General features: G+C 45.7%; 2 protein-coding genes across 6 annotated transcripts; both read right to left on the bottom strand.

Moving 5' to 3' along the window:
* Positions 1-12,784: 12,784 nt before the first annotated feature.
* Positions 12,785-46,461, bottom strand: LOC124017083 (BTB/POZ domain-containing protein kctd15). 5 transcript variants are annotated; one of them, XM_046332473.1, is made up of 5 exons: positions 46,209-46,461; positions 42,233-42,408; positions 35,860-36,004; positions 29,405-29,710; positions 12,785-16,534 (listed from the first exon to the last, which is right to left on the bottom strand). In XM_046332473.1, the coding sequence occupies exons 2-5, from the start codon at positions 42,394-42,396 to the stop codon at positions 16,376-16,378; spliced, it is 774 nt and encodes a 257-aa protein (XP_046188429.1). In that variant the 5' UTR covers positions 42,397-42,408; positions 46,209-46,461; the 3' UTR covers positions 12,785-16,375. The 5 variants fall into 5 exon arrangements, with proteins under 5 accessions (XP_046188429.1, XP_046188428.1, XP_046188425.1 ...); XM_046332472.1 differs by lacking the exon at positions 46,209-46,461 and adding an exon at positions 45,594-46,193; XM_046332469.1 differs by lacking the exon at positions 46,209-46,461 and adding an exon at positions 45,163-45,554.
* Positions 46,462-62,561: 16,100 nt separating this feature from the next.
* LOC124017086 (carbohydrate sulfotransferase 8-like) lies at positions 62,562-66,778 on the bottom strand. Its single transcript, XM_046332474.1, has 3 exons — positions 66,682-66,778; positions 64,557-64,991; positions 62,562-64,361 (listed from the first exon to the last, which is right to left on the bottom strand). Exons 2-3 carry the CDS (start codon positions 64,896-64,898, stop codon positions 63,675-63,677), a joined length of 1,029 nt encoding a protein of 342 aa, XP_046188430.1. The 5' UTR covers positions 64,899-64,991; positions 66,682-66,778; the 3' UTR covers positions 62,562-63,674.
* Positions 66,779-71,576: the final 4,798 nt, after the last annotated feature.

Genomic DNA, 71,576 nt, shown 5'->3' with positions numbered 1-71,576 from the left:
TCCCTGTCTGCAGCCTCCTCTCCTCCCAGCCCCTGTCTGCAGCCTCCTCTCCTCCCAGCCCCCTGTCTGCAGCCTCCTCTCCTCCCAGCCCCTGTCTGCAGCCTCCTCTCCTCCCACCCCCTGTCTGCAGCCTCCTCTCCTCCCAGCCTCCTGTCTGCAGCCTCCTCTCCTCCCAGCCCCTGTCTGCAGCCTCCTCTCCACCCAGCCCCTGTCTGCAGCCTCCTCTCCTCCCACCCCCTGTCTGCAGCCTCTTCTCCTCCCAGCCCCTGTCTGCAGCCTCCTCTCCTCCCAGCCCCCTGTCTGCAGCCTCCTCTCCTCCCAGCCTCCTGTCTGCAGCCTCCTCTCCTCCCAGCCCCTGTCTGCAGCCTCCTCTCCTCCCAGCCCCTGTCTGCAGCCTCCTCTCCTCCCAGCCTCCTGTCTGCAGCCTCCTCTCCTCCCAGCCTCCTCTCCTCCCAGCCCCTGTCTGCAGCCTCCTCTCCTTCCAGCCTCCTGTCTGCAGCCTCCTCTCCTCCCAGCCTCCTGTCTGCAGCCTCCTCTCCTCCAACCCCTGTCTGCAGCCTCCTCTCCTCCCATCCCCTGTCTGCAGCCTCATCTCTTCTCAGCCCCTGCCTGCAGCCTCCTCTCCTCCCAGCCCCTGTCTGCAGCCTCCTCTCCTCCCATCCCCTGTCTGCAGCCTCCTCTCCTCCCAGACCCCTGTCTGCAGCCTCCTCTCCTCCCAGCCCCCTGTCTGCAGCCTCCTCACTTCTCAGCCCCCTGTCTGCAGCCTCCTCTTCTCCCAGCCTCCTGTCTGCAGCTTCCTCTCCTCCCACCCCCCTGTCTGCAGCTTCCTCTCCTCCCACCCCCCTGTCTGCAGCCTCCTCTCCTCCCAGCCCCCTGTCTGCAGCCTCCTCTCCTCCCAGCCCCCTGTCTGCAGCCTCCTCTCCTCCCAGCCCCCTGTCTGCAGCCTCCTCTCCTCTCATCCCCTGTCTGCAGCTTCCTCTCCTCCCACCCCCTGTCTGCAGCCTCCTCTTTTCCCACCCCCTGTCTGCAGCTTCCTCTCCTCCCACCCCTGTCTGCAGCCTCCTCTTTTCCCACCCCCTGTCTGCAGCTTCCTCTCCTCCCACCCCTGTCTGCAGCCTCCTCTTTTCCCACCCCCTGTCTGCAGCCTCCTCTCCTCCCTACATAGTGCTGATCCAGCAGTATTGGCTCTGCTGGGCCAACCAATCCAACCCTCTCTGTGCTGTGTAGAGCTGTGTGTATGCCAGGAAAAGTGGGCCATTAACCCTCAGCCCGAAGGTGTGACCTGAGCCAAATCCAATATTGGCTCCAGCATCAAAGCCCAGTGCCACTCAAGTTCAAAGCTGCTGATCAGCAGAAAGACCCTAAACAATAAAGGACTAAATGTTAATTCCTAAGACACCTAGGAGCTTCAACACCACCAGACAATTAGCCAGGAGAGGAGAGGAGAGAGAAAACATATATTATTAATCAAAAGTAAATTTAGCAAAGTGGGGACTAATCTTGGCCCTCTCTGCACCCAAGGTTGAACAGTAGATTAGGGAAGATAGAAAATATTGAAGGTAGACTGACCTGAGCTCAATCTTCCCTTTATGGTGTAGATACTATCCTATAGTAATGAGTGAATAACACAGCAGTGTATGGAGGACAAATATCTAAATATCTAAGCATCCTCTTGCTGTCTTCCTGATCAGTCTGTGTGCTGAAATATGTAGGCGCCATAATGATACTGAGTGAACACTATGCACATCATGTCAGTTGTGTCGTTGTGTGTTTCTGCATGTACATGCACACCCAGGCTCCCTGGTCTCTCCCAGCCAGTCTGTCTATCCAATTGGCACACTGTCCTGTTAGAGTGTGGAGGTGAGGCGGTAAGGGCTGTAGCCAGTGTTAACGGACTGGGGCCCTTCTCTAGAGTATCCAGTCTCTATAGTCACCTCTCCTCTCAGCCCCTGTCCTCTCCTCAGGTTCTCCACAGCTCTGTCTGTCTGTGTGTCTCAGGGCACCAAACAACTGGAACGTCTGAAAGGATGTATCGAGGTATCCCTGTGTGTGTTGCAGGATGGATATGTCATGTGACATAATGCCTCGCAGCACCCATCACAGATAAAATGACAGATGCTGCTTTTTGCCTCGTGGATCTTTCTCAGCAGCAAAGACGATTTTGCAAAGACGAACTCTCTCTGTCTGTCTCCCTCTCTTTCTCTCTCTATCTCTCTCCACGGTGACCTTACGAAGCGTGCCATTCTGCCGTTCATTTAATGTCAGACACCATTACTATATAATTGCTGTTGACGAGAAAAGCGTGGTGTTTTGACTTCTCGCCTCTCCTTATATCTGACACTCAGCCATCTGCTTTGTTTTGTGTTTGTGAGTGTATTTCCCTATTTTCCCCCTTAACATGAGTCAACATGCATTTGAAAGAGGGATTGGTCTCCATGGATACAGACAACAACAGACCGTGTGTTTGGGTTGCTGGCAGGTTGCAGGCTTATTAAGATGAGGGGAGGAGGAAGAGAAGAGGCTGCCTGCGACGCTGCTGCGTTAGCTAAGTGAAATCAGCTTGGCTCGCTGGCAGCAGGCTGACCTTTCTCCCTGTATTTGGATCACTTACCCAGGCTGAGGCTCGCCATGAACTGGGTCCGCACAGGAGATGAGTGAGGCATTCTGGGAGCTCCAGACCACGAGGCCAGGGGGCTTGTAGTGATGTCCAGGGCTACTGCCCATCCCCACCTCCCTCCTCACCCCCTCCACGCCACACGCCGGCGGCCACCCGCCACGTCTGTCCAGGTGGATGGATGGCTTTGATTGGTGGAGTGTGTTGCTGTGTCGCAGGGCGGTGGGGTGAGTGGCAGTAATTGGCATGGCAGCGGGCAGGCCCATCTTTCACGTGTGGTCAGTCGTGATTGGCCTGATGAGCAAGGCAGGGTGAGGGTAGGGGCGCTCCTTCCCAGTGAGGACCCTGGGGACGGAGGAGACAGACGGAGGCCTGTCCCGGGTGCACCTCCACCCCGACTGGCCCTCCCGACTTGTCAACATCACTGACAGGAACAGATGTGTGGAGGGAGATATGGGAGGGACAAATGGAACTCTATTCCCTATATAGAGCACTACTTTTGACCAGAGCTCTATGAGCACTATAGTGCACTCTAAAAGGAATAACGTTTGACCAGAGCTCTATGAGTACTATAGTGTACTCTATAGGGAATAACGTTTGACCAGAGCTCTATGAGCACTATAGTGTACTCTCTAGGGAATAACGTTTGACCAGAGCTCTATGAGCACTATAGTGTACTCTATAGGGAATAACGTTTGACCAGAGCTCTATGAGCACTATAGTGTACTCTATAGGGAATAACGTTTGACCAGAGCTCTATGAGCACTATAGTGTACTCTATGAGGAATAACTTTCTACCAGAGCTCTATGAGTACTATAATGCACTCCAAAAGGAATAATGTTTGGCCAGAGCTCTATGAGCACTATAGTGTACTCTATAGGGAATAACTTTTGACCAGAGCTCTATGAGTACTATAGTGCACTCTATAGTGAATAACTTTTGACCAGAGCTCTATGAGTACTATAGTGCACACTATAGGGAACAACTTTTGACCTGAGCTCTATGAGCACTATAGTGTACTCTATAGGGAATAACTTTTGACCAGAGCTCTATGAGCACTATAGTGTACTCTATAGGGAATAACTTTTGACAGAGCCCTATGAGGACTATAGCGTACTCTATAGGGAATAATTTTTGACCAGAGTGCTATAGTGCCCTCTATAGGGAATAACTTTTGACCAGAGCCCTATGGATACTTTAGTGCACTCTATAGGGAATAACTTTTGACCAGAGCCCTATGGATACTTTAGTGCACTCTATAGGGAATAACTTTTGACCAGAGCCCTATGGATACTTTAGTGCACTCTATAGGGAATAACTTTTGACCAGAGCCCTATGGATACTTTAGTGCACTCTATAGGGAATGAGGTTCTATTTGGGATGCAACCTCGATACTACAGAGAGGCTGTGGCCACCCTTACTCCCCCACTGTCATGTATACAACGTCTATAGGGTGAGTTTGTACAACTGCACTGTAGTCTTGGGTCCTGTAAATCCATACCTTTCATATGCTTGCAATTAGGCTCTGTCTATACAACTGTATGTTTATAGAGTGGTGCAATCGATGTAATTGTGGGAGGGTGTTATGGGGAGTTCCTCACGGAAATGGCTGTCTTATTTCTTTCTGACTGGGTTACAGTGGCTGAGTGGGCATTTTGGTGGATTTGCTACCTGATGTTTTTCATTTGGAAACGTAAACGGTTGTCTGTGATTTATATCAGGGTTCTGTATACACTCATTCTATATTTTAATTTTCCCGCTTCTTTGCATAGAATTGAATACAAACAAGGAGTTCGTTTCAGAATGGAAAAGTCAGCTCAGATCTGTGTCAGCTGATTTGTTTATCTAGAGAAAATGTGTTCATTTCCAGGGCGATATAAAGAGCTATGAAGACAATTAAATATGAACAATGTCTTCCCCCTCAGTCTGAGTACATCAAGATTGTTTTCATGATCTTCACATCCTGCTAGTTTAAGTGCAAAGTAATGCTGTAAATGATTTCTTTGTACACTAGAATGCACCTAAAGTTCTGGACTTTATTAGTGAATCAGCTTTGATCTCGTTCTCTTACTCTACAACAGGGTTTTACTTTGTTAAAACTTAAGTAAGGGCTTGTAAGTAAAGCATTTCACTGTAAGGTCTACACCTGTTGTCACGTTCTGACCTTAGTTATTTTATTATGTCTTTGTTTTAGTATGGTCAGGACGTGAGTTGGGTCAGTTGTCTATGTTCCTTTTTCTATGTTTTGGGATTTCTGTGTTTGGCCTGGTGTGGTTCTCAATCAGAGGCAGCTGTTTATCGTTGTCCCTGATTGAGAACCACATATAGGTAGCCTGGTTTCACTTTTGAGTTGTGGGTGATTATTTTCTGTTTAGTGTGTGTTGCACCTGACGGAGCTGTTTCGGTTGTTCTCTTTTGTTAATTTGTATTTAGTGTTCAGTTTATTAAAAGGATGAACACTTACCACGCTGCGCAATGGTCTGACATTTCTTACTCCTCATCAGAGGAGGACGAAGACGAACGTTACAGAATCACCCACCACCAAAGGACCAAGCAGCGTGGTAAAGGGCAGCAGCAGCGATCTCAGGACTCCTGGACATGGGAGGAGATTCTGGACGGAAAGGGACCCTGAGCACAGGCTGGAGAATATCTCCGCCCCAAGGCTGAGCTGGAGGCAGTGAAAGCCGAGAGGCTGTGGTATGAGGAGGCAGCACGGCAGCGCGGCTGGAAGCCCAAGAGGCAGCCCCAAAAATGTATTGGGGGGAGGCACACGGGGAGTGTGGCTAAGTCAGGTAGGAGACCTGCGCCAACTCCCCGTGCTTACCATGGAGAGAGAGGGACCTGGCAGGCACCGTGTTATGCCGTGAGGCGCACGGTGTCCCCGGTGCTCAGGCATAGCCCGGTGCGATACATTGCAGCGCCTCGTATCGGCCGGACTAGAGTGGGCATCGAGCCAGGTGCCATGACGGTCCGGTCTATCCGGTGCCATCTCCACGCACCAGCCCTCCAGTGGCAGCCCCCCGCACCAGGCTGTCTCTCCGTCTCCTTCCTACAGGTGCTCCCGCATGCTCAGCGCTGTCAGAGTCTTCCTACTGCCCAGCGCTGCCAGAGTCTCCCGTCTGTCCTGAGCTGTCAGAGTCTCCCGTCTGTCCTGAGCTGTCAGAGTCTCCCATCTGTGTCCTGAGCTGCCAGAGTCGCCCGTCTGTCCTGAGCTGCCAGAGTCGCCCGTCTGTCCTGAGCTGCCAGAGTCGCCCGTCTGTCCTGAGCTGCCAGAGCCGCCAGTCAGCCAGGAGCTGCCAGAGCCGCCAGTCAGCCAGGAGCAGCCAGAGCCGCCAGTCAGCCAGGAGCTGCCAGAGCCGTCCGTTAGCCAGGAGCTGCCAGAATTACCTGTCAAGCTGGCGCTGCCAGAATCGCCCTTCACTCCGGAGCTGCCAGAGCCGCCAGTCAGCCAGGAGCTGCCAGAGCCGCCAGTCAGCCAGGAGCTGCCAGAGCCACCAGTCAGCCAGGAGCTGCCAGAGCCGCCAGTCAGCCAGGAACTGCCAGAGCCGTCAGTCAGCCAGGAGCTGCCAGAGCCGTCAGTCAGCCAGGAGCTGCCAGAGCCGTCCGTCAGCCAGGAGCTGCCAGAATCGCCTGTCACGCCGGCGCTGCCAGAATCGCCCTTCACTCCGGAGCTGCCGGAGTCTCCCGCCTGTCCGGTGCTGCCGGAATCTCCCGTCCATTCGGGACCCGTGGCTTGGGTCCCCAGTCCGAGGACGGTGGCGAGGGTCGCCACATTAAATAATTCACTGTATCACAATTCCAGTGTGTCAGAAGTTTACATACACAAAGTTGACTGTGCCTTTAAACAGCTTGGAAAATTCCAGAAAATTATGTCATGGCATTAGAAGCTTCTGATAGGCTAATTGACATAATTTGAGTCAATTGGAGGTGTATCTGTGGATGGATTTCAAGGGCTACCTTCAAACCCAGTGCCTCTTTGCTTGACAACTTGGGGAAATCAAAATAAATCAGCCAAGACCTCAGAATAACAATTGTAGACTTCCACAAATCTGGTTCATCCTTGGGAGCAATTTCCAAATGCCTGAAGGTACCACGTTCATCTGTAGAAACAATAGTACACAAGTAAAAACACAATGGGGCCACGCAGCCGTCATACCGTTCAGGAAGGAGACGCATTCTGTCTGCTTGAGATGAACGTACTTTGGTGCAAAAAGTGCAAATCAGTCCCAGAACAACAGCAAATGACCTTGTGAAGATGCTGGAGGAAACAGGTACAAAAACATCTATATCCACAGTGAAACAAGTCCTATATCGACATAACCTGAAAGGCCGCTCAGCAAGGAAGAAGCCACTGCTCCAAAACCGCCATAAAAAGACAGATTACGGTTTGCAACTGCACATGGGAACAAAGATTGTACTTTCTGTGGAAATATGAAACAAAAATATTACTCTCTGTCCATAATGACGATCGTTATGTTTGGAGGAAAAAGGGGGAGGTTTGCAAGCCGAAGAACACCATCCGAACCGTGAAGCACGTGTTTTGCTGCAGGAGGGACTAGTACACTTCACAAAATAGAAGCAACATCTCAAAACAGTCAGTCAGGAAGTTAAAGCTTGGTTGCAAATGGTTCTTCCAAGTGGACAATAACCCCAAACATACTTCCAAAGTTGTGGCAAAATGGCTTAAGGACAACAACGTCAAAGTATTGGAGTGGCCATCACAAAGCCCTGACCTCATCCTATAGAAAATTTGTGAGCAGAACTGAAAAAGTGTGTGTGAGCGAGGAGGCCTACAAACCTGACTCAGTTACACCAGCTCTGTCAGGAGGAATGGGCCAAAATTCACCCAACTTATTGTGGGATGCTTGTGGAAGGCTTCCTGAAGTGTTTGACCCAAGTTAAACAATTTAAAGGCAACGCTATCAAATACTAATTGAGGTTATGTAAACTTCTGACCCACTGGGAATGTGATGAAAGAAATAAAAGCTGAAACAAATCATTCTCTCTACTATTATTCAGACATTTCACATTCTTAAAATAAAGTGGTGATCCTAACTGACCTAAGACAGGGTATTTTTACTAGGATTAAATGTTAGAAATTGTGAAAAACTGAGTTTAAATGTATTTGGCTAAGGTGTATGTAAACTTCAGACTTCAACATGTTGGATGACTTAGACACAGAGGAGGAGTCACAGTATTGAAAGCCTTGTCATGGATGATATTGATGTTAGTGATCTGTTGTCCCTTACTTACTTTACCTTCCCCTCTATCTGTCTCTTCTCTCTGTCTGTTTGAGTGCCAACTCAAATATTTTGAACTTGAATTGGTTATTTAATTCTTACCAGCCACCTACAGCCGCTAGCCTTGAAGCACATGATGTTCATGATGTTGAAATGGATATGTTATCCCACGACTTCCCCTTGTCCTCCTCTCTCTCTCCCCAGGTATCAGGCAGCTCAGTGGGGTCGCCGGGCACCTCCCCCTCCACGTCGTCACAGCGGCAACGTCAACGCATCACCCGCGTCAATCTCAGGGACTTCATCTTCTACATGGAGCAGGAGAAAGAGACAGCCCACTCACTTCTGCTCTACCGGGCTCTGCTCAAGTAGCACCCTCTCCCTCCCAGCACCCTCCTCTCTCTTCCTTACCATCTCCTTCTACCCCTGCAACGTGCCTTCAATCGGGTCAGATGTTTCAGCTCAGTGTCTGTTGTGATATTGATATTAACGTGGCTTTTGATATAAAGGCGAGAGAAAAACTCACTAAAATATATTGTATGTGTCTTTATCTGTTTTAGCTTCATGATAAATACACTGAGTACCAAACATTAAGAACACCTTCCTAATATTTCCCTTTTGCCTTTTGCCCCCAGAACAGCCTCAGTTCAGACTCTACAAGGTGTTGAAAGTGTTCCACAGGGATGCTGGCCCATGTTGACTCCAATGCTTCCCACAGTTGTCAAGTTGGCTGGATGTCCTTTGGATGGTGGACCCTTCTTGATATACACAGGAAACTGTTGAGCGTGAAAAACCCAGCAGTGGTGCAGTTCTTGACACAAACCGCTGCGCCTGGCACCTACTGCCATACCCCGTTCAAAGGCATTTACATCTTTTGTCTTGATCATTCACCCTCTGAATGGCACACATATGCAATCCATGTCTCAGAAATCCTTCTTTAACCTGTCTCCTCCCCTTCATCTACACTGATTAAAGTGGATTTAACAGGTGACATCAATAAGGGATCATAGCTTCCACCTGCAGTCTCCTGGTCAGTCTATGTCATGGAAAGAGCAGGTGTCCTTAATGTTTTGTACACTCAGTGTATATGTATTTAGTGTTGACTTTAAGGCCATGGTGATGCAAACTCCTTGGGTATTATTGGGACTGGTTTTTTTTTAGGAGAAATGGCCTGAGCCAGTAATTTTTCCATGTCAGTTGTAAATTTGCTGTCCCAGGCGAAATACTGAATGAACCATCTCAAAGTGATTTTCTTAAAAAAAAATCATATTCTAAACTTAATACAGCCTACAATATTCTCTAGAATGTATTTGTTGAACAAAGTTCAGTGAATATGGTCACACAAAACTAACAAGTCATAGAGTGGTCTGATTCTTTATACCAGAAACTTACCAGAGCAGCTTTTTGGAAAGTTTATCTTCAGACAATGGATTACAGCATAATAGAAATCAAGCTCATTAAATGTAAATAGTCATTTTGAATACTTTTAAACAGCATGTATGATATTTTTACCACATGTAATGTTAATTACTCAGTACTAAGATATTCTGTAAAATCATGTGCATTGAAATTAGTTATGATTAGAATGTTATTTTGTTTGGATCCCCATTATCTGACGCCATGACGACAGCTAGTCTACCTGGGGTCCGACACAAAACGAAAAAGACATTACAGACAAAAATAGTTTGTAATTTACATACAGTACACTTAAAAAACATGAACAAATGGAAAATACCTGAAAGGTAACGTTTAACTGTCAATAAGCAAATTGTATTCTTTGTATTCTTTCACTTTATAAACTTTATTTCAATACAATGCAGATAGTCTTATCCAATCCAACAGGTCAATAATCTAACAATGGTCAGAGTTACTACAGTCCACCAATATGGTGGATTCTGGCCAGTCACCCTCATTGAGCAAGGCACAGTAGTCTCTCTCTGTACCCACATTTACGGAGAGATTATTTTTTCCTAGATGTCCCTGTAGAATTTAGATGTTGGCCATCTGTCTCATTGTTTGTGCCCATTTCCACAATACTTTAGGTTGTCTGAAGAACCTATTCTGTGAAGCCAGGCCCATACCCTCAGCAGACGCCCAGAGTGCAATATGGTCGTTCGACAAGCAGCTCTTATCTTAGGGTTTCCTCTGTTTCACTTCAAGACTATTAACAACACATATCAGACGTGTGAGCAGCTGGACAGTTGTTGAAGTACAGTTTTGAGAATTCTTCCTTTAAGCCTAATATTGACATTGCAATGTTTTTAGAGTTGTATGTTTTTATGTTCTCTCTAGAATGAGAGATGGGAGGTGACTGCCTCTCTGTCAGTAGCTATAGATCCTTGTCATTAGGGTCCAACTCTGCAAGGCCTCAGTGTTGTCACCTGTTTCTGACCATCCTCTTATTAACATGGCCTTTCTCTTATTGGTTGGTTTTGAATAGCCTCTATGCAGCTTGTCTTGTGTCGCTTTGTCATTTATTTGTTGAATGGGCAAAATTTGAAATGAATGTTCATTGAATTTCTTTCTAACAGCACTATTATATACAGTTTTTTTATTACTTATACAAGGAGAAAAAAAAAAACCGCTGTGTTACCAATGTATAGAAAGAAATAGTTCCTGTTTCTTAAGCATCAAACAGTATTGTCAGTTGGTGTTGAAAGGGAAATGTATTTTTTAACTATTTATATATTTTTCTTTTGAGTTATTTTTTCATTGGCATTTCATTCGCCACATTTTAGGCAATGCCATTTTATCTCACAAGTACTTATAGTTGAAAAAATGTAAATTTAAAAGCACAAAAATACCTATTTGTTCAGTGGTTATTAATATTTTAATAATTATTTGTATGATTTCTGATAAATTAACAGGAGAACATTTCTACTACTTCAGCTTTTTAGCCAAAATATAAGGATTACTGATGTACCCAGTTGGAAGATGTTTTAATGTATGGATAATATAAGGATTACTGATGTACCCAGTTGGAAGATGTTTTAATGTATGGATAATTTGTAAATATTGTTTACAGGACCATGTGTTTATTAGGACTATGTTATTTTTGGTAAACTCTGTACATATCCTGAAAATGTCCTGTTTGTGTGAAAAACATACTTCTGTATTTGTACCTATTTTGTAAAGGAATAAATAAACTGTTTACTAAACTAAGCAGACACAGACTTGTGATTTGAGTACAATTTCTTTGAATATCTTTGAATATCCATATTACATACTCATCTCATATGTATATACTGCACTCAATACCATCTATACCATTTTGATTTGATACTGTATTACATTTACATTTAAGTCATTTAGCAGATGCTCTTATCCAGAGCGACTTACAAATTGGTGCATTCACCTTATGACGTCCAGTGGAACAGCCACTTTACAATAGTGCATCTAAATCTTTTAAGGGGGGTGAGAAGGATTACTGTATCTTGCCTATGCCGCTCTGTACCATCACTCACTCATATATCTTTATGTACATATTCTTTATCCCCTTACACTTGTGTCTATAAGGTAGTAGTTTTGGAATTGTTAGCTAGATTACTTGTTGGTTATTACTGCATTGTCGAGAACTAGAAGCAAGTACCAGTGTTAGAGACCAAGAAGAAGTCCCCTCCGGATTCTACTACTAATTAAGCAGCAGCATTTTGAAAAGACCAAAACGTTTAACTCAGTGCCAAACCCAGGGATTTGGGAGCAGATTATGGTGTTTGTTGTCCAGATGCAGGGATTTGGGAGCAGATTCTGGTGGGCTTGGTCCAGATGCAGGGATTTGGGAGCAGATTCTGGTGTTTGTTGTCCAGATGCAGGGATTTGGGAGCAGATTCTGGTGGGTTTGGTCCAGATGCAGGGATTTGGGAGCAGATTCTGGTGTTTGTTGTCCAGATGCAGGGATTTGGGAGCAGATTCTGGTGGGTTTGGTCCAGATGCAGGGATTTGGGAGCAGATTCTGGTGGGTTTGGTCCAGGTGCAGGGATTTGGGAGCAGATTCTGGTGTTTGTTGTCCAGATGCAGGGATTTGGGAGCAGATTCTGGTGTTTGTTGTCCAGATGCAGGTATTGGGAGCAGATTCTGGTGGTTGTTGTCCAGATGCAGGGATTTGGGAGCAGATTCTGGTGGGTTTGGTCCAGATGCAGGGATTTGGGAGCAGATTCTGGTGGGTTTGGTCCAGATGCAAGGATTTGGGAGCAGATTCTGGTGTTTGTTGTCCACATGCAGGGATTTGGGAGCGGATTCTGGTGGGTTTGGTCCAGATGCAGGGATTTGGGAGCAGATTCTGGTGTTTGTTGTCCAGATGCAGGGATTTGGGAGCAGATTCTGGTGGGTTTGGTCCAGATGCAGGGATTTGGGAGCAGATTCTGGTGTTTGTTGTCCAGATGCAGGGATTTGGGAGCAGATTCTGGTGGGTTTGGTCCAGATGCAGGGATTTGGGAGCAGATTCTGGTGGGTTTGGTCCAGATGCAGGGATTTGGGAGCAGATTATGGTGTTTGTTGTCCAGATGCAGGGATTTGGGAGCAGATTCTGGTGGGTTTGGTCCAGATGCAGGGATTTGGGAGCAGACTCTGGTGGGTTTGGTCCAGATGCAGCAGCAGAACCATTTGAAAGTCCCTTTGGCCCCTCAGACTGCTGATCTTCATTTAACCCCTAACGCCCTCTACTTTTCCCATGCAGGGACTAAACTGGTGCTCTGCAAAGATATGTTTGTGCAGGGTCTGACACATTTTTCTGGGGGATTATAGTATATTGAGAGTTCACTTCAGGTCAAACTTAAAAAGTTCATGACCACCAAAGAAACCACAAGAGATCTGTTTTACATGTAACTGCATGAGGTGTACTGTATTTTCCCTCTTGAAAGAGACAGTGTTAGTGCAGATGAAAGGACGAAAAAAAACACCCTATTATCCAAGAAATGACACAAAGGACAGGAATGAGGCAGAAATATACAGTACATCCTTTTATTATCGCAAATATGCAAGAAAAATCAAATGGACACACTGTAAGTGAACACATGCCCTTTAATACCACAGTCTAATTATTAAAACATTTTCAATAATATACATTTTGTACCTTAAGTATACCCTTTTGAAATGTGTTTAATCCATATGTACACAACATAATGCTTGCAAATTGGAAATTATTTTCATTATTTTTGTTTGGTAGTAAATGAGAGGACTTTTAGGTCTCTTTTTTAATAAGACGGTCGAGGGCTCAGTAAAAGCCAGTGTGCTGATAACAATTTAATATACAAACAACTGTACAACTGCCCTCTAGTCTCTGGACTGTGTGGACACACCACACAGAGAAGTGGTAGGACTCCTTGTTAATTATGGTCTTACTGACCACAAATTACTAAAAGGAAATGGTACACTCTCAGAAAAAAAGAGTGCTATGTGGCACCATGTGTCCCTGTAGGGGAACCCTCTGAAAAAAGGGTTCCAGATAGAACCATTTAAGATCTGGTTCAAAATAGCACGCTTTAATAGCACCTGGAACACAGGTTCAATTTGGAACCCAAAATGGTTCTGTCTGGAGCCAACTTTCAGGGGGTTCTCCTACAGGGACAAATGGTGCTGCACAGCACTTCTTTTTTTCTGAGAGGGTATGTGTGAAAACATACAATATGTTAGAGGAAATGGCCCAGTAATGTAATGTATCTGTCAGAACCTGCCACCTGTAAGAGGTATTGTTGAGTTGCTTTACTCTTGTGTCAACAGGGAAGTGAACTGATGAAGTTGAGCTAAATGCTGCCACATACTGTAACTATTCAGAACCATTGAGAACTGAGCCGGTTCCCTTCAGATGTAAAGTTGAATCTAGAGATACCAGAGGACATAAAGTAGGGAATGTTTGTTTGGTCTGGTGCGGTGCGTTCCAGTGAGCCATGGGGGTAACGTTAGGAGGGTGCTCTGTACAGAAGGGTCTGGGAATGTGATGACGCAGTGGGGGGCACAACCCTTGTCTCTACTGGCATTGCTGAGGAGCTGGGAGTGCATGGGAGCCCGGGGGACCCGCTGGGCTCTGAAGCCCCACATCCCTCAGCAACATGAAAGGCCTGGTTGGCCATTCCCTTTGTGGCGACTGGATACAAGGGCCCAGGACAGTAGCAGGTCAGAACAAAGAGGAGCCTGATTGGGAGGGAGGCCCCCCAGGAGGTCTGTGCTGCCTTCTGGACTTCTTGGAGCTAAACTAACTAACCCTGACCATCTTTAAAAACTGAAGACTGAAGAAGTCCTGGGGCTTGTTTAATCAGTGGACATCCACAGAGAAGACACTGGACACTAGGACCAAGAGGAGAGTTGGTTCATTACAAATTAGACTACCATCCCATTTGAAATAAGATTTTTGTAATTGTGATTAGTGAAACACCCACCATAGAAGGTTTCAAAACAAACTCATCAACAAGCTGGTGCTGAACCAAGATCAGAATGGGCCTCTTTTTGATCTATTATTTTGGAATGGATGAAACACAGATATAAAGTATGACAACTTTACTCTTTCTTTCTTGTTTCTCTCTTTGATCCACAAATGTAGAGAATCAAACCATGGAATCACAGCAGGATAGAACAAGTGCCTCCCACTCTTTTTCTCTGTAAACAATGCTCTGATGCTCAGCTTACAGTTCATTTTAGGTTATGCTGCTGCAGACATGTGAAGAGTGATTGAAATAATCCTCCCTTAGAAATGAAATGACAGACAGTCAGCAAGACAAACATGATTGAACGTAAAGTATTCTTTCAATTGTTAGACTATTTGTACTGTGTTTGTTCCTATAAAATTGTTTTGAATAATCATAGTGATTTCTGTGTCAAATAAACAATTATGAAAACATGAATTTTTAACTTTGTACAATCATCAAATAGGCAACTTAGCTTTATCACCGAAGTTTGCTATTACTTACATTGGGCTCTCTCAACATATTAATATGTGCTAATTACTATAAACACAATGAGATAATGTGTGGGTTGATTTAGAGCTGGTCATCAGGACGTATACTAAGAACTTATTTGGGGTGGAGGATGTTTTGTAGAGGATGTGTTATAAGTGCAAACAAAGTTATCAAGCATTTAGAGTACATCTCATCACAATCATGGAGATACACTGATCTACCTCAGTTCACATGTTCCTTGTCAAGTTAGGAACATTCTGGCATTCCACGACCAGCAACACATTCAGAGCCTTCATATACAATTTCATTCAGATTTTCTCATTTCACATTGCAGATCATTTTACATGTTGACTTTTAACTTTTTAATAAATATATGTACTCTCACATTGTTAATCTTATTTGATGTAAGATATGTTTGACAGCTAATTGCGACAACGCCAATGCACTTTATGCATGCTACAAATGTTTCCTCTGAAAGATGTAGAAATAGCCAGGTTCCCTTGCAGCCCCATTTAAACAATGAGACCTTCTCCAGCTCTGAATGCATTACCAGCCAGACTGCTGCTTTAGCCACGTAGCCTCCAGACATAATAGTGTTTCTATAGCCACTGCCAAGTCTCTCTCTTTATGTCTCTCTATGTCTCTCTCTCTCTCTGTCTCTCTCTCTCTCTGTCTCTCTCTCTCTCTGTCTCTCTCTCTCTGTGTATCTCTCTCTCTCTGTCTATCTCTGTCTCTATTTCTCTCTCTCTCTGTCTCTCTTTCTCTCTCTGTCTCTCTCTGTCTCTCTTTCTAAGTCTCTGAAGCTTTCAAACATACTGACTGAATACAACGCTCATACATCCTTCATATAGGAGGGAAAAAAACATAAAACAATCCTATTAATAATTGTTTACACCATGATGTGATAAAACAGCTAAAAAAAAAGAGAAAAAAGTTGTACTTTATAAACAACAATGAAAATAAGAAAGACAATCAATTGGACCTCCCTTGGCTGCGAGGCCTGGTTGCTGGCTATAAGAGCAATGTGGGCTGGATGGCTGTCACTTCCTCCTCTTCCTCTCTGTCAGCCCTGTCCCTTGTCAGGCCAGGCCTCCCTAAATAGCACCTGTCTTGTCCCCACTCAGCTGCACTGGACGGCGCACACAACACATGGGCCTCACACAGACACGTACGGGACTGGACGACACACCGCCATGCGCTGCACTGAGGGCAAGGGGGCCGTGCTCCTCACTGAGGTCAGGACACCTCTTCACAAGGGGTCAGAGAGCCTTACAACTGGAGGAAAAAGAGATTGGTCACGGTGCTTAAATGGGTCAAGAGATGGAGTTGCTGTTTCAGTCTTTCTGTTCATCATCATAGTCCTATATTCCTTTGGGTGTTATTAGTAAACATAATCAAATCCTTTCGTTTTCTTTCTTTGCTTTTTTGTGTTTATACTACATTCCCCTTAAAGCACTGAGTTCCTCAGAGCTGGCAACGTTATCAGGCATCTGCTAATACTTAGGTGTTTCTTGCTGGGTTGGTTTCTGTGGTGTGAGGTGGAGGGATATTAGGGTTTGGGTTTGTTCTGTTCTGTCCAGTAGGGGGGTGAGGAGCCCCTCATGGCTAGTCCCTCTCCTCTCCTAAAGTCTCTCTAGTCCAGGGGCTCCTGTTTTATCCTGATGGGGGTGTTCATGGACATACTCCGCCGGTCCTCACGGCACAGCACGTACTCGCTGAACTGGGAGGAGTCCACCCCGCCGCCGCAGGACGCTGCCACGCTGAAACCCTTCTGGAACAGACGCTCTAGAACCTGCAGGGACAGAGCAACAACAGAGGTTTAATCAATCAAATCTATTCATAAAGCCCGTTGTACATTAGCAGCCACAAAATGCTTTGCAGTAACCCAACCTAGACCCAAAAGAACAAGTAGAAGCACAGTGGCCAGGAAAAACATCCAAAGGGTTAACACAGACTTATCAATAATAATGTCCACACACCACCTCCTCATCAATCAAAGCACATTTACTGGTGATGAGTCACGTATACAGAGCACATGTCACTAACCCAATCACATAGATGGATATGTGCCGGAGGGGCGGTCGGACATCATACTGTCTCTAATATTCATGGTGGTGGGTGGTGTTGAAGGATCTGCTGATGATGATATGAGGGCATGAGCTCAAAGAGATGGAGGGGGTTGGGGGTGTATTAGAGAGAGTTAGCTAGTTGCATTTGGAGGGAGCTGGCTTGAGTTCAGTATATGGAAAGTTAACTAGGGCTCCTAATTGGAGTAATGAGCAGTAGGGGTTGAGGAGTGATGCTGAGGCCTGTAAGATACTGAGAGCTATGAGGGGCTGTGAGGAGCTGTGAGGGGCTATGAGGAGCTGTGAGGGGCTGTGAGGAGCTGTGAGGGGCTCTGAGGGGCTGTGGGGAGCTCTGAGGGGCTGTGAGGAGCTGTGAGGGGCTCTGAGGGGCTGTGAGGAGATGTGAGGGGCTGTGAGAGGCTGTGAGTGGCTCTGAGGGGCTGTGAGGAGCTGTGAGAGGCTTTGAGAAGCTGTGAGGAGCTCTGAGAGGCTTTGAGAAGCTGTGAGGAGCTGTGAGGGGCTGTGAGAGGCTGTGAGAGGCTTTGAGAAGCTGTGAGGAGCTATGAGGGGCTGTGAGGAGCTGTGAGTGGCTGTGAGGGGCTGTGAGGAGCTATGAGAGGCTGTGAGGAGCTCTGAGGGGCTGTGAGGAGCTGTGAGGGGCTGTGAGAGGCTGTGAGTGGCTGTGAGGGGCTGTGATGAGCTCTGAGAGGCTTTGAGAAGCTGTGAGGAGCTCTGAGGGGCTGTGAGGAGCTGTGAGGGGCTGTGAGAGGCTGTGAGTGGCTGTGAGGGGCTCTGAGGGGCTATGAGGAGCTGTGAGGGGCTATGGGGAGCTGTGAGGAGCTGTGAGGGGCTGTGAGTGGCTGTGAGGGGCTGTGAGGAGCTGTGAGAGGCTTTGAGAAGCTGTGAGGAGCTGTGAGGGGCTATGGGGAGCTGCGAGGAGCTATGAGGAGCTGTGAGGAGCTGTGAGGGGCTGTGAGTGGCTGTGAGGGGCTGTGAGGAGCTGTGAGAGGCTTTGAGAAGCTGTGAGGAGCTCTCAGGGGCTGTGAGGAGCTGTGAGGGGCTGTGAGTGGCTGTGAGGGGCTGTGAGGAGCTGTGAGAGGCTGTGAGGAGCTCTGAGGGGCTGGGAGGAGCTGTGAGGGGCTGTGAGAGGCTGTGAGTGGCTGTGAGGGGCTGTGATGAGCTGTGAGAGGCTTTGAGAAGCTGTGAGGAGCTCTGAGGGGCTGTGAGGAGCTGTGAGGGGCTGTGAGAGGCTGTGAGTGGCTGTGAGGGGCTCTGAGGGGCTATGAGGAGCTGTGAGGGGCTATGGGGAGCTGTGAGGAGCTATGAGGAGCTGTGAGAAGCTGTGAGGGGCTGTGAGTGGCTGTGAGGGGCTGTGAGGAGCTGTGAGAGGCTTTGAGAAGCTGTGAGGAGCTCTGAGGGGCTGTGAGGAGCTGTGAGGGGCTGTGAGTGGCTGTGAGGGGCTGTGAGGAGCTGTGAGGGGCTGTGAGAGGCTGTGAGAGGCTTTGAGAAGCTGTGAGGAGCTCTAAGAGGCTTTGACAAGCTGTGAGGAGCTCTGAGGGGCTGTGAGGAGCTGTGAGGGGCTGTGAGAGGCTGTGAGGAGCTGTGAGGGGCTGTGAGAGGCTGTGAGAGGCTTTGAGAAGCTCTGATGGGCTGTGAGGAGCTGTGAGGGGCTGTGAGTGTCTGTGAGGAGCTGTGAGAGGCTTTGAGAAGCTGTGAGGAGCTCTGAGGGGCTGTGAGGGGCTGTGAGAGGCTGTGAGTGGCTGTGAGGGGCTGTGAGGAGCTGTGAGAGGCTTTGAGAAGCTGTGAGGAGCTCTGAGGGGCTGTGAGGAGCTGTGAGGGGCTGTGAGAGGCTGTGAGTGGCTGTGAGGGGCTGTGAGAAGCTGTGAGAGGCTTTGAGAAGCTGTGAGGAGCTCTGAGGGTCTGTGAGGAGCTGTGAGGAGCTGTGAGGGGCTGTGAGAGGCTGTGAGTGGCTGTGAGGGGCTGTGAGGAGCTGTGAGAGGCTTTGAGAAGCTGTGAGGAGCTCTGAGGGGCTGTGAGGAGCTGTGAGGGGCTGTGAGAGGCTGTGAGTGGCTGTGAGGGGCTGTGAGGAGCTGTGAGAGGCTTTGAGAAGCTGTGAGGACCTCTGAGGGGCTGTGAGGAGCTGTGAGGGGCTGTGAGTGGCTGTGAGGAGCTGTGAGAGGCTTTGAGAAGCTGTGAGGAGCTCTGAGGGGCTGTGAGGAGCTGTGAGGGGCTGTGAGAGACTGTGAGTGGCTGTGAGGGGCTGTGAGGAGCTGTGAGGGGCTGTGAGAAGCTGTGAGGGCTGTGAGGAGCTGTGAGGGGCTGTGAGGAGCTGTGAGGGGCTGTGAGGGGCTGTGAGAGGCTGTGAGGAGCTGTGAAGGGCTGTGAGGAGCTGTGAGGGGCTGTGAGGGGCTGTGAGAGGCTGTGAGAGGCTGTGAGGAGCTATGAGGGCTGTGAGGGGCTGTGAGGAGCTGTGAGGAGCTATGAGGGCTGTGAGGGGCTGTGAGGAGCTGTGAGAGGCTGTGAGGGGCTGTGATGAGCTGTTGGGGGCTGTAAGGGGCTGTGAGGAGCTGTGAGGGGCTGTGAGAGGCTGTTAGGAGCTGTGAGAAGTTGTGAGCGGCTGTGAGGAGTTGTGAGGGGCTGTGAGAGGCTGTTAGGAGCTGTGAGGGGCTGTGAGGAGCTGTGAGGGGCTGTGAGGAGCTGTGAGAGGCTGTGAGAGGCTGTGAGTGGCTGTGAGGGGCTGTGTGGAGCTGTGAGAGGCTTTGAGAAGCTGTGAGGAGCTCTGAGGGGCTGTGAGGAGCTGTGAGGGGCTGTGAGAGGCTGTGAGTGGCTGTGAGGGGCTGTGAGGAGCTGTGAGAGGCTTTGAGAAGCTGTGAGGAGCTCTGAGGGGCTGTGAGGAGCTGTGAGGGGCTGTGAGAGGCTGTGAGTGGCTGTGAGGGGCTGTGAGAAGCTGTGAGGAGCTCTGATGGGCTGTGAGGAGCTGTGAGGGGCTGTGAGGAGCTGTGAGGGGCTGTGAGGGGCTGTGAGAGGCTGTGAGGAGCTGTGAGGGGCTGTGAGGGGCTGTGAGGGACTGTGAGAAGTTGTGAGGGGCTGTGAGGAGCTGTGAGGGGCTGTGAGGAGCTGTGAGGGGCTGTTAGGGGCTGTGAGAGGCTGTGAGTGGCTGTGAGGGGCTCTGAGGGGCTATGAGGAGCTGTGAGGGGCTATGGGGAGCTGTGAGGAGCTGAGGAGCTGTGAGGAGCTGTGAGGGGCTGTGAGTGGCTGTGAGGGGCTGTGAGGAGCTGTGAGAGGCTTTGAGAAGCTGTGAGGAGCTCTGAGGGGCTGTGAGGAGCTGTGAGGGGCTGTGAGTGGCTGTGAGGGGCTGTGAGGAGCTGTGAGGGGCTGTGAGAGGCTGTGAGAGGCTTTGAGAAGCTGTGAGGAGCTCTAAGAGGCTTTGACAAGCTGTGAGGAGCTCTGAGGGGCTGTGAGGAGCTGTGAGGGGCTGTGAGGAGCTGTGAGGGGCTGTGAGTGTCTGTGAGGAGCTGTGAGAGGCTTTGAGAAGCTGTGAGGAGCTCTGAGGGGCTGTGGGGGGCTGTGAGAGGCTGTGAGTGGCTGTGAGGGGCTGTGAGGAGCTGTGAGAGGCTTTGAGAAGCTGTGAGGAGCTCTGAGGGGCTGTGAGGAGCTGTGAGGGGCTGTGAGAGGCTGTGAGTGGCTGTGAGGGGCTGTGAGGAGCTGTGAGAGGCTTTGAGAAGCTGTGAGGAGCTCTGAGGGGCTGTGAGGAGCTGTGAGGGGCTGTGAGTGGCTGTGAGGGGCTGTGAGAAGCTGTGAGAGGCTTTGAGAAGCTGTGAGGAGCTCTGAGGGTCTGTGAGGAGCTGTGAGGAGCTGTGAGGGGCTGTGAGAGGCTGTGAGTGGCTGTGAGGGGCTGTGAGGAGCTGTGAGAGGCTTTGAGAAGCTGTGAGGAGCTCTGAGGGGCTGTGAGGAGCTGTGAGGGGCTGTGAGAGGCTGTGAGTGGCTGTGAGGGGCTGTGAGGAGCTGTGAGAGGCTTTGAGAAGCTGTGAGGAGCTCTGAGGGACTGTGAGGAGCTGTGAGGGGCTGTGAGAGGCTGTGAGTGGCTGTGAGGAGCTGTGAGAGGCTTTGAGAAGCTGTGAGGAGCTCTGAGGGGCTGTGAGGAGCTGTGAGGGGCTGTGAGAGACTGTGAGTGGCTGTGAGGGGCTGTGAGGAGCTGTGAGGGGCTGTGAGAAGCTGTGAGGGCTGTGAGGAGCTGTGAGGGGCTGTGAGGAGCTGTGAGGGGCTGTGAGGGGCTGTGAGAGGCTGTGAGGAGCTGTGAAGGGCTGTGAGGAGCTGTGAGGGGCTGTGAGGGGCTGTGAGAGGCTGTGAGAGGCTGTGAGGAGCTATGAGGGCTGTGAGGGGCTGTGAGGAGCTGTGAGGAGCTATGAGGGCTGTGAGGGGCTGTGGGGAGCTGTGAGAGGCTGTGAGGGGCTGTGATGAGCTGTTGGGGGCTGTAAGGGGCTGTGAGGAGCTGTGAGGGGCTGTGAGAGGCTGTTAGGAGCTGTGAGAAGTTGTGAGCGGCTGTGAGGAGCTGTGAGGGGCTGTGAGAGGCTGTTAGGAGCTGTGAGGGGCTGTGAGGAGCTGTGAGGGGCTGTGAGGAGCTGTGAGAGGCTGTGAGAGGCTGTGAGTGGCTGTGAGGGGCTGTGTGGAGCTGTGAGAGGTTTTGAGAAGCTGTGAGGAGCTCTGAGGGGCTGTGAGGAGCTGTGAGGGGCTGTGAGAGGATGTGAGTGGCTGTGAGGGGCTGTGAGGAGCTGTGAGAGGCTTTGAGAAGCTGTGAGGAGCTCTGAGGGGCTGTGAGGAGCTGTGAGGGGCTGTGAGAGGCTGTGAGTGGCTGTGAGGGGCTGTGAGAAGCTGTGAGGAGCTCTGAGGGCTGTGAGGAGCTGTGAGGGGCTGTGAGGAGCTGTGAGGGGCTGTGAGGGGTTGTGAGAGGCTGTGAGGAGCTGTGAGGGGCTGTGAGGGGCTGTGAGGGACTGTGAGAAGTTGTGAGGGGCTGTGAGGAGCTGTGAGGGGCTGTGAGGAGCTGTGAGGGGCTGTTAGGGGCTGTAAGGGGCTGTGAGAGGCTGTTAGGAGCTATGAGGAGCTGTGAGGGGCTGTGAGAGGCTGTTAGGAGCTGTGAGAAGTTGTGAGGGGCTGTGAGGAGCTGTGAGGGGCTGTGAGGAGCTGCGCGGGGCTGTGAGGAGCTGTGAGAGGCTGTTAGGAGCTGTGAGGAGCTCTAAAAACTGAGATGTGAGAAGGATGGAGGCATGTTAGTGAGGCTAAGATTTTTTACATCTCCTGTAATCCTTCTGGGTTTTTTAGGAGAGGGAGTGTCTCTAAATCCCAATGTGTGGAGTGCTGTGTATTTATTTATTCCCCAGTTCCTTTAATGGAGTGTTGCAGCGTATGGAAATGAAAGGTCTCGCTCAGGGCTAGCCTCTCTCTCCTTATATTGCCAGATACAAAGCCAGAGACGAAGATCACGCAAAATACATGCATTTCGCCTGTTGCCCCATATAAACACACACTCGCACACATACACACACACACAAGTGAGAGTGGCCTCTCTAATTGCGGGAGTGGTGGCCCCATTGGAGGGCTAAAGCGGGACAATTTGTCTTGGTGGTTGAGTCACGCAGCCTCCTCAGTCTGGGGGTTAGGATGCCTGCTGAGGAATTCACAGATCACACAGACCAATAGGACTTGTTAAACAGGCTTGCTCAACTCTTAATGGCTGGTTTAAACACCCCCCCCCCTACCACCTCGCCCTGCTTCCCCCCCTGCCCTGATGCAAAAACAAGGCAGAGAGTTCGTCCCAAATTATACCCTATTCCCATGTAGTGCATTACTTTTGACCAGGGCCTATAGCATTCTGGCCAGGGTGCCATATGGGACACAAGCTAAGATTAAATGTGGGCCAGCAGCATTTTTATTCTTGCACTTAACTAACTCCAATAACGATAACTATCCCCTCTCCCTCTCCCTTCTCCTCCCCTCCCCTCCGGAGCTCTGTGACGATGACGGAGTCAGTCATTTGTGGGAAAGAGAGGCGGCAGAAGGCTGATGGTGAGCTTAAGAGAGGCACTAATTAAGAGACCTGCCGAAGCATCAAACGAACGCTCTCCAAATCCACGACAGACGATGGAGAGGAGTAACGATTATGGAAATGACATTACACTCCCTGCTTTGATCATTGCATCACATTGCATTTTCACCCCATTTCTTTTTTTTGTGTGTTTTTTTTTTTACATATGTGAGACTCTGTCACGTTCAGCGACGCATTCAGTCACAAAGGAGAGAAGGGTTGATCAATAAAGATACTCGTAATTAAAACATTGAGTCACAAAGGAGAGAAGGGTTGATCAATAAAGATACTCTTAATTAAAACATTTTGATAATGAGGCATTATCACACTGTAAATGTATTGAATTTAACCTCAACATTTCATATTGAATTTCAACACATGTACATTGATCTTTGATTCAAAATGCCAAATGTACCAATGTTCAAGTGTCTTTAACCCTTCTTGCTGTAAATAAGGTATTGGCTCTTTCACAGAACCCAAAACTCATTGCCCAGGAGTTACAGTGGTTTCTGAAAGTTGCATAGTTTCTTAACTTTATCCACTGTAGCAGCACTTTCTGTTCCGCTTTTTCTTTATGTTTGAAGCTCAGAATGTGAACAAAAGCTTTGCTTCACTTCATCCCCTGTGCACCTTCATAAACGTAGCCTACTGTAGCATACTAATCTATTCTCACTGTTGCAGGGTTGACTTGGCTGCAGAGGGATCAGCTACTGTCACATTCAACCCCCACCCCCCTGTACAGCATACAGGGACATCACAGCGCTGCCACTCAAACCTGGGGTCGCCATGGGGATGAGCAGGGGATACGTATCAAGCTCGCTCCACTAACCTCCCAGCATCATAACGGAACAGAACGCAGTAAGAGAAGCCGGTGAGGCAGGAATCAAAGTGGATGAGCCTCATGGCTGGAAACAGAGCGTGATGTAATATTGATGGCCACCGGAGTGCACACACACACACACACACACACACACACACATACCGGAGTTCACACACAAACACTGGAGTTAACACACACACGCAGGAATGCAGGCACACGAACGTGCATACACACACACACATCTCCAGAGGGGCTAGAGATGCCTGTGCAGCACTCCTCTAAGTCTCCAGTTGTCAGGACGTAGGACTGGGGGTCTCAGTCTCCAGTTGTCAGGACGTAGGACTGGGGGTCTCAGTCTCCAGTTGTCAGGACGTAGGACTGGGGGTCTCAGTCTCCAGTTGTCAGGACGTAGGACTGGGGGTCTCAGTCTCCAGTTGTCAGGATGGGGCGGCAGGGTAGCCTAGTGGTTAGAGCATTGGACTAGTAACCGAGCTGACAAGGTACAAATCTGTCTTTCTGCCCCTGAACAGGCAGTTAACCCACTGTTCCTAGGCCGTCATTGAAAATAAGAATTTGTTCTTAACTGACTTGCCTAGTTAAATAAAGGTTAAAGGTCTAAGTCTCCAGTTGCCAGGATGTAGGACTGGGGGTCTAAGTCTCCAGTTGTCAGGACGTAGGACTGGGGGTCTTAGTCTCCAGATGTCAGGATGTAGGACTGGGGGTCTTAGTCTCCAGTTGTCAGGACGTAGGACTGGGGGTCTTAGTCTCCAGTTGTCAGGACGTAGGACTGGGGGTCTTAGTCTCCAGTTGTCAGGACGTAGGACTGGGGGTCTTAGTCTCCAGTTGTCAGGACGTAGGACTGGGGGTCTTAGTCTCCAGTTGTCAGGACGTAGGACTGGGGGTCTTAGTCTCCAGTTGTCAGGACGTAGGACTGGGGGTCTTAGTCTCCAGTTGTCAGGACGTAGGACTGGGGGTCTTAGTCTCCAGATGTCAGGATCTAGGACTGGGGGTCTAAGTCTCCAGTTGTCAGGACGTAGGACTGGGGGTCTTAGTCTCCAGTTGTCAGGACGTAGGACTGGGGGTCTAAGTCTCCAGTTGTCAGGACGTAGGACTGGGGGTCTTAGTCTCCAGTTGTCAGGACGTAGGGCTGGGGTTCTTAGTCTCCAGTTGTCAGGACGTAGGACTGGGGGTCTCAGTCTCCAGTTGTCAGGACGTAGGGCTGGGGGTCTTAGTCTCCAGTTGTCAGGACGTAGGACTGGGGGTCTTAGTCTCCAGTTGTCAGGACGTAGGGCTGGGGGTCTTAGTCTCCAGTTGTCAGGACGTAGGACTGGGGGTCTCAGTCTCCAGTTGTCAGGACGTAGGGCTGGGGGTCTTAGTCTCCAGTTGTCAGGACGTAGGGCTGGGGTTCTTAGTCTCCAGTTGTCAGGACGTAGGACTGGGGGTCTCAGTCTCCAGTTGTCAGGACGTAGGGCTGGGGGTCTTAGTCTCCAGTTGTCAGGACGTAGGACTGGGGGTCTTAGTCTCCAGTTGTCAGGACGTAGGGCTGGGGGTCTTAGTCTCCAGTTGTCAGGACGTAGGACTGGGGGTCTCAGTCTCCAGTTGTCAGGACGTAGGGCTGGGGGTCTTAGTCTCCAGTTGTCAGGACGTAGGACTGGGGGTCTCAGTCTCCAGTTGTCAGGACGTAGGACTGGGGGTCTAAGTCTCCAGTTGTCAGGACGTAGGACTGGGGGTCTTAGTCTCCAGTTGTCAGGACGTAGGACTGGGGGTCTCAGTCTCCAGTTGTCAGGACGTAGGACTGGGGGTCTAAGTCTCCAGTTGTCAGGACGTAGGGCTGGGTGTGAGTGACAGGTAGAGCAGACTCAGAGTAATGTGGTGCTGCACAGAGGGAGTCCTACTTTGTTTAACTATACATGGCCATTAAAATGTTGTTTCTACCTCATCTTCATTCTCCACTTCATCACAAGCATCAAAAGACCTACTAGAAAGTGGTTGTCTGATCACACTAACGTGTTCCATTTCTAGGGGGGACAACTGCTGCCTTGCCTAAGAGACAAGTTCACAATATAAGTTTGTAGTAAAGCTTTGACACAGGATGGCCAGAAATAGTGTTGGTAGCTAAGTTTATCATGTGCTCTGTGTTTTTTTTTCTCGGAAGGGTGAGGGTGGTGGTGGTGATGGAGGTGGTGATGGTAGGGGTGGTGGTGATGGAGGTGTTGGTGGCAGGGCGGAGCCATGTTCTCCCTGTTACTAGCTGACCCCGTATGGATTGATAGGCTGGCTATGTGACATGGCGTGTCAGAAAGAGTGGCTGGGCCATGTAATGTCCCCGGCCCTGGCAGCCCTGGCAGTGAGAGGGGACAGGAAGGACAGGGGCCGTCTCAGAGTAGTGTTGCTGTCAGGGTGATGAAGGAAGGATTGCGTCTGGCTTGATCACAGTGCTCCATCACTGTGATGTACGGAGGTGGGTACCGGCCGGCTCCTGCTTCGGGACTGTGTGTGTGTGTGTGTGTGTGTGTGTGTGTGTGTGTGTGTGTGTGTGTGTGTGTGTGTGTGTGTGTGTGTGTGTGTGTGTGTGTGTGTGTGTGTGTGTGTGTGTGTGTGTGTGTGTGTGTGTGTGTGTGTGTGTTTTGCGTGCGTGCGTGCGTGCGTGCATGTGTGTGTGTGTACACCTCTGTGGCTCTTTAGCTAAATGTTTTCCCTCTTAAGCGGCCCAGTTCTTTTTTTCCCATGGCTCTACATCACAGGTGGTTTGCATTATTCCCCTTAAATTCCTTCATGACTGGAGGAATGAATCGTTCACTCACCAAGGTGGGGTTGTTTATAGGTTTTCTCTTTGGTTGGAGTTGGCAAGAACGATTTCTCAGAGAGAATGAGTTAGTAAGCCTCCCAAAATCTTATTGGTGATTAATTATAATGAATGTACCTGCCCTTGTATCGGAAGAGAAATGCTGTAACTAAGGGCAGCAGATGACTAAAGAATCCAAACCAGGGCAACACGGAAATACACACAAGTTCCCAACACTATTTTCCATCTCTTTCTCAAAACATTCCCTCTTTTTTTTCTTCTCTTTCTTCCTCTGTGGGCAGGGTGTGGTTGCACTCCCTTGGGTCGGGGTCCAGGACTGTAATCAGATCACAGGCACATTGTCTGGCCAGGTAAAATGAGGATTATTCTCATAACCTTCTCATACCAATGACACAGGACAGGATGAGGAAGTTCTTTAGAAAAATCTCCCCTTACACCAGAAAACACCTCCATCTGCTCTCTGTTCCCCTCACCTACAGCAGCTCAATGAGCTTAACTGCCAACCTAACTGCAGTGTGCTTGTGTGTGTGTGTGTGTGTGTGTGTGTGTGTGTGTGTGTGTGTGTGTGTGTGTGTGTGTGTGTGTGTGTGTGTGTGTGTGTGTGTGTGTGTGTGTGTGTGTGTGTGTGTGTGTGTGTGTGTGTGTGTGTGTGTGTGTGTGTGTGTGTGTGTGTGTTTGTCTTAAAGAGGCAAGCCCAGAGAGAGAAAGAGCCCTGCCGCGAACAATGCCTCCCCATCCGGGCAAAGGCTAGACGTTGAGACAAAGCCCTCTAGAGCCCCACTGTGTCCCTCATTCACTAACACAAACATCACAAACAGGTAACCCTGAAGAGAGGGCAGGCTCCCGTTTATGCCAGCGCCAAGTCATTCCCATGCAGTCTGAGTCCCAAATTACACCCTATTCCCTATATAAAGTGCCATATTCCCCACTATGTAGGGCATATGGTGCCATTTGGGATGCAGACACTGAATAATGGGGTTGGTTTCACCTGAGCTCCACAGAGACAGTGAGTCTGGGGGTGTGTTTCACCTTAGCTTCACAGAGAGAAACAGTGAGTCTGTGGGTTTGTTTCACCTCAGCTCAATAGAGAGACAGTGAGTCTGTGGGTTTGTTTCACCTCAGCTCAACAGAGAGACAGTGAGTCTGTGGGTTTGTTTCACCTCAGCTCAACAGAGAGACAGTGAGTCTGTGGGTTTATTTCACCTCAGCTCAACAGAGAGACAGTGAGTCTGTGGGTTTGTTTCACCTCAGCTCAACAGAGAGACAGTGAGTCTGTGGGTTTGTTTCACCTCAGCTCAACAGAGAGACAGTGAGTCTGTGGGTTTGTTTCACCTCAGCTCCACGAGAGAGACAGTGAGTCTGTGGGTTGGTTTCACCTCAGCTCAACAGAGAGACAGTGAGTCTTTGGGTTTGTTTCACCTCAGCTCAACAGAGAGACAGTGAGTCTGTGGGTTGGTTTCACCTCAGCTCAACAGAGAGACAGTGAGTCTGTGGGTTTGTTTCACCTCAGCTCAACAGATAGACAGTGAGTCTGTGGGTTGGTTTCACCTCAGCTCAACAGAGAGACAGTGAGTCTGTGGGTTTGTTTCACCTCAGCTCAACAGAGAGACAGTGAGTCTGTGGGTTTGTTTCACCTCAGCTCAACAGAGAGACAGTGAGTCTGTGGGTTTGTTTCACCTCAGCTCAACAGAGAGACAGTGAGTCTGTGGGTTTGTTTCACCTCAGCTCAACAGAGAGACAGTGAGTCTGTGGGTTTGTTTCACCTCAGCTCCACAGTCTGTGGGAAAGGCCTGATAATGAAAACTAAAATAGGAGGGATCCTTCCCAGTCCATTTGAGACAGATTTACGGCGCACACTGAGACCAAACTCAGCGGTAAACATAGTGAGAAAATGTTGTGTTAGTTGATGCGGCCAATTAATTATATTGCAAGCCATTTAAAAATCTATAAAAGAAGTATAAACCGGTTTAGGCTGTTTGAGAAATTGTAAGTATGGTATTAAAAAATGCAATACGTGTATTTCAATCTCCCCGGGCGGTGTTATATTGGAGTCTTTTTAAAAAGAGGAGCTGTGTCTTAAAAAGGAGTCAAACGTAAATTATGCATATAATTTTTTTTCACCCCTCTCATTTTTGTGAGAAGAAAACATGGCCGCAGTGCAGGCAGACAGACAGTGGAGAGGAGACAAGACTTTGTCCCGCTGCTCAGGCAGCTAGGCAGCAGCCCCGGAGGTGGTCTCTCACATTGGCAGGAGGGCGGTGGAGGTGTCAGAGCAGAACGCCTGCCTGGCGTGTTGGGGGTAGTGTGGGGCATGCTGGGTGCTGGGTGAGGCTCCTCTATGTGTTGATCTGTATGGCTATTGGCAATGAGGTGTTGATGATACCACAGAGCTGTGGTGAGAGGCTGCTCTGCTCCTTAAAGCCTCATTCAAACCTTGGAGAGGGAAGATTATTGCTGTGACATAAACCTACAAGTGGTTGAAAAAACGTGTCACTATCTCCAAACATCTTAAACAAATCCACTCTAAATCACATCAGAGTAACTATTATCCCATGTGAGTTATGATGAGGGTTTGTTGCTCCAGAACAGTCATCTTGTCTGTGGCTACACGCAGGCTACAAATCATGTCACATGCCTTTACATGGACATTTCAAAGTGGAGTCCTTGTCCTATAGATCACCAGTGATGACTTTAGAACAGTCAACAGTCAACTTCACACCTGTAAAATGTGATACACCATTATACCCACTTTAAACCCTGCTCCCCCAAGACTATAGGAAAACAGAAGTCACAGAGGCTCTCTGGGGTTTTCATCACCAGGAAAAAAAACTTCTAGTGATGATTAAAGACAGCTGCCGACATTCATGCACAGACAAAACGTTATCTACCTGGACAGAGTTGAGCCTGCAGTAGCCGTTGAGGGGGAAGCGGATGACGTGCGTGGGGTCCTGGTTCCAGCCGGCGTTCACCGAGTTGCACATGACGTCTCCAGTCTCGGGGAAGATCTCCTCGATGAGCACCTTCTCCCCGCTAAGGGCGATCCTCTCACCTAGGTCAGGCGTCACCCGCACCACCAGGCAGTCACAGGGCTGGGCCGTCCTGCGCTGCTCCCTCTCCTGCTTCCAACGTTCCAGCTCCTTAATCATGGGGGACAGCTGGTAGTACCGAGCCTCCTCGTACAGCAGGTGGAACTCCTGGATGGGACAGGATAGGAAACATACACAAACACTCAAATCCAAGTCATGTTCATGTCAGACCTCTTTGTCCTTTTCACGCCACTTCGATACGAAGTGATTTTCTTAGCAAGTTAGGAGATCATTTTTGCTAACCCTAACCTGCTATGTTAATTATCCTAATCTGCTGTGTAAATACTCCTAAGCCGCTACGAAAAAATCACTTCCCAATCGAAGTGGTTTTAAAAGAGTGTATTTTATAGTCAGTCCCTCATATTCATCTCATGGTATTTCCTGGTTACAAATGATCTCGGTTAGGCTCACATTGAACATTCAAATATCTCAGATTGAAGAATGATTCACTGGTAAACCAGATCAGTCTCCAGTTGTTTACAAGAAAGGCCTGTATTGTTTTTTTATTGCCATGCTAACCATGGCCATACTGTAGCTGCAATCAGCCAGTCACTCTCTACTGCAACAGTAGCTGTTGGCAGGGCTGAGTAATCCTCTAGCATGTTGTATTGAGCTCTACTCTATAGAGGCCTGTGTCAGTGAGGTGAGGCTCAGCGAGCCCAGGCTGCAGTGATGTGGGATGGGATGGTACATTCCTATGTGCAGACAGTCTAGCTGCAGCAGATTGCCTAGCTGCCTCCTCCCCTGGGCTGTGCTTGCTGGGGGCCATTTGCCCCTGCGCTCTTGCCTCTAATTTCCCCCAAGACCAGATGGCACCATCGTTCAACACTACCATAGAAAATACCAGGAAGACTGAGGAAGAAAGGCAAGCTATTGGTAGCTAGCTAACAGAGGGGAGGTGAGGGGAATATATATGGGAGAAGAAGTGAACATGAGGATAATTATAATATAAACCACGGTTGATTTTTTATGCATGCTTTACACAGTGGGGATTTATGGTAATGTCTAATGTGAATAGTGGCCCGATGTTAAGCTCTGATATTACAATTTTATATTGCGTCAGATGAGTATTGTAAATATGCTAGCAAAACAATCAGTAATTGATTTAGCTACCAGAAGCTCTAGCTGGAAATTAGACAAAGGTAAATTGCTACATTTATGGGTGCTGCATTCCTAAAATGTTATTTGATGCATTTCCTATACAAAGGGTAGGTCAAAAATACACAGAGGTTAAGATAACGTTGTCACAAATCTTGGACCAGCACTGTTGCTAACTACCAGCAGAGTTGCTAACTAGCATAGCTGGTCACATTGTTGAAAAGAGCTATGGGATATTAGAATCTTGTTGTCTTAACAATTGTCATCTTCAACCTAGCACAAAGGGAAACAATATTTCCCATGTCATAATGAGTTGCCATACCCTCCATGTATTTGCACTTCTAAAGTAAGTTAGGGTTTGTGCAGAGGAAAGAAAGAGAGCGTGCCTGTTTCAGTCTGACTGCATCATCATTGGCTGTGGGTGTTGGGTGTTGGGTACTGGGGGTGTTGGGTGCTGGGGGTGCTGGGGGTGCTAGGGGTGCTGGGGGTGCTAGGGGTGCTGGGGATGCTAGGGGTGCTGGGGGTGTTGGGTGCTAGGGGTGCTGGGGGTGCTGGGGGTGCTGGGGAAACCAAATCTAAAAAGAGTTTTCCCCCGCCTCTTCAGACACTGCTGGGTACAGAGTATGGTACGGCAATAGCAGCAAACAGCATATTATTAACCCTGTCTGCCTCAGTCAGGATGGAAGAAATAGCCACTTTCAAATCCCCCTGCATGAAAAACCTTCTGCTTCTTTAACCCTCATTCGACCCCCCATCTGAAAACCAGGAATGGCCCAAAACCAACTCTAGCTGAAGCAGGCAGTGACGCAACACATCTTAAGCCGACATTCTAATATTTAATATTACAGAATGTGAAGGGGTGGTTCGGTCACTTTTTTTCTCAGCCTTCTCTAGGCCCTCCTCACTGCGGCTGACAAAATACATAAAGAGACGTTCCCCCTTAGGGGTGCTCTCTGTATCGAAGTGTAGCTCCTCATCCTTCACAGGTCTGAAGCCACGGATGGATGTGTTTTTAACAGGGGTCTGTCTGCGAGGCACTTTAGTCATCCTGAGCCTGAGCCGGGCAGAACAGAAAACAAGAGAATAATCCTAACGTAATGCTGAAGTGAGGATGAGAGGGGAGACAGGCCCAACAGCTCTGTCTTGGCTGTATGCTGCCAGCTCCAAGAGACAATCTATCCCACAATCCTGTGGCCAGACAGGCCGGTTGAGCTCCAAAATAATGATCCGACCTGATCACCCACTGGCAAGGCAACATCGCAGGGAATAATGGAGGGTGGGGGAATGGAGGGAGGGAGGGAGAGCAAAATAGAGAGATGGGGAGAGAGAGAAGGAGCATACAGAGAGAGAGACAGAGAGACACAGAGAGAGAGAGAGAGAGAGAGAGAGAGAGAGAGAGAGAGAGAGAGAGAGAGAGAGAGAGAGAGAGAGAGAGAGAGAGAGAGACAGAGAGAGAGGGAGAGGAGAGAGAGAGAGAGAGAGAGAGAGAGAGAGAGAGAGAGAGAGAGAGAGAGAGAGAGAGAGAGAGAGAGAGAGAGAGAGGAGAGAGAGAGAGAGAGAGAGAGAGAGAGAGAGAGAGAGAGAGAGAGAGAGAGAGAGAGAGAGAGAGAGAGAGAGAGAGAGAGAGAGAGAGAGAGAGAGAGAGAGAGAGAGAGAGAGAGAGAGAGAGAGAGAGAGAGAGACAGAGAGAGAGAGAGAGACAGAGAGAGAGAGAGAGAGAGAGAGAGAGAGAGAGAGAGAGAGAGAGAGAGAGAGACAGAGAGAGAGACAGAGAGAGAGAGAGAGAGAGAGAGAGAGAGAGAGAGAGACAGAGAGAGAGAGAGACAGAGACAGAGACAGAGAGAGAGAGAGAGAGAGAGAGAGAGAGAGAGAGAGAGAGAGAGAGAGAGAGAGAGAGCATACAGATAGAGGGGAACAGGAACAAAATACTTTTCACAGCTAACTAAACCAACCAAATTAGAAGTTACCTGCTGCACTGTCATTTGACATGGATATGGCAACACCACTGACCTATATGCAGTGATAATGAATGTGTTACCTTTATTTTACTAGGCAAGTCAGTTAAGGACAAATTCTTATTTTCAATGACAGCCTAGAAACAGTGGGTTAACTGCCTGTTCAGGGGCAGAACGACAGATTTGTACCTTGTCAGCTCGGGGATTTGAACTTGAAACCTTTTGGTTACTAGTCCAACGCTCTAACCACTACGCTACCGAGACTAAGACGATAATGAATGTTAAAATGAGTTAGCCTTAATATTATAATAACACTGTCTATCACTGTGAGTAGCTGAGAAATCTACTGGATCGAACTGAGAAATAAAGAACTTACTGTTCATTGATATAAGAATATAATTGTAACATGCAAAAACACACCGGAATGGTTAAGGACCATCACCGAATTGACTGAGCATTGCTTACACTCTTTGTGATTTATTGTCGTCTGAATAATGTCTGAAATATGTCATGTGGAAAGCACATTAAGGGTGAATATTGTATTACATCTACTGATATATGCTGAATATTTGTTACTATACTGCTTAGCAGGCTTTCACATTGATTTAGCTATACACACAGCATGTTGGCTGCCAGCAGCAGAAGAGAGCCAGGCCTGGGGCGACGCCAACACTGATTGTGTTCAGATAAGAACATGCTCAAGTCCTCCTAACCATATTTGCATTTTTTTCAGAGTTCACACAAATTGAAAGGTATGCAGATCAACAGAGAGAGAGCGAGAGAGAGAGGAGGCTGGATGAGGGCACGTGAAGAGGGCACAACAAAGCCTCCTCCCACTTAGGAAACTAAAAAGATTTGGCATGGGTCCTCAGATCCTCAAAAGGTACTACAGCTGCAACATCGAGAGCATCCTGACCGGTTGCATCACTGCCTGGTACGGCAATTGCTCGGCCTCCGACCGCGAGGCCCTACAGAGGGTAGTGCGTACGGCCCAGTACATCACTGGGGCTAAGCTGCCTGCCATCCAGGACCTCCACAACAGGCAGTGTCAGAGGAAGGCCCTAAAAATTGTCAAAGACCCCAGTCATAGACTGTTCCCTCTACTACCGCATGGCAATCGGTACCGGAGTGCCAAGTCTAGGACAAAAAGGCTTCTCAACAGTTTTTACCCCCAAGCCATAAGACTCCTGAACAGGTACTCAAATGGCTACCCGGACTATTTGCATTGTGTGCCTCCCCTCCCAACACCTCTTTACACTGCTGCTACTCTCTGTTTATCATATATGCATAGTCACGTTAACTATACATTCATGTACAGTACATACTACCTCAATAAGCCGACTAACCGGTGTCTGTATGTAGCCTCGCTACTGTTATTTTTCACTGTCTTTTTACTGTTGTTTTTATTTCTTTACCTACCTATTGTTCACCTAATACCTTTTTTGCACTATTGGTTAGAGCCTGTAAGTAAGCATTTCACTGTAAAGTCTACTACAGCTGTCATATTCAGCACACGTGACAAATAAACTTGGATTTGATTTGATGCAAGGGAGTTAATGTAATGAGTTGAAACAATGAGTCCTGATCCTGCATTCGTTTCACTTACAGTCATTGGCTGATTGGACTGTGTAGAATAGGAGTGGATGAGAACAGCTATAGCTTCCATACAGTACACTATACAGATCAAATGTAATTTGCCAAAAATGTGAAGGAAGCTTTCGTGTTCTCACTGTTGTTCAGGTCAGTCCCCATTCAGCCATAATGCTTGGCCCTGAGAGTTAGCCAGGTGGATCTGCCTCTCCTCTACTCCCCTTAGCCAGAGTGATGAACTACTCCAAGCCGACAGGGAAAGACATGGAAATGTGGGTATAATAGACTGAACTAAAAGGGATCCGGATGGACAGGAACAGATGGAGCACTGAATATGCTCTCCTTAGACATCATCAACCGGAACTTGACATTTTACTAATGGTGTTTTAGATCGATCAAAGTGGTTATATCACAGAAGATTTGGCCAGAGTCCATGATCGATCGTTGGTCTGAATCTTTGCTCTGTTTCTAAGTAGAATAACTTAGTAACAATAATATGTGTATATTTCCAGAGCCGGTTGTTTTGCTAAGCCAAGCGCATCCAGGAAGGAGTCTCCTCATGCGCACTCTGAAACAGGAGACAGGTGTGTGCAGCCACAGTGGGCTAACATGGACCAAAGTTGCTCCAGTTTCCCAGATAGAGCACTGTATCAGAGTATGTGTGTGTGTGTGTGTGTGTGTGTGTGTGTGTGTGTGTGTGTGTGTGTGTGTGTGTGTGTGTGTGTGTGTGCGTGCGTGCGTGCGTGCGTGCGTGCGTGCGTGCGTGCGTGCGTGCGTGCGTGCGTGTGTGTGTGTGTGCGTGCGCGTGCGTGTGTGTGTGTCTGTCTGTCTGTAGACATCCCCTACAGGACACTCCCTCCCCACACATTCCCCTCTGTCAGAATCAGGACCACATTATTCTCGCCTCCTCTAGTATTCCTACTTCCCTCTCAAGCCCAGTTCCTTTAAACTGTCATGGCACTTTATTGAGAGCAGAGAGAGAGGCAGTGGCTGGGAGACTGGGTGGTACTGTCAGACTGGAACAAGTGGAACAGGGGCTATACAGCCTGTTTCACCTGGCCTCACCTCTATAGAAATATATTTTTGGTGAGAAACAACAGCTCTGGGCTTTGTTCACATCACAGAACTATGTTGTGTTTTTGACCGAATTTTCACCTTTCCTCCACTGTATATTAAATGTTCAGTCTGGGATCTTAAGCACTTACAAATTGTAACATATTGTACAAATTGTATTAAAAAATATATATAGAATCATTTGCAATTCGTAACATATCGAATTCAGAACTACTGGCTGAAATTCTACAATACCTTCAAAGCATCACTTTAATGATAAATCGGTGGGGATGAATTAAATTAGATTTCCAATGTTTTAGTAATAAAACAAATGACTGCTGATATTGACTTATAGAATGTGAAAGTAATGCTAAATAATGTTCATAATATAAATTGATAGACAGCTAAAACTAACATGTTGGACATTCTTCTCAGATGAGAGGGAAGATCAAACTTTGAATCAATCATCTATCCTTTGTATATTTCTACACTGTGTGAGTTCCTACAGCGCAGATACTGTATGCATGATGCTATGGTGTGCAAATAGAAATCATCATGTACCTTGAAGTCATCTGGGAGAAGCAGTTTGCAGGTCCTGAGGAAGCTGAGAATGTAACGGAATATTTCTCCATCCCTGTCGATGAAGTAGTGCTGCTTCAAGCTGTCCAGCACGATGGGCTCTGTGCCATTAAACAGACGGCTGATTCTGGAAATTGAAACACACACATATAATGGAATGAGGTTGAGTTGAGCGGCTGCCTTCAAATGTATGAAACAATTACCCTCCATTTATTTTTTCCATTTTATTAGTTCTAAGTCTGAAATGTATTAGCATCCTGGTTGAAACAAGGGGCTTAAGGCACATTTCCTGTGTTCCAGGCCTGTTTGAAGTGTCCCTTCTGCTGTGTGATTAGGACAACATACAGTGTCTCAGCTGGTACTTACAGATATTAATGCTATGGGTTCAGTTTAAAGCTCTATTACTAAAAGCTTAATAAAACCTTTACCTGGGGTTTGCTACAATGAAATATGATATATGTTTCTCTATAGCATTTGAATCCATGATGCTCTGATACCTATTTGTGTTTTGAATACAAATGTTCTATTGAATTATGTATTGATTTGGTTCATCTTTGAAAACAAATAAGACCCGAAGTGTGACTATTACACCTCGTGCTGTGAAACAGCATTCACTCAAAAAGTCATTTCACTAAAATCACTGACGCAGATTTTCCATTAGAATGCAGAACAACAGAGGGAAATTCCATGAATTATGGACATAACTTCTAAGTAATAAGACACCTGTAGATTGCCAAGCATCCATCCATAGTCGGCCTCTCGAAATGTAACCAGGAGTGAATAAGGAGCCTGGCTAACACTGGAAAATGCAGTAATCTGTTAGCTTTCACCCACCATATACTGTCGATAAGATGCCTTGAGATATGGTTGGACAACTACACATTTCTCTCATCTCTTGTGAGGTTGTCGAGGTCCAGATGTAAGATCTTAATTTGATCACCCTGTTGCAAGAGGACTTTGCAGGAAATTAAAAACATGTAGTGTATTTGACATTTACAAAGGCTTCTGAAGTTTGTAATGTCCACTTTTAAATTTCCGACTTGATTTTCCCTTACAAAAAAATCCCTTAATTATAATCCACATAATAATTTACATTTCCTGTTGCTGCAGGATTCTTTTCCTGATGTAGCAAACTGGCCCAAATTAAGATCCTACATCATTAGCTACTGTAGCTCTCAACCATTAGTTCATTCATTTCACCTCAGACCTGCACTAGGTGATAATAGCTATAGACCTGGAAGGAAGAGAAATAGGACTTTTATGTTGGTCATTATTAGAGACATGATTGACATGGTGTCTCTATCGCTGTTTTACTTAACTATTTGTATGTGTCACTCAACAGTTTTCTGTAGAAGTGGCAGTCCAGGTTGGAGTAACCTTTAAAATGGTTTGACTGAAACATTTCCCTCCTCTCTCCCAGAAACAGCTCTTGGCAGAGAGAAGTCTTCTCTGTTGTTATTGTTCTGATGTAATCAGCTCTTTAATCATGCTAACAGCTTTTAGGTCAGCTGAGTACAGTTAAACCACAAAGAAAATCACCAGAAAATCTCATTCTCACAAGCTGCTTTTGCCCAGTGACTGTTAAATCCTGTTATAAGACATAACACAAGAAAGAGAGATGCTATGGGAATCTACACACACATTTTAGTCATTAGCAGACACTCTTATCCAGAGCAACTTACAGTTAGTGAGTACATGCATTTTCATACGGGTCCCCCGTGAGAATCAAACCCACAACTCCAACATTGCAAGCACCATGTTCTACCAACTGAGCCACACAGGACCATTTTGCAGTTTTGACTTTATAGTTTAAATCTCTAAAGCAAATTGCATTGACTTTCCCTTACAATCCTTTGCTTTGTAAAGACACACACAGTGACTGTATCAAAGGGCTTCATCAGGTATAGACTGAATCCTATCATGTAGAATTTGCCATGTTTTTCCTTTCCTGTTAACTGTATAAAGAGAGCCAGTTCAAAGATGCTTTCCCTCTCTTTCTCTCCACTCACTTTCCCTCCCCTTCTCTCTCTCTTTCTCTCTCTCCATCTTTTCCCTCTCTCTTTCTCCCTTTCTCTCTGAAAATCGATGCAAAATGCTTTATAAAAAACCAATACTCATCTCCCTGTTATGCCCGAGGTGTTCCTTTCTCATATGGTCTTGCAATTCTTCCAGCTAGAATTTCACCATACCCCTCCAGGCTAACTCTGTTTTTCATCTCCACTTTTTTTTTAAAAGCAATTAAAATGCTGCCTGTTTTTCTTTTCTTTCTTTTTCCCTCTCTCCATTTCTGTATCTCCCTCGGTCTCAGTGTTTCCTTTTGGTAAATCACCGATTGGGGGCCCTCCGCACCTGAAAGACGGACCCCCGCCCTCACCCAGCTTTGTTTCTGTCATGTCAGACAAGTGGAGAGCTATACACCATCCTGCCTGCCTGAGAGAGAGAGAGAGAGAGAGAGAAAAGGGAGAAGGGCAGAGTGGGAGTTTGTGAAGGACTGGAGCATCTCTGATCTCACATCCCAGCGGTGCTGAGTAGAGGCAGCGTGGGTGCACAGGCGGTAGGTAGACATCTCATAGACCTACACATGTCAGACTAACAGTTTAGAGTCTGAAACTCATGGCTAGGGATGTGGGTGGGTCAAGACAAGTGCAGCTTTTCACTCTCTCCAAAATGAAAGACCTGAGCTGTCTTCAATAGATTCCCAATGAATTTTGACATACATTGCAGGACATCTTACATATGTCTGTGAAAACAAATGCCCAGAGTGTGTTTGGATGAATGTATCAAACCCAACTTCAAGGCCAGTATGCTGGCTGTGTGAATAGATTTACAACTGGGTAGGGAAGTCCATTGTCAAGTGTACACAGAGATTAAAACTGAAGGATCAAACATAACTGAACTCTTGACTATTTCAAACTTTAATGAATAATGTTGTTCATGTATAAAATACATTCATAAAGGGGAGTAATAGTGTGTTTGGAGAGTGGTATATTGAGTGAATGTAGAACAAGTGGTATAGTAGCACACTACAGTGGTTTTCAAACTGTGGGGGTCCACCCCCCCCCACCCCCTCTTTAAAAAAAGAAAATTTAAGAATGCACAAGGTGCAATCATGCAACATCAGTTTTTCTCTTGTCATGTTATCCATTGCATACTTTAGAGAGCTATTTATAACTTGTCAGAAATGTCCAGATGAACTAGCCCATGTCAGCTCAAGGTTTTTAAGTTTGTTTGCCCATAGATTTTGTTGTGATGTTTGAGTCACTCAAATATTATATGAATACACATGAGACATGGCAAAATGTGTAGAATTGCAAGAAATTGTGGTGTATTGCGGCAAAATGCTCTCTCCACCAACAAGAGGAGTGTGGGGGGGAGGGGGTCCCAAATGCTGCAGAACCCCTGGCATAGTAGACAGTACCAGGGGTGACTGCATGTAGCTTAGTAGTAAGAGCATTGGGCCAGTAACTGAAAGGTTGCTGGTTTGAATACCCAAGGTGATTTTTTGTTTTTATGCTATATTATATGCTATATGCCAGCCCTCATAGATAATGGAAACCAGATGAATTATCAAAATAAGTAATAACTTGTGTCAAGGGTCATTTCAAAATAGTTTCCTTGTCTGTGTAATATTCTTCTCATTTACTTTCCTCAGCCACGGTAGAATGGAGCTCTGACTCTTATCTCCTTAACTGTGAACTCCCCAGAGCGGGTATCAATGTTTGATGACCCCTGTCCCTTACTGCAGTCTGTACAGAGGAAGATGAATACCCAGACATTAGTTACTAGACTAAGTTTCTCTATGCACTCTGCATTATTAACGCAGCAATCTATTAAAAGTCATCATCAACTTACAATTATTTGAACCTTGTTCTTTAATTGTCAAGTTTCAGTGGATCATGGATGGCGGACTAGGACTAGACTCCTCCATGCACACCACACCGGACGTCCTCTAAAAAGACTGCATATAAGTCTGGCTATTGCAGTGTAATTGTTTTGCTTTCTGTCAGCCATTATCCTAATTCACACAAGAGGGCTCCTCCTCCACTGGCTCCAGAGGAAAGTGCACCCCTGAGGCAAACTGTGTGGAACACTGAGGAGAGAGAGAGAGAGAGGAGAGAGAGGAGAGAGAGAGAGAGAGAGAGAGAGAGAGAGAGAGAGAGAGAGAGAGAGAGAGAGAGAGAGAGAGAGAGAGAGAGAGAGAGAGAGAGAGAGAGAGAGAGAGAGAGAGAGAGAGAGAGAGAGAGAGAGAGAGAATGAGAATGAGAGAGAGAGAGAGACTGGCTCACACATACACAGTCTTTACTCTTACTGTAAGAGAATTGCTTCTGAGCTCCCTACTATACAGCATGTTTGTTACATTTGTATGGCTTTTCACCCTTGTGTATAATGTATATGCAATGTGTAACATCATTATGCAATATCATCATCTGAGGTCAGTGAAGGCTCCTCAGAGGAGGAAGGGAAGGGCCATCATCAGTGAATTTCCTTCTTTTAAAAAAAAATCAACAATGTAGCCTGTGTGTAGCGGTTATGATATGGTTTGGCATGGAAAAGTTTTTTGCCTGGTCACATACAGCTGATGTGTTGTGCATTGAAGTGCACAAGCGAAGGGAAAAGGTAAGAGGAGGAGTCTGCATCGATGTGACAAGGAATACAATCTGCCTGCTATGAAAGTGAACTGTTTCCACATGATCAGAAGTGTATTCATGCTGCGGATTCTGTTGAAAAACATACCTGAATTTGTCGAACAGAAACTCTTGTTTGCAACTGTTGGACTAATGATTACACCCTAGATCAGCTAGATGTATTGAAAGGGTCATTGTCTGTCCATGTGTCACTGTCTGTCGCCTCAAATTGTTCTCTCGACCCGTGTGCACCAACTTTATAAACGTTCATTCATAGGCTGTTATAGCAACCTCGTGATTGGTATAGGGATATTTGAGTATAGTGTTGTAGCCTAAACCTATCGCTGTTACATTGAATTGGGTGAATGGAATATGAATGGCAGTCATCCAATATGCTGTAACAGAAATAAGGCCATGCTCATTAAAAAGACGTCCTCCCTCGTCTTAAACGGCACCGACCGCCACTGTGTGAGGTACATGGGGGTGTAAATGTTACATGATAAATAGTATAGACAAAAGTGTAACACAACACGGTATCATTTGCATAATGTACATCCAGGGAATATGTGTGGCGGTACAGTGAGGGTATATGAAACAACCTGTATTTGAACATCTGGAAAGTCATCCAAATATATCAACTATTGATTTACTGAAATTCTAATTCTAATGTCATAAAACGGTGGGTAATATGCACATAATGCTAGTAATAACAAAAACGTTCACTCAGGTATTGTGTACCTGCAGTGTCTTGTCCTGTCTTGCTGTCCAACGCTCTTAAATGAACCAAACACACAGCTTATATCAATGACAGACATGACACAATAATACTAAGGATAAACAATGGCCTATTATAGGCATGGAGATTTTCTCACAACAAGATGAATCATGCTGGTTTATGGACATAGAAAACAGAGTAGTTGACAGTGATTTCCTGTCAGAGCTGTGTGACTATCCAAGACTTATGTTGATACATTTCCTCTAAGCATTTCCTTAGATCTTCCCACAAACTGATGTATGTTTACCTTGGCTTAGCTGAAACTCTGGCTTCAAGTAATAGCAATTGACTTGGGCATGTAGCTCATGGAATATATAACATAAGGGGTCATTTCTATAGAAAGCACGAACTAACTTCAGCATAAACCATTAGCTTTACTATAAAGTTCAATGGCTCATTTAAGTTGCAAATCATTTGGACATGGATTAGAGATGGTTTTAGATAAATTGGTTTTGTTACAATAATGGTGAAATGACAGCTGACATTTTCCCTCTCCATAATGTACAATTAACGTGCATAAACCTGTACCATAATTTAAGAGAATGAAAGAGTCAGCAACGGCAATTAACACATTTCCATGTGTAATAAACAAATTAGAATCAAATACAATTCAAATGAGGCCATATGGAGGTTAGGCTATCCAATATACAATATCAAACTAGAGAGAAACAATCATTAAAGCAAGCAAGTATATCACTGATATCAAACACTTGTAATGAGGGGTTTTGGAGCACCATGTCCAATCAAAAGTGTTACTGAGCACAATTACTTATTTCAGTATATGGTGGGAGACAACTTCAAATACAATATGTATCAGTAGGCTACACTCCTATATAAAACAATGTTAAAAATGAATCCTACAACAAAAGCACCTTGGGTGGCACATCTTGGCACTGTGGATAATAAACGAGACAAACACATTTCACTTATTGAATGAGAATATCCGGTTCCTTACCTTGAGTCTGGGTATTTGGTGAGAGTAGCCAGGCTACTAGTATACATGTGTCCCCCGACGTCAATGTGAACCGGAGCATTCGACTTTGTCAGTTGAGCCGGTAGAGGGATTCCTTGTGTGGACATAGGAGATACCGGGGACCGGGTCAAAGACAGTCGTGACATGCTTCTTCCTTCCTGAAAACAAGTAAATGGAAAAGCCATAGACATCATAATTTACTCGGGTCTCAGAAAGTCTGTATCTTCCACCAGTGCGATCCTGAGCCTTATCAGATCACTTCCATGTCTGTCTGCTCGCATATTTAGCTTACAAATTATTGCCACCGTTCTAATGAAGTATGTTTGCATCTTTTCATTCAACGCCGGGGGGCAGGATAGGAGGATGATTATTACGGCTCCAGAAAGAGGAATGCTAGGTGTCAGCCTCTAGGGGGATAAAACAAACTGCAATATTCTAATTAAAGGTCGTGTTATGTGTTAGACGTGATATACCCAGACACACCAACCACCAATCTGAGAATACGGAATCCAGGGCATTTGTTCCCGATGAACTCTGTTCCTGAACCACACATAAGAAAACATTCACCCCTTACAAGACAGTTGTGTTGTTTCTTTATTTGAGCCCCACACAATAATGTCCTATACATGGAAATGTAATAAAAAAGTTACTGGTGCATCAAAAATATAATATAATAATAATATATGCCATTTAGCAGACGCTTTTATCCAAAGCGACTTACAGTCATGTGTGCATACATTCTACATATGGGTGGTCCCGGGGATCGAACCCACTACCCTGGCGTTACAAGCGCCATGCTCTACCAACTGAGCTACAGAAGGACCACATAATCTCCTATCATAGGAGTCAAGTTAGATTATATGTATCAAACACTATAAACATAACAGGACCAACCAAGATGTGAAGACAAACTATTTAATAACTCTGTAATATCTGTCATGAAAATTAATGTCAATTTACAAGGTCAGGAGTTTTAATGAATTGCTCGGGATCCTCCAATGACCTTTTAGAAAAGCGGACACGCTTTTGCCACATGTTCAACTGAGAAAGGATGCAAGTCCTCAGGCTGGTGTGAATATTGGGGATGTTGGATGGAAGGCATGAGAAACATATGACCACTTCGTGAATGTCAACTATCCATTACATGAATCCCTCACAAACGATTCCAGAGCCCCTTCGTAACATCCAGGTAGCATACACTGGGTTGGCGTGCTTCAGGCCACAGTGCAGTCCGAGGCGCATGGATACAGCGCGTCGGAGTTGGGTTAAACAGTGATGCAGGCTATTAAACAGACATGTGGGTTTTGGGGACAATAGTTCCTCAAGTTTGCGTACAACCAATCACTACAATCGAATTTAATCAAGATTGATCAAAATTACATGTTTTCCTATGGGGATTTACTTTGCATTTTGCGAAAATTACGCACAGGCCTCTCATTTAAATCCCAACATCTCAACTCACAAACGTTTAATTAATATCAGAGTCAGTTTAATTGGAAACAGATATAGTTAGAAAATGTCAAGCAACTTACATTAGGATGTGGTTTCATGAAAAAATATATATCCATCATGTCTGCAAAAATGGCGGGTCGCTGGAATAAACTAAATTATTATAACTTGAAAGAAAGACATTTCATCAACTTGTTCTTCCATGCAAGAGCACATTTACTAAGCTTTGAATTTTAACCATAAAAGGTAAACAGAAGACAGTTGTTAGGGCTCATTCAGCCCTTTGCTCCAGGCGAGATGTCCTGGGGCACAAAGTGTTGTTGAAGACTACAGATTTTCCAGGGTGTTGCCCGCCTCGCTGTATACACCACCAAGCCTTCAGGAATAATGATCATTTAATACGACGCTGGATGATACATTTCAGGCCCCAGTGAAAGAAAAACTTCAAAAGACTTAAGAAGTTTTGGGCGTATGAGGCTATCCCACCTCTTCATTTTGCCATGGGCCACAGTAACCAATAGCGATAATATTGTTGCGGGAATATATACCAGATATGACACACACACACACACACACACACACACACACACACACACACACACACACACACACACACACACACACACACACACACACACACACACACACACACACACACACACACACACACACACACACACACACACACACACACACACACACACACACACACACACACACACACACACACACACACACAGGGCTAAGATGGGAGGAGTTGAAGAAGTGGAGGGTAACGTGAAATATTGGAAAGCATATTGTTATTATATGATCAATATGGGGGTAAAGATGATCATTATTAAAAGGCTATAAGCCAATAAACTCGATGCCCTTATAGTCTCACAAGAGTTCTCACATAAAAAAGACAAATACCGGAACTATTACCATTGACTCGTTTGAATGAGATCAACTGACGTCTGTTCCCTGACTTTGTGTTATAATTGTTTCCTATTGACCAACATTCCAGCTGTAGTAACTCTAGCCAATAAGCGGGTTTGAAACGTTCACAAGAGTTGGGTTTCACTGTGGGCAATGGTGTACCAAATAAATATATTTGACAATTGTACAAATTAAAGATCAGAATGTGCGTAATTGTTATAAAATAAAATAGCCAAAAAGAACATGCACAGTCGCAGAGATCCATAGAGTATCCACTTTTGCCCTCTTGAACAGTTTACATTGATGCGCACGGATAGCCTACTTCTACCAGATGCACAATATGGCGTCTTACTCATTTCTACCATCATGAAATTAAGATTCAGAGACGTTTGATTCAAAAGCGAACAATGCGTAAAATGAATGCGTAAATATGCCAACGGCATCAATAGACAACAAGAGAAAGACAACAGCCTAGACAAACATTCACACCTTTCCCAGACTGGACAAAACATAGCCCTACTACAAGTGAAGTTATTCCAAATTACCTGGTGTTGAGTATAGTTTGTTCGCTGATGCTGTAGGCTATCATACCATGAGGAAATGCCGTATCTTAATATGAATTTAGTCATACCGTTTCAAACATCGTAGGAGTCCGAGGGAATCCGTTCCAGTATCTATCAGTCCCAGCGGATGACTGCGTTCCCCTTTTTCACATGCCCGGAGTTTCGTATAACTAGAGTGCCATCCAATAGCTGACCCAAGCATTCCTCAAGTAGAATCCGCTCCTTTGGAACGAAACTGCCAACACTGTATCCACAAACTGTTCTAAAGCATGTGAATCTACCAGTGAAAGCTACATTGATTAAAAATAAGGGTCGCTGTGGCTTTAAAGATCTATAGCTGATGCTGGCTGACTTGCTCAGACCAAGCTCTGTCCACAAAAGCGGCACAGGAAGAAGCAAAGCAGCGTTCTTACCTTATACATAGAAGAGATCTCTCCTTTCCCTTTTCGGTTCTTATTTGTATACACTTAAAAATTGAGTCGGTCAAATCCTGCTTCGTATTTTAGCTTCTTGAGTGTCTTTTTTCTTAATAAATGAAACTGCCAGTCTGTTATGAGAAGAAAGCCAATAATCCTGTCTCTAAATAACAGAGCAGCGCTAAAAAAGAATTCTTGCTCTGGGCTGCTCAAACGCCTCTGGGGCAAGGATTAGGCTACAATTAGCTCTACTCGCACCCAGTCAGATTTTAAAAACGAAAAAGTGATACTCTCTCCCTTTTACAAAAATGATGTCTATGACCAGATACATTAATTAATGCTAGGTTTTTCGTATTTTCCGGTAAAACATATAAATAGACCAGCCCCTATAACGGTTTAACGTTCTGGTGTGCAGGGGGTAACGGTTAAGTGCTATTCAGTATCAAGCAAGTGTCACGTCGCTCAATACATTTAGAGCAGGAAAAAAGCAGATTTTAATCATTGTCATTTCGTCTGATGTAAAAATCCCCCAGGCATTTCCAGCTAGGCATACATTTCCATTGTCCAGTTAAATAAGTAAAACAGGGCACGCTTCCCTAGTCGTGTACTTACAGCTATTACAAAGGCACACTGGTAACTTGTTGACAAAGTGTCAATAAAATAATCATATGTAGATTTCCTTGGATACTTTCCATGCGGCGATTTTCCCCCGTCCCTTCTCCACTAATGTCTCCAGTAGTAACGCCAAATGTCCTGTAGGCCATTAAAACCAAATGACGTCTATCGACATGCATTCTGCTATTGCAGAAAGCGCCCTCACAACCTGCCTCCAGCTAAACGCGCCATTTCAATTATAGCACAGGGCTAGATGGAGATGTCTGCAGTGACAATTTCCTATGCAAACAGCGAAGCAGACTGCTAGCCCAGTTAGAGGATTTTACAAATTTACCTAAAGATGCATTGTGTTAAATGTCGGACAATTTTTTTATTTTGTTATATAAAACGCTACAATGCCCCCCAAAATTATATCAGCGTTGCATCCCCATTATCGTAAGCTAAAAGGAACCCTGTGGAAGTCAGAGTGATATCTCTTTGCTCTTCCTCCTTCCTGTGCAGGTGCTCACATAGGCTTGTGATTATTTATTTATTTGCGTGTTTGTTTATTTGCGTGTAAATAACTGTGAATAATTGATGCATTGAACACGGTAATTACTGTAGGCCTACTGTGGAATTCAGACACTCCACCGCGCTCAGCTATTTGGTTTCTTGATATTTGGCGCCAACCAGTGTGGGAAATGATTATTGGTCCGAAGAAAAAATAATAGTGAAAGGAATACAATAATAGGTGAATTCGATTGCAATGAGAGCTGCCTTTTGCGCTCCAATTTGATTGATTGATCGAATTAAAACGCGTCACGTAGAGGAAGGAGGTGGTTACCTTGTTCGTGTCTGGTGATTGGCGCGCCAAACGAAAGAATTGGATAGAAATCAGAGCTGCCTTAGGAAGCAGCTCCCTAACAGGGCAAGATAAACTTGCCCTCTGGCATACATTTGTTGTCTTCAGGAGTACAAATTGGAGGCAAGAAGGCAGGATTTTTTTCTCATTAAAGTAACAACCCTGCAGTTAGTTCAATTACACGAAGTATGCAGGGATGTTGTAAATTTAAAGATTTAAATAGCTTACAAAGTTGCCCTGGGCCCCATCAGTTAATTTCCTTAATTTATGGATTTTAGCTGAGTGTCTGATGTGAAAAGAAGAAGTAGGTCAGTTTGAAGATTTGCATGTAGTGTAGACTTAATACTACAGGCCTCATATATGGCTCTCTTGACCACTAGAATATTATATAAAGGAGTATTTGGAGTTCACACACCAATAACAATGTCAAAATATTGTAAGTGAGTCTATAAAGGAATCAAATTGAGGTTATTTATTCAGTGTATATAAGTCCAACCTTGAATGAAAAATATCACACCACTTGACCACTTAGTGAGATACTGTAGCACTCATTTTTGCAATGTGTCAGACAGGAACATGATCTTCCTTTTGATCAAATGAAATGGTATTCCCTCCAAAAGCCTACACAATTCAGGTATTCAGTCAAATTAATGTAGCCTACAATTACACAAAAACAAATGAATATTATTACAGTGCCAGAGACAATATTCTGCATGTATTCTGCATGATAGATTCTGAGTGCAGTGTACGAACAGCAGGAAAACAGAGAAAGAAATAATGAGTCAGGATTTGCTAGGCCTGTTGGAGAGATCATATGTTAATGTGCTGTATGCATTCATTCATGACCCTTTGAGAATAATACGAGCCTGGAGGTTTAAACCAGGTGTCACTAATAGTGATTCCCAAATCGACATGTTGAGGACTACAATATTGTGCTATTCTATTAACCAGCATTTTGTCCCTTTTGTAAAGGGTTATGCCTGGTTTGTATGATTTCATAGACCCATAACAATATTAATTTGATACAGTGTTTATGTCTGGTTTTGACACACAGTAATTGGAATGCTTTTTTGATTCGGGTCTGTACAAACTGTATGTGAGACTTTGCTCTTGGGAGATCCATTTGTATGATGTGATGTGGGGTATGGGTGCACAGGAATGACAGCATCCATCTAATTTGATATTCTCTGCACTCAGCATTGTATAAGCATTATGTTTGATTGGATGACATTTCAATGTTGTGTACAGTGCACCAGGAAACATATAGTAAAGGCCATTACATTATTTCAGATGTTTAATGTGCGTCTGCATTGAGGGAAATAGTATTCGAAATCTTAGAGGGACATTGAGAAAACTGTTTACATATTTGTTGATGGTACTCAAGACCATATTAACCTGTTAAGTCTAGAAATATATGGAAGTCTTCGTATCTCAGTTAAGGTGGCAAACCCAGTCTGCTATACTGTGACACTTCTCCCCTTTGGCTCATACACTCTCTGTATAGACATCACGTATTTAACAGGCAGGAAAAACCTGGATCATCGGTGTAATACAAGTCACTAACCTGTTCAACATTCTGCTCAACTGCCTTTCTGCTCCTGTAATGTTCTGAGAGGTGCAACACCTGCTGGGATCTTTGAAACATTGTCAAAGTAATGCATTAGAATATTCTGCCTGACCACAAATCACACATTTTGAATTGAAGTGATTAAAAAAAAGTTGGTTGCCAAATGAGTTCTGTTCATTTATGCTTTAATGAGGGTCATCCAGTGAACCCTGTAACTGTGTGAAACACTGAAGAGGAAACAGTTTGCAGTCGTACTCACCTTATCTAAATGCCTGCTTACTCTTCACAACTGTAACCTAACCCTAGTATTGCACCCCTTCTCGACACTCCTCTGTTTCCCCTGGCAAGTGTGGAGGAAGTTTTAAAAGAACATCCAGAACTTGCTTTTAGTAATATGCATGCTTTATGGAGTCTCACTCCTGTCAATTGCTCCATTTCTCAGTCATTTGACATTCTGCTTGATGTTGGCATGTGTCTGAGGTGCAGCAGCGACACTCATTGTTCATCATTTCAAAGACATCATGAGAGGTACCAGTTTATTCATAGAATTTGTGGAATTGTGTTGCATATAGACAGAGACACCTTTTAACAGGCACAGAGTGATTCCCCCCAAGTCCTAAATGTTGGCAATTAAGTTGGGAAAAGTGCAGAACGAGGATTGGTACTTTATCCTAGTCTGATGCTGCTGTTGAATGTCAACTTAGTTTTGCAGACTAAACAGCATTTACTTGGGTTGGATCAAAAATGCAACATGCAATGTATTGTCTTGAAAAATGCTAATAACATTTCTGACATGGATTGGACTTTAACCTAACCCTAACCCTAACCCTAACCCTAACCCTAACCCTAACCCTAACCCTAACCCTAACCCTAACCCTACCCCTGACCCTAACCCTAACCCTAACCCTAACCCTAACCCTAACCCTAACCCTAACCCTAACCCTAACCCTAACCCTACCCCTGACCCTAACCCCAACCCTAACCCTGACCCCGACCCTGACCCCTAACCCTAACCGTGATCCTAAACCCAACCCTAACCCTAACCCTATCCCCAACCCTAACCCTAACCCTAACCCTAACCCTAACCCTAACCCTAACCCTAACCCTAACCCTAACCCTAACCCTAACCCTAACCCTAACCCTAACCCTAACCCTAACCCTAACCCTAACCCTAACCCTATCCCTATCCCTATCCCCAACCCCAACCCTAACCCCAACCCTAACCCCAACCCTAACCCTAATCCTAACCCTAACCCCAACCCTAACCCTAACCCAACCCTAACCATAACCCCAACCCCAACCCCAACCCTAATCCTAACCCCAACCCCAACCCCAACCCCAACCCCAACCCTAACCCTAACCCCAACCCTACCCCAACCGTAACCCCAACCGAAACCCCAACCCTAACCCTAACCCCAACCCCAACCCTAACCCCAACCCTAACCCTATCCCCAACCCCAAACCTTACCCCAACCCCAACCCTAACCCCAACCCTAACCCTAACACCAACCCTAACCCCAACTCTAACCCTAACCCTATCCCTATCCCCAACCCCAACCCCAACCCCAACCCTAACCCCAACCCCAACCCTAACCCCAACCCTAACCCTAACCCTAACCCTCTCCCTATCCCCAACCCTAACACCAACCTTAACCCTCTCCCTCTCCCTAACCCCAACCCTCAGTTGGTAGAGCATGGCGCTTGTAACGCCAGGGTAGTGGGTTCGATCCCCGGGACCACCCATACGTAGAATGTATGCACACATGACTGTAAGTCGCTTTGGATAAAAGCGTCTGCTAAATGGCATATATTATATATTATTATTATTATTATTATATATTATTATATTATTATTATTATTATTAACCCTAACCCTAACCCTAACCCTAACCCTAAACCTAACCCTCTCCCTATCCCCAACCCTAACCCTAACCCTCTCCCTAACCCCAACCCTAACCCTAACCCTAACCCTAACCCTAACCCTAACCCTAACCCTAACCCTAACCCTAACCCCAACCCTAACCCTAACCCTAACCCTCTCCCTAACCCCAACCCTAACCCTAACCCTAACCCTCTCCCTAACCCCAACCCTAACCCTAACCCTAACCCTAACCCCAACCCTAACCCTAACCCCAACCCTAACTCTAACCCTAACCCCAACCCTAACCCTAACCTTAACCCTAACCCCAACCCTAACCCTAACCCTAACCCTAACCCTAACCCTAACCCCAACCCTAACCCTAACCCCAACCCTAACCCTAACCCTAACCTCAACCCTAACCCTAACCCTAACCCCAACCCTAACCCTAACCCTAACCTTAACCCTAACCCCAACCCTAACCCTAACCCTAACCCCAACCCCAACCCTAACCCTAACCCTAACCCCAACCCTAACCCCAACCCTAACCCTAACCCTAACCTTAACCCTAACCCCAACCCTAACCCCAACCCTAACCCCAACCCTAACCCTAACCCTAACCCTAACCCCAACCCTAACCCTAACCCCAACCCCAACCCTAACCCTAACCCTAACCCCAACCCTAACCCTAACCCTAACCCCAACCCTAACCCTAACCCTAACCCCAACCCTAACCCTAACCCCAACCCTAACCCTAACCCCAACCCCAACCCCAACCCTAACCCTAACCCTAACCCCAACCCTAACCCCAACCCTAACCCTAACCCTAACCCTAACCCTAACCCCAACCCTAACCCTAACCCTAACCCTAACCCTAACCCTAACCCTAACCCCAACCCTAACCCCAACCCTAACCCTAACCCCCCCAACCCTAACCCTAACCCTAACCCCAACCCTAACCCTAACCCTAACCCTAGCTATTCAGCTATTCTTGTTTTGGTTTTACCATATTTCTATTTTGACATTATTTGGAGAATATTTTCAATTTAAGTCTTGATAAAGAATCCTTTCTAGTGCCATCATGTGGTCGTCTATAAGACTCTAATCACAGGGGAAAACGTTCAGTGCTTCAGTTAAATCTCTCATCTTTTCACCTCTGTAGATGACAGGTCTACGTTGCATTCAGAAAGTAATCAGACCACATCGCCTTTTCCACATTTTGTTATGTTATAGCCTTATTCTAAAATCTATTGAATATTTTCCCCCCTCATCAATCTACACACAATACCCCATAAAGACAAAGCAAAAACAGTTTTTTATACATTTTGGCAAATTTATCAACAAAAATCAAACTGAAATATCGCATTAACAAAGTTGTTCAGATCCTTTTCTCAGTATTTTGTTGAAGCACATTCGGCAGTGATTACAGCCTTGAGTCTTCTTGGGTATGACGCTACAAGCTTGGCACACAACTGTTTTTGGGGAGTTTCTCCCATTCTTCTCTGCAGATCTTCTCAAGCTCTATCAGGTTGGATGGGGAGCTTTGCTGCACAGCTATTTTCAGGTCTCTCCAGAGATGTTCGATCGAGATCAAGTCCGGGCTCTGGCTTGGCCACTCGAAGACATTCAGAGAGTTGCTCCGAAGTCACTCCTTCGTTGTCTTGGCTGTGTGCTTAGGGTCATTGTCCTGTTGGAAGGTTAAACTTCGCCCCAGTCTGAGGTCTTGAGCGCTCTGGAGCAGGTTTTCATCAAGGATCTCTCTGTACATTGCTCTGTTAATCTTTCCCTTGATCCTGACTAGTATCTCAGTCCCTGCCACTGAAAAACATCCCCATCGCGTTATGCCACCACCACCATGCTTCACCATAGGGAGGGTGTAAGGTTTCTTCCAGACGTGACGTTTTACATTCAGGCCAAAGAGTTCAATCTTTGTTTCAAGTTGACTCCAATCAAGTTGTAGAAACATCTCAAGAATGATCAACGGAAACAGGATTCTCCTAAGCTAAATTTCGAGTTTCATGTCAAAGGGTCTGAATACTTATGTAAATAAGGTATTTAAAATAAAATAATATATACATTTGCAAATCTTTCTAAAAACCTGTTTTTGCTTTATCATTATGGGGGTATTGTGTGTAGATGGATGAGGGAAAAAAGTGAAGGGGCCTGAATACTTTCAGAATGCACTGTATACTACTACTAATATAGTGTACTAAGAGAACTATTCTCTTTAATTCCTAATTGTGGGACTTGATCAATAATTGTTTTGAAGATGAAGGGACCAATATAAAACAAATACACTTTCCTTTGTTACTGGCTGGTGTCCACTATTTTATTCACAGTAACAATGTGAATAGTGTGATGCTTCCAGTCATATCTAATATACATCACATGTAAGGTGCCCGGTTAATGTTGCCTAGGGGGAGAAAACCAGCATTAGGGGGACCCAGAATTATCATTAGGATGCATGTGTTAAAATGACACCAACCCCCTAACCTCGATTTATACTTTACATTTATGATAATCCATCACTCCACTGCCATCTTCTGAATATTCACAATGTATGGGACGTGTTTTGAGTTCATTCTGCAGTCAGGGATCCTGTTTCTAACAGGGAATATAATATATTATGTCCCCTTGAGGGCCTTTCTGCTTTCTCTCTGTCTGTGGGTGTGTAGTTCTGTTGTTGGGGCTAGTAATGGCCTAGGACTGAAACTTGGAGTCCTTTTGTTGAGTGTTCAGCCCCTAACCGCAACCAGGGCCTGGGTTTGATGTGTCTTCTGAAGGCCAGCTGCTTTGTCAACACTCAGGCCTCCCTGACACTGTGGGAGCCCAGGGCCCCGGGGCACTGGGGGGGGGCTGGTGAGAGAGACGGACAGACAGACACAGGAGGGGGGAAGGGTGCGAGTGTGGCCATTGCCCGAGGCGAGAAGGGGGAGTGTTCTGTGCTGTGCAGCAAGCTGGCTGATAGGGACTAGAGCTGCTAGCTGATTACATTTGATGGTCACAACATGCAATCCCACCAACTTCACATGGAAAAAACAGTTTTGCACACTGAACATGCAACAAATCATCATGTTTTTGTTTCATCCTCATATAGTATATTACATAGTACTACTGTATATCATCATAGTGTTGGAGTTTGCCTTTGTTACAAGGAGCAGGATAAGGCATTTTAGACCCTAAGTCATTAGTGAGTGGTTATTATTAGTCAGATATTATCATTAGGAAATCCTCAATATCAATTTTGGTAAGCAAAGACAATGGCTGCTCCAAAACCATCAGTAGCATTCCCAACAGTACAGTAAACCTCAGTTACAATAGAATATGGTATGTGTTTTCATGGGCCTGTGAGTCTGTGATGTGTCTCCTTTGAGCAGTGAATCACACTGTGAATGTGTTTGCAGTGATACAGACACTTGGCCAGAGGCACTCTTCTCTCTCAGGGCAGCAAGGCAAGCCTCTCCACTGTGCCACACTGGCCTGATGTCAGGCTGAAAGGAACGCTAGCCAGGCCGGGGCACATTCACTCTCTTCCCCGCCCTGTGGTCATAGATGTCTTTCAGCAACACGTTAAGTCACCATTAGTTACGCCGGGTTTCCATTGAGAACAACCATACAGTGTGTTCACTTACACATCTTAATGACCCAGTAATGTACGGTCTCAGTGCTGTTATCAACTCTGTTTTATCCCTGACTTCATCCTGTCAGGTCCCAACTCAGAAATACATCAAGTTATTCTACTTCTGTGAGTTCACATTAGAATAGCAGAGGTTTCAGTAGCCAGTGGACTAGACTTTGATAGTGGGTATTAAAGGGAATATGTTTTTTTTTCAGTTTCACAGAAAATATAACCACACAATTTTGAGGCACATTTGAAATGTGAATACTTCTATAAGGATCCTCAGATACCTCAATAAGTTACTTGTGGTGTATCAGTTTACTATCTAAGTTTACAGCCTGTAAAAGTACCAGCCTTTAATTGCCATCCGTGAATACATCAAAAACATTTAGTTATTCTATATTGAAAAGAGTCCATATATAGTGGTCTAAGACTGTACCATCGTGACCAAGAGGGATGAGACAAGAGCTCCTATCTCCTGCCCTGGAATGAGTTCCTGTTTCTGTGGTGTTGCACCTGCTCTCTCTCTCCCAGGCAGCCCTGATACACAGAGCCCTAACCCCACAGGCACTCTCTGGTAACTCCTGTCTGATTAGCTCCTCAGGAGGACATTGTTCCAAAAGCAATTCACTAGACTAGACTCCCCAGCATTAATTTAGTCCCACCAGAAAGGCCCATCCATCCTGGGCGGGACGGCTCTGCTCTGGGCCTATCCCCCGGCCTGCTAATAGAACGCCACCGCCTGCCCTGTCACTATAACTGATAGTCCCAGGTAGTTTGTTGCTTCCGCGTGCGATTCTATCCCATCAGGCAGTGCGATGCCGGCCCCTCACTCTTCCTCCTCTCTTTCCCGTCCTCTCTCTGTCAGCAGTCGTTCACTTGTTCAGGGCCAGATGTCTCTCTGTCAGCAGTCGTTCACTTGTTCAGGGCCAGGTGTCTCTCTGTCAGCAGTCGTTCACTTGTTCAGGGCCAGATGTCTCTCTGTCAGCAGTCGTTCACTTGTTCAGGGCAAGGTGTCTCTCTGTCAGCAGTCGTTCACTTGTTCAGGGCCAGGTGTCTCTCTGTCAGCAGTCGTTCACTTGTTCAGGGCCAGGTGTCTCTCTGTCAGCAGTCGTTCACTTGTTCAGGGCCAGGTGTCTCTCTGTCAGCAGTCGTTCACTTGTTCAGGGCCAGGTGTCTCTCTGTCACTCTCATTCCTCATTCTACTTGATGGAGGAGATAGACAGCTAGGAAGGAAGGTGTCAGAGAATGGAAATGATTTACTGAATGCTCTGCTCGGTATGTCTCTCTCTCCTTGAAAGGAGCAGTAGAGGAAGGCATAGAGGGAAATAGATGCAGGGCTTTTAGGTGTGTGAGATAATGATGCTGTGAGCCACGGGCAAGAAAAAAGCCTGAGTAAAACAAAGTATTTCAACCTTGTTAGTGTGCTGTAAGTATTATTCAGACTGCAGTTTGAGTACTTCAGTAGACATGAGACAACTCTGATCTGCGATGATTAAAATCTAGGAAGACTTTTTTTCAATTGGTAAAGGAACCCTGCTGATTTCTGCATTGTGCTATAGAATACCTACAGATGTCGGATCTTCATTTTTATCACTGAGAAATTGTTGTTGAGAATTTCCTTGCGCAAACTAAAAAAGGCTTCTAAAGATTGTAATTTCCACTTGATATAAAAATGTATCATCCCCTACAAATGTATCATCCCCTCAAATGTATCATCCCCTACAAATGTATCATCCCCTACAAATGTATCATCCCCTACAAATGTATCATCCCCTACAAATGTATCATCCCCTACAAATGTATCATACCCTACAAATGTATCATCCCCTACAAATGTATCATCCCCTACAAATGTTTCACCCCCCCCAAATTGTCCCTTAATTAGAATCCACATTTCCTGTTTCCGGATTATTTTCCTGCTGTAGCAAACTGGCTCAAATTAGGATTCTATATCTGTACCTGTTTGTTAGCTGTGCCTGGAGGTGAGGAGGTGTCGAATGGGGAACATTATACACCATAGACTAATTCTTTACAGAAACTAGCCAACCTCTGCACCTATAGACTAGGGCAATCCTGTCTGAGTAGTTCTATTAATTCTACCCTCATAAGTGTCACATGATATTTGAAATAGACATTCAAATACATACATGCATGAAATATGATTTTACTTCATGAGACAAAAAGGAGACACATTTTCTTCATCATCAATGTGACAAGCATCACTAAGCATGCCTTTATTATCTGAAGGGTTGTTAATGGAATGTATAAATTATAACCAAGGACTAGTGGTTATATGAGCCAATCCTAGTGTATGTGTGTAAGATATATAGGATGAGATACATGTGTTTGTCAAAATAAAGGAAACACCAACATAACTTGTCTTAATAGGGTGTTGGGACACTTCGAGCCAGAACATCTTCAATGTACCTTGATATATATTCTACAAGTGTCTGGAACTCTATTGGAGGGCTGCAACACTATTCTTCCATGATAAATTCCATCATTTGGTGTTTTGTTGATGGTGGTGGAAAACGCTGTCTCAGGCGCCACTCCAGAATCTCCCATAAGTATTCAATTGGGTTGAGATCTGGTGACTGAAATGACCATGGCATATGGTTTACATACAGTAGTTTTTTTTAATTTATTTTTTTATTTCACCTTTATTTAACCAGGTAGGCTAGTTGAGAACAAGTTCTCATTTGCAACTGCGACCTGGCCAAGATAAAGCATAGCAGTGTGAACAGACAACACAGAGTTACACATGGAGTAAACAATTAACAAGTCAATAATACAGTAGAAAAAAGGAGAGTCTATATACATTGTGTGCAAAAGGCATGAGGAGGTAGGCGATTAATTACAATTTTGCAGATTAACACTGGAGTGATAAATGATCAGATGGTCATGTACAGGTAGAGATATTGGTGTGCAAAAGAGCAGAAAATAAAATAAATAAAAACAGTATGGGGATGAGGTAGGTAAAAATGGGTGGTCTATTTACCGATAGACTATGAACAGCGTCAGCGATCGGTTAGCTGCTCAGATAGAAGATGTTTGAAGTTGGTGAGGGAGATAAATGTCTCCAACTTCAGCGATTTTTGCAATTCGTTCCAGTCACAGGCAGCAGAGAACTGGAACGAAAGGCGGCCAAATGAGGTGTTGGCTTTAGGGATGATCAGTGAGATACACCTGCTGGAGCGCGTGTTACGGGTGGGTGTTGCCATCGTGACCAGTGAACTGAAATAAGGCAGAGATTTACCTAGCATGGACTTGTAGATGACCTGGAGCCAGTGGGTCTGGCGACGAATATGTAGCGAGGGCCAGCCGACTAGAGCATACAGGTCGCAGTGGTGGGTGGTATAAGGTGCTTTAGTGACAAAACGGATGGCACTGTGATAAACTGCATCCAGTTTGCTGAGTAGAGTGTTGGAAGCAATTTTGTAGATGACATCGCCGAAGTCGAGGATCGGTAGGATAGTCAGTTTTACTAGGGTAAGTTTGGTGGCGTGAGTGAAGGAGGCTTTGTTGCGGAATAGAAAGCCGACTCTTGATTTGATTTTCGATTGGAGATGTTTGATATGAGTCTGGAAGGAGAGTTTACAGTCTAGTCAGACACCTAGGTACTTATAGATGTCCACATATTCAAGGTCGGAACATCCAGGGTGGTGATGCTGGTCAGGCGTGCTGGTGCAGGCAGCGAACGGTTGAAAAGCATGCATTTGGTTTTACTAGCGTTTAAGAGCAGTTGGAGGCCATGGAAGGAGTGTTGTATGGCATTGAAGCTCGTTTGGAGGTTAGATAGCACAGTGTCCAAGGACGGGCCGGAAGTATATAGAATGGTGTCGTCTGCGTAGAGGTGGATCAGGGAATCGCCCGCAGCAAGAGCAACATCATTGATATATACAGAGAATAGAGTCGGCCCGAGAATTGAACCCTGTGGCACCCACATAGAGACTGCCAGAGGACCGGACAGCATGCCCTCCGATTTGACACACTGAACTATGTCTGCAAAGTAGTTGGTGAACCAGGCAAGGCAGTTATCCGAAAAACCGAGGCTCCTGAGTCTGCCGATAAGAATATGGTGATTGACAGAGTGGAAAGCCTTGGCAAGGTCGATGAAGACGGCTGCACAGTACTGTCTTTTATCGATGGCGGTTATGATATCGTTTAGTTTTCACGCCCATCAAATCATTCAGTGACCGCTCGTGCCCTGTGGATGGGGCATTGTCATCCTTATGCCTGCTGATCCTATGGGGCCATAGCCATGGCAGCCAAAATTATGACCTGCCCAGTATTTCTATACATGACCCTAAGCATCATTTCTTAATTAACTCAGGAACTACACCTGTGTGGAATCACCTGCATTCAATATACTTTGTATCCCTCATTTACTGGTGTTTTCTTAATTTTAATTTAGTCATTTACCTGTACTGAACTTGTACTAACTGTTTACTCCTGTCCTTTCCCTGTCTCTCCTCCCCTCTCCTCTCGCTCTCTAAACGGTCTCACCAGAAAATACTTACTCCTGTCCATCCTCATCACTGCACAGATGTTCCACACAGCCTAAATGTACTTAAATCTGCATAATGTCTTCATTAGGGGAATACTTTGGTTCCTTAGATAGTAACAGACACACAGGAGTATATTTTTTATCACCCAAATGTTGCAACGATTCAAACAAGCTTTATCGCCTCTGTAGAAGCTATAGCCTGAAGGTTAGAGAACGACTCTTTGCCCACCCACCAGCTTGCGTGACCAGCTTAATTATAGATCCTGTGTGTATTGATACAAGTTCATTAAAGCTGTTGCATAATTCATGTCAATGGCAGCATATAGTTTAATTAAAAGTGTTGCAGTCGATTTTACGGATGTTTTTCTTTCAAATCTGAGCTCTGACAACAGCCGTGACAACTTTTGAATTATATGCTGAAGCAAGTGGCAATTTATTATACATGGCATGTGTTTGAACTCACACCGTGGTTACATCACATTCTATTGAAGCACTGGACATTACTGTCCAGTATGCAATATTTCCTTGTTCAATAGAATTTCCACGTCATGCCATTTGTTTCAGATCATGTGCTGCCACCTTGTGTTCATGTTGGATTTGTCCAATAACAGGGAAGAGTGTAATAATGTGGCAGTTGGTGTATGTGCCATAGAAATTAACATAAAATGACACAGATATATTTCATAAGTACATGAAAGTGTTTATGTGTGGCTTTTGAATATGTTATGACGTCCTTCTGTAGGTGCCCTTCAACTAAAGTGTTACCAAATATTTTAACCTTGGAATAAATATCTATTCAGACATTGGCCAGACACAGCCTTGCCATCCTGCCAAATGCTGAACCAGGCCTGTATCCAGGCTCAACAGCTTGTTGGTGGATGAGCCTGTTAACCAAATGAGATGACGTCTTAAAGCCGAGTGTTTAAGGATATGTCCTCAATAAGGATGTGTTCTGTGGATTTTCAATAGAAAAAGCTAAACATGGCTTATGTTTAGTTTTGCTTGGAATCAAACAGTTATTAATAGACCCCTAGCAAATCAGTTTAATGAGCTTTCCTCCCAAATAGTTCAATGCAGAGGACGCGTCTTGGGTGTGTTCCAGCACATTGTCAAAACAAACAAGAAATTCATGTGAAAGTGAGAAAATGACTCTGGCATGCATAGCTCACCCACATCATCAACCTTTGATGAAATATTATTGAGATAGATGTCTCTTGAATGCAACCCGCTGAAATGAGAAGTGAAAGCAAAGCAGCAAATTTGTTATGGTAATGAATGGGAGAGTGGGCCAACCCGTTGATCTGATTCAGGTTGTCATGTCATCACAGTGTCAATCATTTATTTGTGTGTGTGTGTGCACGCGAGCACATTTGTGTGTGTGTGTGTGTGTGTGTGTGTGTGTGTGTGTGTGTGTGTGTGTGTGTGTGTGTGTGTGTGTGTGTGTGTGTGTGTGTGTGTGTGTGTGTGTGTGTGTGTGTGTGTGTGTGTGTGTGTGTGTGTGTGTGTGCGTGCAAAAGTGTTTATGCTCACCAACAGAGAGCTGTGTTATTTCTTCACAGCAGAAACATTGCCACAATTGTCTTCAGCCATGTTAATGTTTACCTCACAGGCAGAACTATGTTTAGCTGTGGGCTTAAAAAAAATATATAATAAATAAATAATAAATAATAAATAATAAATAATAATAAATAATATAATTATTATTGAAATTCAAATCATGATTATTTTTTATTTCTAACACAGTACAATGTTTATAAGTTGAGAAGTTGTCTCCTTTTTTCACTTCCAGCAGACTTCTTGTATTCCTTGTTTTCTGTAGCCTGGAGCTGAAAGAACATAGAAGTTCTCTCCACTGCATGTCAAGAGATTTCTCCCACTAATGAGGTAGATGGATGGCCTTTGTTTTCTGAATGGATTTAAACAGAATTTTAAACTTCCTGACTGTTCTCATGACTAATACAGAAGGCTGCTTTGGAAATCAGCCTACAGCGTTTATTCAAATTCTCTCTACTCTACATATTGATCAATTTGAGTTGACATATTCATCCACCACTCAGCTCCACTAAAAAACAAAGCAAAATGTGCAATATTGTAGGAATTTATCTTTAAAACAGAAAAATGATATCTTAGGCTCATTGCAAAATGTGTAGAATAGCTTGAAATTTGCTTTAAAACTTAACATTTTCTCACAACCCCATGGCAGAATATGTAAAAGTGCTACAAAAGGAAGTCGATGGCCCAAGGGCCCCAAATGCCGTAGTCTGGGTTTGATTACATTCACAGGAGCCATATACCTACTTCTTCAATATAACATTTCTTGTGGACTGGGAAAGAGAATCTAGGCCTTCTTTCCTCACCTATGAATTGAGTATACTTCCAATGGATGTTGGAATAGGTAAAGACAAAATAAAGAGTATATGTAAACCAGGGGTGAACAACTTTGGTTTGAGTGTGTCTTCTTACCTGAAAAAGTGTCTTATTGACTGTTTCCACATGCGGAAACTGTTGGAGACAAAAACATTTGAATGGTTTGTTGAGAGTGTTAAGCATGAAAAAGAAGCAGCATTGTGAAAATGCTAAAGACAGTTTATTAGTAGACACTCAGCAGACAGAAACCAACCACCTGCAGAATGTCTTCCTGAAATACACCTTTTGATTGGCAGTGTAAAATAAGGCAAAGGGTTCCAGACCATGTACAGGTATTTATACACTTTTGCACCAACGATAAAACAGTTATACATTCACTTGTTACCGTAAATAGTTTTGATATATCTGTGTTGTACCCATAGACCCACATACTTACATTTCCAAGAAACCCCATAGAACAGGGTTGGTGAGTGAGGGAGAATTTTGTAGGTTAAAGTAACACCTATATTATGCTATTTAGCTTTGGACCGGAGTCTGGCTAACTATATAGAATCAGACCACCATCTAAACAACATATAGATTTTGGAACTGCAAAAGCCAACACACTACATTGACATAATGCTATAATATTTGCCATCATAAATATGTAATCTCTTTCTGTTTCTTCTTAAAAAATATATGAAAATCTCAATATAGTGTCTATATATAATTCAAATACTGTGCATTTCTTTGTAATTGGTCACATAGAGAAAGGCACCTCCCCCCTGTGCTGTATCCTAGAGGAACATTCTACTTACTTATTAGGGGCCTATTCAGTTAAAACACAGCAACCTGGTTTCAGGGACAAGTTGATAACATGACCTGTATACACGTCACAACACAACAACATGTGCAAGTGAGTTTCTTTCTGTTACAGACGGATTTCACAAAGCCAACCAACCCAGCGTTCTAGCAGCCAGGGAAGAATCATGTTTCTGACTTATCCAGGAAACTGTGTTTGATTGGCCCCAAGTCCCTGCCTTCCCACTGTGCAGAATAGCTGTGGTACTCTACTGTGGAGCTATAAATCACTGTTGTTCATAGGAGGTAAAAGAGGATATTTTGAAATACTGCTCCAATTGCTGGCTTCTCTGAACACTAGCTTTCTCACACAGATCCTACAACCCATTGCCTGTACAGTTTGTGGGACAGTAGATGATGTGTTATTATGGGTTGTGAAGTTGTTACCCTGTTGAGAGATCTCATCGTAAAGCTGTCCTCACAGTTGTGTGTCTTGTGTGGGACCAAGGTCTGAGTGTGTCTGGGCTGTGGGCCAGGGCTTACTCCTCCTCAGAGCCATGAAAAGAGATCAGAGCAGCAGCTCCAGTTGTTCTCTCTCACACACGTCTCACTCTCTGTCACACACACACACACACACACACACACACACACACACACACACACACACACACACACACACACACACACACACACACACACACACACACACACACACACACACACACACACACACACACACACACACACACACACACACACACACACACACACACACACACACACACACACACACACACACACACACACACACACACACACACACACACACACACACACACACAGGCAGAGTTGGGTAGGATAAGCTGCCTTGTGACTTTGTCAGTGTCAGTATAAGAGATGGTGTCAGTGTTCTGTTCTCTCTAACACTGCAGTGATGTTTCACTGCAGGGGCTTATTGGGTAATTAGGGAAAGATTGGATTGGAATTTCTACGTGTCCATGTGTTAACCAGCATGTTTTACAACAGGGGTGTCAAACTCATTCCATGGAGGGTCGACTGTGCGCTGGTTTTTGTTATTTCCTTCATATTTGTGTCGAATTAAGACCTAGACAACCAGGTGAGGAGAGTTCCTAACTAATCAATGACCTTCATTGATCAGTCAAGTACAAGGGAGGAGCAAAAACCTGCAGACACTTGGCCCTCCATGGAATGAGTTTGACATGTGTTTTACAGGGTCTGATCTACAGGGGGACCCAAGAGGCCTAAATATAGCCAGATATTCTCTACACACACTCACCATATAATTACTGAAATAACATTCAGTGATATCAGAAATGAAAATCCCCACAAAGAAGCAGTGAATATATCCATTATAGAAATACATAGAAAAATATATATAGTCATCTGAATGCCATTTGTACAGTTTTTAAATATTAGTGTCAGAAAAAGCCTTGATGACAGTGATGAGGATGTGTATTCTAAAGGGTAGTGGGATGGTGTGGTAAAGTAGTACTTAGGGATACTTAAGGGGGATGCTGCCCTATAACACTGTCCAGACACACTCTCCAGCAGTAGTGTGGCAGACTAATGCTCAGTCTGAGTCAATACGTTTTTGGAGAATTTGAAAGAATTTGCTACACTAAGTGCAAAAAATGATAGGTGGGTCTCTTACCTCTTCACGTAACACAAAGCATTTCAAGCATTGAACTGTCTTTTCACGTCACTGAATGTGCAGTGATACATTGTTTGTGAGTTCAATGTTTTGCAGTTAGGCATCGGTATTTAATACAGGACCACATTGACACGCCTGACCGAGACATTGTTTTCATGTGATGATCTTCTAGTAATACTTGTAAATGGTGCGCTCCTCCACTTAAAGCCAGGGGAGATTTGAGGACTCAAACAGAGATCAGAGAGTCAATCAATACAAATCTTTAAAAGGTTTGGAGTAGTTAAACATCAGGTAGTCCATGTAATAAAAGTCATAAGCTCTCTGTCTCTCTGAAGTGCTGAGCTGTGCAAAGTAGCGATGGGTTAAATGAGTTGAAGTCCTCTCAGCCTTGGGGTTCCTGTCTTTAAAACTGGGGAAGGTGAGGTTATGCGGGGCACCAGTTCTACGTAGTAAGAAATTAGCCTCCTCCTCCATGGTCTCAAACTTGCCGATGAAGTTGTAGTCCAGCAGACAGGGGCTGCAGAGCTGGCTGGTAGGCTCCCAGTGAATGTCCATGCCCACAGGCCTGTGCACATCCAACAGATACTGCATGAACTCCTGGAAGGTCACTCCGCTGCCTGTCCTGAGGGCCACCTTGGAGGCGTTCACCCTGTACTTGGAGATGATGGGCTTCCCGAATACAGGATGATAGTAGGTGTTGGGGTTCTCAAACTTGTCCCTGAAGGCAGACACCAGCCTCTCCAGGGGTTCGCGGACAAACAGGACTTTGGTGTAAGTCTCCAGGCGCTGCGTGATGCCCTGGCGGTCGAAGCTGTCCAGCCTCTTGAGGTGGTTGCCGTAGTGGACAGCGTCGTGTTTGATCTCGTGGGTGGACGACGCCAGGCCAGATAGCACCATGAGGATCCTCTTCCAGTTGGAGCAGCCCGCCTTGGGCACCTAAAGAGATAAGATTAGATTTAAAAAATACTTCATGAATTGGCTTGTTAAATCATTGCAGCCAGCATCACAGTCACAATGACAAAAACACATCAATAATCAATAAGTTGTAAAAAATATAGATAGCAGTATATAACAGCAATATTCAGAAGCCCAATAATCAATATGCAATAATCAGATCATCAATAGGCACACCTCACAGTACAACAGCTTGTACTTGTCCTCCACATAGATCCGGGACACGTGATGAGGTGTGATGGTCCTGGAGATGCTGCTCTTGTACTTGGCACAGACCTCCTTCATCAGCCTCCGCCGAGCTTCCTGGATGTGGGACAGTCTGTGCCACTGCCAGCTCTCCTCAGGAGAGTCCGGGGAACCCGAGGAGGACGAAGAGGAGATGTGTGAGTTGTTAGAGACCACAGGGCTGGTTTTCAGTAGTTTCCTGTGGCGCTTGGTGACGCGCAGGGAGCCCATGTCCTGTTCCCTAGAGCCAGGGGTGGCTGAATGTCTGGTCCACTGGAAGGCAGGGAACTGCATGGGGGGGATGGGGCTGGTTAGGCCTTCCACAGCCGGTCTCTGGTCCTGGCCTGGGCTGACTCTCACACCCTCACTGTCCTGAGTACACAGCGCCTGATGGACAAAGATAATACATCGACTTTACATATGGCACTGAAAGATGTAAAATGATGCAAGACTTCAATAACAGGTGCATCTACATCTGCATTGCTTGCTCTTTGGTGTTTTAGGCCGGGTTAGTGACATTAAGGCCGGGTTGCACTTAGTACATTGCTTATGTAAAAAGGGCTTTCTAAATATGTTTTATTGATTTGATTGAACAGGTGTTGGTTATTTAAACTTCTCTGGGATTCAAAAGGAAAATATGTTTATTCAGTGAAACACTCTTTGTAATGTTCTGTGAACTAATTCACCAACCCTCTTTTAAATACCTTCGGTGGATTGTTTAAAATCTATACGTTCCTGATTTCTGCAGTGCTCAGACTCAACACTTAGCGGTGCTGTTTCTCTACATCTTGACCAACTCTCCAACCTCTCCGATTGAAATGCCACACACTGTAAATGACTGGGAGAACTACCAATAAACGGATCTCTAATGTCATATAAATGTCTTATAAACACTTATTGGTAAATCTAAATTCAAATCATCTACAGGCAGATTACCATGGTAAGATGGCCTGAGGCTATCATGCGTTTTGACATTTTATTTAAATTAAAAGACATTATGGCGCCATAAAGCCAATAGAGTGCATGTATTACCCTAATTGTACAACAGATAACGTGATTGGAGCCCATTATGAATTTGTGCTCATCTCCTATCTGACATCCATTGGATCAGATGCCCAGTACTCCTACCTATATCCCCTGGGAAACCTCCAAAAGAGGAAGGAGTAGTAGGAATGGTTCCCTGACCGTTTCATTTTGGGAAGCAGAGCAGGATCAGCCACAGTGTAGCCAGCCCACATCAGACACCCACATGCAGGACTCACACTAATGGAAGTCTCATCTCTATTGAGAGCAGGAGACCAGAGCAAACTGAGGTCAGCGGGAGGAAAGAGAGGAACCAGAATGAGTGTGCCTGACATAGCAACCAGCCGTGGCTGTGCTCTTTCTCCTGCAGCCTCAAAGCCAGCTAGTCTCACACTGAACCCCCTCGTCTCCTGGCTGGTATTACAGGAGGTGGTAGTCTGAGCCCTGGCTGTGCCCCCTCTCTCTTTCTCTATCTCTCCTACAGCTACACACTGACAGAACTCCCTCATCTCCAGGCTGTTATTACAGTATCTCGTAGTCAGAGCCCTGGCTGTGCCCCCTCTCTTGCTTTCTCTCCCGCTCCTGCAGCCTCACACCAAGACCTCCACAGAGCCTTTATCCCCTGGCTCTCCCTGGGCTGGACCAACTCAGTAGCCTTGTGGTTAGAGTGTCCGTCCTGAGACTGGAAGTTTGGGAGTTCGATCCCCGGCCGAGTCATGCCAAAGATGGCACTCAGCATTAAGGAGATAGACTGGGGGTAAGGCCCTGCAATAGACTAGCATCCTGTCCAGGGGTTGCACACTACAGAAACAGGCTCCTGCTCCTATGAGCCATTCCAGCTTGCAAAAACCAAGACTACTTTACTCTCCATGGGCTACAGAGAGCTGGCCCACCCCTGGCACACTGGGGGAGGCCTTAGGTCAGCCTTTCTACACTGATGTTATCAGACACACACACAGAAACTGCACTGCCACTCAACACCATATTAGATTAAAAAAACACATACACTCTCTGTCTCTCTGTTTGAAAGGAGGAGGAGTGGAAAACAACGTACCTCTCTGGACTGCCGAGCTGTTCCTCTTAGCTTCACACCTGGGAAGAGGAGAGAGAGAGAGAGAAAGAGAGAGGGAGGGAGAGAGTGAGCACTTAAGTAAACGAGACAACATGTTTAGTTATTGCTTGTTGAGGAGGAGAGTAAGTCCTTTGATGCATCAGTCCCAGGTAATCGAGTGAATTCCTCCTGCTGTAATATCAGGTAGAAGAACTGCTGACTCACTGTATCCTCTCCTCTCCTCTCCTCTCCTCTCCTCTCCTCTCCTCTCCTCTCCTCTCCTCTCCTCTCCTCTCCTCTCCTCTCCTCTCCTCTCCTCTCCTCTCCTCTCCTCTCCTCTCCTCTCCTCTCCTCTCCTCTCCTCTCCTAACCTCTCCTCTCCTCTCCTCTCCTCTCCTCTCCTCTCCTCTCCTCTCCTCTCCTCTCCTCTCCTCTCCTCTCCTCTCCTCTCCTCTCCTCTCCTCTCCTCTCCTCTCCTCTCCTCTCCTCCACACCAGCTGCTTTACACAGGGGGGAGACAGAGACAGGTAGCTATCTTGATTTATTTAAGTAATGAATCTGCAGCACCATGAAACGTTGGTAAATGAATTGTGTTTTGATGGTCCTAGTTGTGGGCTGAGTAAGGAGTCTGAAATATTTGCAAGGTTGATTTCTTAGCGGGGTAGCTAGAAAAGATAGATTGGTTCTGCGACACAGAGAGGAATGTCTGAGCTGAGGGACAAATTGGCACATGTGACTGAGCCAGTCAACCAGTGGGACAGGACAGACAGGAGTTGTGTTTAGTGTGTGTTCTCCAGCTGGACATCTCCTTTCTCGGGGTCCCCCGTCCCCCTCTCTCATTGCTGTGTAATCAGGCTGACAGCGCGGCGGATGGCTGTGCAGCTGCTGATGGGAGAGAGGCTCAGACACTTTTGCCTGAGTGGCCTGTCACTTCCAATCTACAGAGGGAAGTAATAGGAACCTGCAGAGTGAGGGGGCCCCAGATGTGGGTCACGGCCCACCACCCCCCTTAACTGGTGAGATCTGCAAGGCCCCGTCTCCTCTAACACTTAGATACGTCTCAGAGGGGCTGGGAGAAAACCATACAACCGTACAGCCAGATACAATGTTATTTTAGATTAGTATGCACTGCAGAAGGGCTTGGGGTTTGGTTGTTGTAGTGTCTGTGATTCTGTTTATTCCTCTGTAGCAGGTTTAGGGAGGTAACGGCACACAGTTTGACATTTTCTAATCTTGTTCAGCTGTCGGAGCCTTATTTGATCTCCTAACCCTAATAATGGCTCAATGCATCTTGTATGTCAGTTGACATCGTTGAATATAAAACACATGCATATCTAACAGGACACACCACACTATTACCAAGATAAAATGTCCACTACACACAGTACTGCTAGGCTCCAACGGCTCACGCACACACACACACACACACACACACACACACACACACACACACACACACACACACACACACACACACACACACACACACACACACACACACACACACACACACACACACACACACACACACACACACACACACACACACACACACACACACACACACACACACACACACACACACACACAGTAGCATCTTCCTTGGACTATCTCATCTAGATACATGCTTCACCATTGATCAGGAACCCCATCAGGCCAGTAATTGAAATCTCCTGAGGTCTAATAACTGCTTCCTGTTAAGTGCTGTTCTTGTCAGGAGCACTGTGTTGTCACTCACACTGCTCTGCTCACTAGCCTGGTACCAGATTTCTTTGTTTGGTCTGGCCAACTCCTACAGTATAGCAATTGTCACATTGTATGGGGTTGGCCAGACACCACAAATTGATCTGGGACCAGGCTGATGTTGCTCACTGTCACAACCATAGCTTTACTCATAGAGAAACAGTATAATAGTGATCTATTTAATTATGTGGCTTTAATGTGCTGGATTATAGCCAGCTTTACCCCGTGCTGGATCCTCCTCAAATGAATACAATCAGTAATTCCAATGTGCTCATTTACATTACATTTACATTTAAGTCATTTAGCAGACGCTCTTATCCAGAGCGACTTACAAATTGGTGCATTCACCTTATGACATCCAGTGGAACAACCACTTTACAATAGTGCATCTAAATATTTTAAGGGGGGGTGGGGGTGAGAAGGATTACTTTATCCTATCCTAGGTATTCCTTAAAGAGGTGGGGTTTCAGGTGTCTCCGGAAGGTGGTGATTGACTCCGCTGTCCTGGCGGCATGAGGGAGTTTGTTCCACCATTGGGGAGCCAGAGCAGCGAACAGTTTTGACTGAGCTGAGCGGGAACTGTACTTCCTCAGTGGTAGGGAGGCGAGCAGGCCAGAGGTGGATGAACGCAGTGCCCTTATTTGGGTGTAGGGCCTGATCAGAGCCTGGAGGTACTGAGGTGCCGTTCCCCTCACAGCTCCGTAGGCAAGCACCATGGTCTTGTAGCGGATGCGAGCTTCAACTGGAAGCCAGTGGAGAGAGCGGAGGAGCGGGGTGACGTGAGAGAACTTGGGAAGGTTGAACACTAGACGGGCTGCGGCGTTCTGGATGAGTTGTAGGGGTTTAATGGCACAGGCAGGGAGCCCAGCCAACAGCGAGTTGCAGTAATCCAGACGGGAGATGACAAGTGCCTGGATTAGGACCTGCGCCGCTTCCTGTGTGAGGCAGGGTCGTACTCTGCGGATGTTGTAGAGCATGAACCTACAGGAACGGGCCACCGCCTTGATGTTAGTTGAGAACGACAGTTTGTTGTCCAGGATCACGCCAAGGTTCTTAGCGCTCTGGTTGGGTTCAATGCATGTTCACTTTCTGTCTGTTGAATTGAATACAGTTGAGTACATGTCTTCAATGCTTGAATTTAGATGGAATTGACTTTGTGGATTAAGGTAATTGCATGTGCAATAGATAACTATAAAAATCTCAGTCTTTCACTGAAAAAGGAAATGAATCTTTGCCTTTTCTCTCCCTTTCCCTAGTTTATCTGGCTACCAATCCAGTCTAGGTGCTCGGCAATGCCCTGAATAGCATCATAATGCCTTAGAGTAAAAAGCTGTGTGTTTAGTTTCGTAAACAACATTTATGTCTATACCATGAATTTGGTTGAAACTAATATATGTTGCTGTTTGATTGCAATTTCACCCTGAAACAAACTATTCTATTGATTTTCTCCAGGCTGTGAAACAATGATCAATTGTTCAAATTTGCTTCCTTATGAGGTTCAGCAAATTCGCTTCTACAATTTAGGAATTCACAAACTCTGGTGAAGTGATGCAAGTAAACAGTGTGTTCATTTGTCTTTTATTTCTGTGTCACAAATTGCAGCAATAGTACAAAACCCAGGTGAATCAAATGAGCATGCAAGTCCCCATTGACTTAACATGTTCATTGTGATGGATAGCATAGCTGAAATATACTTCCTTTCATTCAATAACAATTTTCTCAGTTCTTTTTATCTTCCATTACAGTAGCTGACATTGAGAGCAGATTGAAGGTGGATAATGGATATTAATGCGTTGGTATGTGATGTCCTCAGATGCATTGCCTTTCAGAGAACAGTCTACATTCCCACACCCCCAACCTTCAGCTTCCCAAGGCTATCCTTTCAACACGGGCCCTGAATATCCATGTGTCAAGTCTCAAGTTTTATTAGTCTTATAAACGGGTTACTCATGGTATACATCGTCCAACGAAATGCTTACTTGCAGGTTGCTTCTCGAAAATGCAACAACAATAGGAAATCATCAAATATAAAAATAGGAAGATAAAGTAAATGGCTCAGTAGAATAGAAATATTGCAATAAAAAAGGAAAGTGGAGCAGGAAACGGCAAGACGCGTGACCTCAGCGTCACCATGGTGATCATAATCTTAATCAATGTAGAACCAGGTCGGTGTTATTGTGAGAGTCATGAAAGCAAAGGCCATATCATTAGTGGGATCCATTACCGCCTTTCCCTCTGAAAGACCTCTGTCTCTCTAAGGCTCTCCTCCGATAACGACACACATCAAACGCTTCCTTCCCCCGATGGCTGCCACCACAGCCGCTCACCTCATGCAGAGAGGAGCACGAGGTAGAGAGGAGCACGAGGTAGAGAGGAGCATGAGGTAGAGAGGAGCACGAGGTAGAGAGGAGCATGAGGGACAAAAACAAGGTGAAATAATGAGCTTGTTAAATGAGGGACCACTGCCATGGACACAGGGAGGAGCTTTTTAAATGCCCTATTCTTAACCAGAGGAAACTCAGGAGATGGAGGAAGACAGAGAGACTTAGTGTCCATGCCCCCTCCAGGTCTGTGCCCACGGTGGGTAAAGAGCAGCCACTAGCTTTTCATCAGTCATTCATCACACTGAGCCTGTAGTGTCTTAGCTCTTACGACTTTAGCAGTATAATAAGGAAGGCTCCGAATACAAGGAACTTGGGGCTTCACATTTACTGAAGTAATTGGCAATACAAGATTAACGTGGCGCATCTATTTTGTGAAGTGCACCAGTCCCTCCTGCAGCAAAGCACCCCCACAACATGATGCTGCCACCCCCGTGCTTCACGGTTGGGATGGTTCTTCTTTGGTTTGCAAGGCTCCCCCTTTTTCCTCCAAACATAATGATGGTCATTACGGCCAAACAGTTCTATTTTTGTTTCATCAGACCAGAGGACACTTCTCCAAAAAGTACGATCTTTGACCTCATGTGCATCTGCAAACCGTAGTCTGGCTTTTTTTATGGTTTTGGAGCAGTGGCTTCTTCCTTGCTGAGTGACCTCTCAGGTTATGTCGATATAGGACTCGTTTTCCTGTGGATATAGATACTTTTGTACCGGTTTCCTCCAGCATCTTCACAAGGTCCTTTGCTGTTGTTCTGGGATTGATTTGCACTTTTC

This window comes from Oncorhynchus gorbuscha, unplaced genomic scaffold (assembly GCF_021184085.1).
Source record: "Oncorhynchus gorbuscha isolate QuinsamMale2020 ecotype Even-year unplaced genomic scaffold, OgorEven_v1.0 Un_scaffold_149:::fragment_2:::debris, whole genome shotgun sequence".
Taxonomy (NCBI): Eukaryota; Metazoa; Chordata; class Actinopteri; order Salmoniformes; family Salmonidae; genus Oncorhynchus; species Oncorhynchus gorbuscha.
This window is presented reverse-complemented; position numbering and strand designations above follow the sequence as displayed.

Coding starts and splice junctions, on each gene's coding strand:
- LOC124017086 (XM_046332474.1), bottom strand. CDS start 64,898: ATGCAGTTCCCTGCCTTCCAGTGGACCAGACATTCAGCCACCCCTGGC. Junction 64,362..64,556: donor ACAAGCTGTTGTACTGTGAG/GTGTGCCTATTG, acceptor TTATCTCTTTAG/GTGCCCAAGGCGGGCTGCTC.
- LOC124017083 (XM_046332469.1), bottom strand. CDS start 45,246: ATGACTAAATTCATATTAAGATACGGCATTTCCTCATGGTATGATAGC. Junction 42,409..45,162: donor CAAACTATACTCAACACCAG/GTAATTTGGAAT, acceptor ACTTGTTTTCAG/GAAGGAAGAAGCATGTCACG. Junction 29,711..35,859: donor TTCTCCCAGATGACTTCAAG/GTACATGATGAT, acceptor TGTCCCATCCAG/GAGTTCCACCTGCTGTACGA.